Raw genomic sequence first — 72,089 nt, 5'->3', positions numbered from 1 at the left:
GCACACGGTCAGGTTTTCTCTGTATCAATACGAGCATCACAGTATTCTTACTTGAAATCTACACCTGGGATGTATCTTGACTCCATAGTGATGCTTCCTGTATGCCAGTAGGAAAACAGTTCTGTCCACTGTTTATCCCGATGGTGACAAACATCCTGCTTTTCCTTATGTCAGCCACATCCTGACAGTTATACTGAAACGATCACTTTAAAGTCCTTCACGTGAACTGTCTTTGGTGCAAAACCCTCAAGGTCTCATGATGTTACAGAGCCTATTGTAGTGGGTGAACAACTCCTTCTCTGTTCTTAAGGACACACAGAACCTGGGGCAAAATATTTATTTCCTTTAAGTGAATGTGTGAGTGGCATTTGGATGTTTACAACTCATGGAAATAAGTTATAGAGAACAAAGGTCTCTGGGATCCATGCCAAAATAAAAAAGAAATCAGTTAAGAGACCAAACACAAGTTCAGGATTGTTCTGTGACATTTTTGTAATGTTCTGAATCTGCTCCCCATGGTGTCCATGCCTTGTCTGTGACTGACTCCAGGGTTGTGTAAATTGTGACCAATATTATTTGGACCATTTCCTTCTGCGCGTTCACCAGTAAGTGTGTCATGGCTGTGCACTTGTACCCCAGGCTTGGCTAAATTATTTATTCCATCTGTCTTTAGCCCCTGGGGGTCAGGACGATCGTGATTCTCTAGAGCAAGTCATGGGCTCTTCCAGCTCTTCTGCTTTCTGAGGAACACAGGGCACACACATCATCGGCTCAGGTAGTGACAGCAGAGACCCAGAATGTCCGCCAGACTCACATGAAACACAATTTTTAACAGCAGGTGATTCATTACCAGGTAGCGAAGGATACCAAGTAGCAGGAGTGCATGCAGGACGCCCCAGAGCCATCAGACACAGCCTGGCAGACCCCTTCACTGCAACGGAAAGCATTTTCCTTCTCAAATGTGAGGCAGAGCTAGTGTGGTATGAGTCAGCACAGAGAAGGCTTGGGGGGATTCACACATTATGTCTCCCTACCTTCATAGCCCTGTCCTGGCTTTAGGACTGTCATTTGGTAGCATATCTGCAGTGTGTAGAGTGGAGGTTCTAAACAGACCCTCTGTGTCATGCTGCAGTCACTACTAGGTCAGAAATCACAGCACAGCCACCCCTGTCAGACCCTCATGTCGCTCAGAGTCTGTGCATTTCAGTTACTGTTTGCCAGAATTCTGTTCTGTCCAGGCTCAGCGAGGAGGGAGGAACAGGTTATAGGTCTCTGTGAGCCCTTTCCTTCGCAGGTGGCTTCTTTTCAGATGCTTGTCTTGTAATACAGGTGAGAAGTTCTTTCCTCGCTATGGTATTGAGTGTATCTCAGACCTGGTCTTGCAGACTCTGGAACCACTATGCATGGGAGTGTGATTTGCTGGGTAGGTGGGCTCTGTGTCAGTGCAGAAACGAGTGCTGCTCAGAGGGATCAGAGGATGGGTTCCCTGAGATGCCCTAGGGACTGGACACTTACTTTGGGGAGGGAGACAGTTCCTTCCTCCCCCCCAGGGTTCTTCCACTTGTTCTGGAATTAAATAGATAAGAGCAGAGTTAACAGGAGAAAAACTGGTGGTTTATTAATTGAGCATGGAGGCTCAATGATGAAATTGAGACCCAAAGAAATGACCAAGGCAGGCAGTTTTTACACCTTTTATACAGAGACAAGAAATGCATGCGGAATTGACAGGGAAAGGAAATACATGCTTGGTAGCTTTAGTTAGGAAGGAATTATAATTAGAATTTGGGCTGAGGTAGCCAATTCCTAAAAATGTAGCAAGGTTTGTTTTGATAGCTTTCTCAACTCTAAGGTCCCTACCTGTGGTGTCAGGATGTCTTTTACTTCTTCATCCTGCTCAGGCACCTTTCATGGGGAGATTTGTTTCCTGCATTCAGGAGGACAGAGGACAGTGTGGTGTCCTTGCACCTGATGTTTCTGAAGTAGCTTCCATTCAAGACAGTCAGTATGATCTTGAGGCCCATTTTGGAATCTGCCCTGGGTCTCTGCACTTGCCATACACTTGATGCTTTCTAAAAACGTAATTGCCTTGATTTACACTGTGGGTGGATTTATCTTAACCATTTGTAACTGAGTGCTGGGTATGGTACACATACAATGACTCTTGGAACACTGAAAAAATAAAATTAAATTAAAAAAAAGGAAAGCCAAATAAAAAAGAAATCCATGGGGTCTTTAAGAAGTGTAAGTTCATATGGAAAGAACTTAGATTCATCAACAGATGAATGGATAAAGAAGATGTGGTATATATACACAATACTATGTAGCCATCAAAAGAAATGAAATCTTGCCATTTGCGACAATGTGGATGGCACTAGAGGGTATCATGCTTAGCAAAATAAGTCAAGCAGAGACAGACAACTATCATATGATCTCCCTGATATGAAGAAGTGGAGATGCAACATGGGGGGTTAAGAGGGTAGGAGAAGAATCAATGAAACAACATGGGATTGGGAGGGAGACAAAACATAAGTGACTCTTAATCTCACAAAACAAACTGAGGGTTGCTGGGGGGAGGGGGGTTGGGAGAACGGGGGTGCAGTTATGGACATTGGGGAGGGTATGTGCTATGGTGAATGCTGTGAAGTGTGTAAGCCTGGCAATTCACAGACCTGTACCCCTGGGGATAAAAATATATTATATATTTATAAAAAATAAAAAATTTAAAAAAAGAAGTGTAAGTTCTTCTGATAAGGCAAGATTTCTGAGGACCGTTTTAAGTTCTTTCTTGAATGATGTTTGTTGTTCAGTTCTTGACCTCTGTCCTTTGTCTCAGTGATCATCCTGCACATTTTTGTTCTTAAGGATTTTTTTTGTGTCAGAGAGAGAGAGAGAGAGAGAGAGAACACAGCACAAGCAGCAGACAGAGAAGCAATCTCCCCACTAAGCAAGGAACATGATTTTGGACTTGATCCCAGTTCCCCAGGATTATGACCTGAGTGGAAGGCAGATGTTTAACTGACTGAGCCACCCACTGACAGGGAGGGGCAGTGAGTGAGAGAGAACCTTAAGCAGAGCTTGCCCTGTGCGTGGAGCCTGACTTGGGGTTTGATCTCAGTACCCTGAGAACACAACCTGAGCCCAAAGCAGGAGTCTGAGTCTCAAACAATGCGCCACTCAGGCACCCCCCATAGGGAGATTTTTGTATGAAATAGCAGGAAAAATCCAACCTTAAGAGAGGAATAAGAAGTGGGATGAAAAAAATTGAATGATATCTCTTGTATTTATTTATTTTCTCCCCAGATATACTAAGATAGAACCGACATGTAGCATTGAGCAAATTTTAGGAGTAGAAAATGTGAATATCTACATATAACAAAACTGTTACCACCCTAGGGTTAGTTAAAGCTCCATCTCATCACGTAATTACCCTTTCCTCTTTGTGGTGAGAAGGATTGAGATCTACTCTCAGCCACTTTCAAGTCTGTAATACAATCACATTAACTCCATGCACCACGGACCATGTGGTGCATTAGCTCCTCAGGACTCTCATGTGATAACTGGTAGTCGGTTCCCTTTTCCCAACATCTCCTACTTCTCCCTCCCTTACCCCTGGTAACCACATGTCTACTCTCTGTACCTACAGGTTCAGCTTTTCTGGATCCCACAGTTGTGTGGGATCACAGAGTTTGTCTTGCTCTTCTGACTTGTTCCACCTCCCAGTAATGCCCTCAAGGTCCATCCATGCTGTCACAAATGGCAGGATTTCCTTCCTTCTCCTGGCAGAATAATATTGCTTTAGATACTTATGCCACATCCTCTTTCTCAGTTCATCTATGTGGACACTTAGGTTGTCTTCACATTTGGCCATTGTGAGTAGTGCTGCCGTGAATATGGGAAGGCATAAATCTCTTTCATTTCAAATGAAATCTCATGATTTCATTTCCTTTGGATGGGTACCTAGATATTGGTTTCTGGATACAATAGCAGTTCCTTTGTTAATTTTTTGAGGAATCTCCTTACTGCTTTCCATGGAGGCTATATCAGTTTACATTCTCATCAACTGTGTATGAGTTTTCCATCACTAACTTTTGTTATCTTTTGTCTTTTTTATGACAGCCTTTCTAACAAGTGTGAGTGATTGTGGTTTTGGTTTGCATTTCCCGATGAATAGTGATTTGGAATACCTTTCATATATCTATTTGGCGTTTGCTATGTCTTCAGAAAAATATCCATTCAGTACCCCTTCCCTTTTGAAAAAATGGAATTGTTGTTTTTTATGCCACTGAGTTGCACAAGTTCCTTATATATTTTGGATATTAACCCCTTATCAGGTAGAAGATGTGTAAGTATTTCTCCTATTCTATATGTTGACTTTTCATTTTGTTGACTGTTTCTTTCATAGTGCAGAAAGTTTTTGGATTGATATTTTATTTATTAATACTTTCTTTGCTTTTGTTGCTGGTGCTTTTGATGTCATATTCAGGCTCAGGGTTACAATTGGATCCCAAAGAGTCATTCCATTTGTAGATAGGATGATGCTAGACCAGCCTCATTTGGTAAATGTGAACATGTCCAATGTCATGAATCTTCTCTTCTGTGTTGTCTTCTAGGAGTTCTGTGTTGCCTTCTACAACTTCAGCTCCTGTATTTACATGTCAATCCACAGCAAGTTAATTTTTGAGGTGTATAATAGAGTGCTACAATTTCAATTCTCTGCATGTACTTACCCATTTTTTGTTTTCAGGAGCATTTTTTAAGAAGACTGTGTTTCCCCATGAACATTCTTGACTCTGTTGTCAAATGTTAGTTGTCTGTATGTGGGTGGGTTTATGTGTGAGCTCTTCAGTCAGTTCCTTTGCTGTGTGTGTCTTTTTCTTCTGCCAGTACCATACTGTCTTCATCACTAGAGCTTTAACATGTAGTTTGAGTCAGGATGTGGGATGCTTCCTGCTTTGTTCTTCTCAGTCATGGTGACTTTGGCAATTGGGAACTTTTGTAGTTCCATAGAGATTTTAGAATTTTTTTTTTCTCTGTGAAAAATGCCAATCAAATATTGATAGGGATTTCATTGAATCTGTAATGTTTTTAAGTAGTATGGACATTTTAGCCTTTTGAGTTCTTTCAATTAATGAACATTAGATATTTTAATTCTTCCATTTCTTTCATGAATATCTTGTAGTTTGAGTGTACAGATGTTTTTCCTCCTTGGATTAGTTTATTCTTTAATGGTTTTTTAGTTTATATGCTGTTGTGTATGAGATAAAAAATCCTTTCACTTATTTTGTTGTTATCATATAGAAAGGCAACTCATTTCTGTGTGTTGAATTTCTGTTTTATAACTTTACTAAGCTTGTTGATATGTTCTAACAGTTTTTGGTTGTGTCTAGGATTTTTCTGTATATGAGATTGTATCATTTCCAAACAAAGATGATTATAATTTAAAAAAAAAATTGGCTGCCATCATATTTCTTTTTTTGCCAGATTGCTGAGGCTAGCACTTCCTGTGTTCTGTAAGAGTAGTGAAGGTGGCATCTTTCTCTTGTTTTTGATCTTAGAAAAAAAGCTTCCAACATTTTGCCATTGAGTATGTTAGGCGTGGGTTTGTCACATACGGCCTCAATTACATTAAGATATATTCCTTCTAACCCTAATTTGTTGAGCCGGTTTACCATGGAAAGATGTTGTGTTTTGTTAAATGCTTTTTTAAAATTCTTTTTTTAAAATTTATTTTCAGCATAACAGTATTCATTATTTTTGCATTACACCCAGTGCTCCATGCAATCCATGCCCTCTATAATACCCACCCCCTCGCTCCCCCAACCTCCCACCCCCTGACCCTTCAAACCCTTCAGGTTGTTTTTCAGAGTCCATAGTCTCTCATGGTTCACCTCCCCTTCCAATTTCCCTCAACTCCTTTCTCCTCTCTAACTCCCCATGTCCTCTATGCTATTTGTTATGCTCCACAAATAAGTGAAACCATATGATAATTGACTCTCTCTGCTTGACTTATTTCACTCAGCATAATCTCTTCCAGTCCCATCCATGTTACTACAAAAGTTGGGTATTCATCCTTTCTGATGGAGGCATAATATTCCATCGTGTATATGGACCACATCTTCCTTATCCATTCTTCCGTTGAAGGGCATCTTGGTTCTTTCCACAGTTAGGTGACCATGGCCATTGCTGCTATAAACATTGGGGTAAAGATGGCCCTTCTTTTCAGTATATCTGTATCCTTGGGGTAAATACCCAGTAGTGTAATTGCAGGGTCATAAGGAAGCTCTATTTTTAATTTCTTGAGGAATCTCCTCACTGTTCTCCAAAGTGGCTGACCCAACTTGCATTCCCACCAAATGTGGAAGAGGGTTCCCCTTTCTCCACATCCCCTCCAACACATGTTGTTTCCTGTCTTGCTAATTTTGGCCATTCTAACTTGTGCAAGGTGGTATCTCAAGATGGCTTTAATTTGAATCTCACTGATGGCTAGTGATGATGAACATTTTTTCATGTGTCTGATAGCCATTTGTATGTCTTCATTGGAGAAATGTCTGTTCATATCTTCTGCCCATTTTTTGATATGATTATCTGTTTTGTGTGTGTTGAGTTTGAGGAGTTCTTTATAGATCCTGGATATCAGCCTTTTGTCTGTACTGTCATTTGCAAATATCTTCTCCTATTCTTTGGGTTGCCTCTTTGTTTTCTTGACTGTTTCCTTTGCTGTGCAGAAGCTTTTGATTTTGATGAAGTCCCAAGAGTTTATTTTTGCTTTTATTTCCTTAGCCTTTGGAGACATATCTTGAAAGAAGTTGCTGTGGCTGATATTGAAGAGATTACTGCCTATGTTCTCCTCTAGGATTCTGATGGATTCTTGTCTCATGTTGAGGTCTTTTATCCATTTTGAGTTTATCTTTGTGTACGGTGTAAGAGAATGATTGAGTTTCATTCTTCTACATATAGCTGTCCAGTTTTCCCAGAAGCATTTATTGAAGAGACTGTCTTTTATCCACTGTATATTTTTTCCTGTTTTGTTGAAGATTATTTGACCATAGAGTTGAGATTCCATATCTGGGCTCTCTACTCTGTTCCACAAAAAGGATGCCCACTCTCACCACTCTTGTTCAACATAGTATTAGAAGTCCTAGCAACAGCAATCAATCAGACAACAAAGAGAAATAAAAGGTATCCAAATTGGCAGTGAAGAAGTCAAACTCTCTCTCTTTGCAGATGACATGCTTTTTTATGTGGAAAACCCAAAAGACTCCACCCCCAAACTACTAGAACTTATACAGCAATTCAATAACATGGCAGGATACAAAGTCAATATGCAGAAATCAGTGGCTTTCTTATACACTAACAATGAAAATACAGAAAGGGAAATTAGAGAATCGATTCCATTTACTATAGCACCAAGAACCATAAGATAGGGGCGCCTGGGTGGCTTAGTGGTTTAAGCCTCTGCCTTCAGCTCAGGTCATGATCTCAGGGTCCTGGGATCTAGCGCCACATCGGGCTCTCTGCTCAGCGGGGCGCCTGCTTCCCCCTCTCTCTCTGCCTGCCTCTCTGCCTACTTGTGATCTCTCTCTGTCTATCAAGTAAATAAATAAAAATTTTTTTTTTTTAAAAAAAGAACCATAAGATACCTGGGAATAAACATAACCAAAGAGGTAAAGGATCTGTACTCGAGGAACTACAGAACACTCATGAAAGAAATTGAAGAAGACACAAAAAGATGGAAGACCATTCCATGCTCTTGGAGTGGAAGAATAAACTTTGTTAAAATGTCTATACTGCCTAGAGCAATCTATACTTTTAATGCCATTCTGATCAAAATTCCACCAGTATTCTTCAAAGAGCTGGAGCAAATAATCCAAATATTTGTATGGAATCAGAATAGACCCCAAATCGCTAAGGAAATGTTGAAAAACAAAAATAAAACTGGGGGCATCACGTTACCTGATTTCAAGCTCTACTACAAAGCTGTGATCACCAAGACAGCATGGTACTGGCCTAAAAACTGACACATAGACCAGTGGAACAGAGTAGAGAGCCCAGATATGGACCCTCAAATTTATGGTCAAATAATCTTGTTAAATGCTTTTTTTGCATCTATTGAGATCATCAGAAGGTTTTTCTTTTTTGAAAAAAAATATATTTGTTTATTAATTTATATTATTATGTTCAATTACCCAACATATTGTACATCATTATTTTTTTTTGCATTTTTTTAAAATTTATTTTTCATTTTTAGCATAACAGTATTCATTAATTTTGCACCACACCCAGTGCTCCATGCAATCCGTGCCATCATTAATTTTTGATGTAGTGTTCAGAGATTCATTAGTTGTGTATAACACACAGTGCTCATCACAACATGTGCCCTCCTTGATACCCATCACCTAATTTCTCCATCCTTGCAACCCCTTCCCTCTGTAACCCTCAGTTTGTTTCCCAGAGTCCAGAGTCTATCATGGTTTGTTTCCATCTCTGATTTCTTCCCATTCAGTTTTTTTTTAAATTAATTAATTTATTTTCAGAAAAACAGTATTCATTATTTTTTTTTACCACACTCAGTGTTCCATGCAATCCGTGCCCTCTATAATACCCACCACCTGGTACCCCAACCTCCCACCCCCCCATCACTTCAAACCCTTCAGATTGTTTTTCAGAGTCACAAAGATTAACTCAAAATGGATAAAAGACCTCAACATGAGACAGGAATCCATCAGACTCCTAGAGAAGAACATAGGCAGTAATCTCTTCAATATCAGCCACAGCAACTTCTTTCAAGATATGTCTCCAAAGGCAAAGGAAACAAAACCGAAAATAAACTTTTGGGACTTCATCAAAATCAAAAGCTTCTGCACAGCAAAGGAAACAGTCAAAAAAACAAAGAGGCAACCCACGGAATGGGAGAAGATATTTGCAAATGACAGTAGAGACAAAAGGTTTATATCCAGGATCTATAATGAACCCCTCAAACTCAACACACACGAAACAGGCAAACATATCAAAAAATGGGAAGAAGATATGAACAGACACTTCTCCAATGAAGACATACAAATGGCTAACAGACACATGAAAAAATGTTCATCATCACTAGCCCTCAGGGAGATTCAAATTAATACCACATTGAGATATCACCCATTCAGTTTTCCCTCCCTTTCCCTAGGGTACTCTGCTTTATTCCTTATGTTCCACATATGAGTGAAACCATGTGATAATTGTTTTTCTTTGCTTGACTTATTTCACTTAGCATAATCCCCTCCAGTTCCATCCATGTTAATGCAAATAGTAGGTATTCATCCTTTCTGATGGCTGAGTAATTGTCCATTGATTATATGAGCCACATCTTCTTTACCCATTCATCTGTTGAAGGACATCTCAGCTCCTTCCGCAGTTTGTTACTGCAGATGTTGCTGCTATAAACACTGGGGTACACGTACCCCATTGTTTCCTCTACAACCGTATCTTTGGGTAAATACCTGGTAGTACAATTGCTGGGTCTTAATGTAGCTTTTTTTCAACGTCTTGAGGAAACTCCATACTGTTTTCCAGAGTGGCTGTACCAGTTTGCATTCCCATCAGCAGTGGAAGAGGGTTCCCCTTTCTCCATATCCTTGCCAATTTTTTGTTTTCTGTCTTGTTAATTTTTGCCATTCTGACTGGCATGAGGTTGTATCTCATTAGGGTTTTGATTTGTACCCTGATGGCTAGTGATGTTCAACATGTTTTCATGTGTCTGTTGGCCATTTGTATATCTTCTTTGGAGAAGTGTCTGTTCATATCTTCTGCCCATTTCTTGATGAGATTATTTGTTTTTTGGATGTTGAATTTGTGAAGTTCTTTATAGATGTTGGATACCAGCCCTCGATCTGTAATGTCATTTGCAAATATCTTCTCCCATTCTGTGGGTTGTCTCTTAGTTTTGTTGACTGTTTCCATTGCTATGCAGAAGCTTTTTATCTTGATGAAATCCCTAAATTTCATTTTTGTTTGTTTCCCTTGCCTGTATTCTAACTTTTTAAAAGATTTTATTTATTTATTTAGCAGAGAGAGAAAGAGAGAGAGAGGGCACAAGCAGGGGGAGCAGCAGTCAGAGGGAGAAGCAGGCTGCCTTCTGATCAAGGAGCCTGATGGGGGACTTGATGCCAGGACCCTGGGATCATGGGTCATGATCTGAACCAAAGGCGGATGCTTAACTAACTATATATATATTTTATTTTATTTTATTTTTTTAAATTTATTTTTAATTTATTTTCAGCATAACAGTATTCATTGTTTTTGTACCACACCCAGTGCTCCATGCAATCTGTGCCCTCTCTAATACCCACCACCTGGTTCCCCCAACCTCCCAACCCCCCACCACTTAAAACCCCTCAGATTGTTTTTCAGAGTCCATAGTCACTCTTGGTTCACCTCCCCTTCCAATTTCCCCCAACTCCCTTCTCCTAACTCCCCATGTCCACCATGCTATTTGTTATGCTCCACAAATAAGTCTTTTAATTTATTTTATTTTTTTATAAACATGTAATGTATTATTAGCCTCAGGGGTACAGGTCTGTGAATTGCCAAGTTTACACACTTCACAGCACTGACCATAGCACATACCCAATGTCCATAACCCAACCACCCTCTCCCTACCCACCTCCCACCAGCAACCCTCAGTTTGTTTTGTGACATTCTCTTATGGTTTGTCTCCCTCCCGATCCCATCTTGTTTCATTTATTCTTTTCCCACCCCCAAAACCCCCATGTTACATCTCCACTTCCTCATATCAGGGAGATCATATGATAATTATCTTTCTCTGATTGATTTATTTTGCTCAGCTTAATACCCTCTCTATCTATCCATGTCGTCGCAAATGTTAAGATTTTATTTCTTTTGATGGCTGATATATATATATATATATATCACATCTTCTTTATCCATTCATCTGTTGTTGGACATCTAGGTTCTTTCCATAGTTTGGCTATTGTGGACATTGCTGCTATAAACATTTGGGTGCATGTGCCCCTTGGGGTCACTACATTTGTATCTTTAGGGTAAATACCCAGTAGTGCAATTGCTGGGTTGTAGGGTGGCTCTATTTTCAACTTTTTGAGGAACCTCCATGCTGTTTTCCAGAGTGGTTGCACCGGCTTGCATTCTCACCAACAGGATAGGAGGGTTCCCCTTTCTCCACATCCTCGCCAGCATCTGTCATTTCCTGCCTTGTTAATTTTAGCCATTCTGACTGGTGTGAGGTGGGATCTCATTGTGTTTTTGATTTGTATTTCCCTGATGCTGAGTGATGTGGAACACTTTTTCATGTGTCTGTTGGCCGTTTGGATGAGACTGTCTTTTTTCCATTGGCTATTCTTTCCTGATTTGTCAAAGATTAATTGACCATAGAGTTGAAGGTCCATATCTGGTTTTCCTATTCTATACCATTATTCTATGTGTCTGTTTTTGTGCCCGTACCACGCTGTCTTGATGATCACAGCTTTGTAATATAGCTGGAATTCAGGCATTGTGATATCCCCAGATTTGGTTTTCTTTTTCAACATGTCCCCTGGCTATTCAGGGTTTTTTTTCTGGTTCCATACAAATTTTAGGGTTATTTGTTTCAGTTATGTGAAAAATGTCCATGGTATTTTGATGGGGATTAGATTGAAAGTGTAGATTGCCCTGGGCAACATAGACATTTTCACAGTATTTGTTCTTCCAATTCCTGAGCATGGAATGTTTTTTCATTTCTTTGTGTCTTCCTCTGTTTCATTCATGAGTGTTCTATAGTTTGTAGAGTATAGATACTTTACTCCTTTAGGTAGGTTTATTTCTAGCTATCTTATGGTTTTTGGTGCTATTGTGAATGGAGTCAATTACTTAATTTCTCTTTCTTCACTTATATTATTAGTTGTTTGTGTGTATTGATTTTGTATCCTGTGACATTGCTGAATTGCTGTATGAGTTCTAGCCATTTGGGGCTGGAGTTTTTTGGATTTTCCATGTAAAGTAACATGTCATCTGTGAAGCGAGAGAGTTTAACTTCTTTGCCAATATGGATGCCTTTTATTTATTTTTGTTGTCTGATTGCTGAGGTTCTAGTACTGTGTTGAGCAAAGTGGTGAGAGTGGGCATCCCTGTCGTGTTCCTGACCTTCAGGGAAAGCTCTTGTTTTTTCCCCTTTGGGAATGATAATAGCTGTGGGCCTTTCTTAGAAGGCTTTTATGATGTTGAAGTATGGCCCCTCTATCCCTACACTCTGAAGAGTTTTAATCAGGAACAGGTGTTGTATTTTGTCAAATACTTTTTCTGCATCAATTGAAAGGATCATATGATTCTTGTTTCTTCTTTTCTTTAATATGCTCTATTACTTTAATTGATTTCTGAGTGTTGAACATCACTTTTATCCTAGGAATTAATCCCACCTGGTCATGGTGTATAATCTTTTTAATGTATTGTTGGATCCTATTAGCTAGGATCTTGTTGAGTATTTTGTCATCCATGTTTGTCAGGGATATTGGTCTCTATTTTTTAAAAAAATGTATTCTATTTTATTTTTTAATTAACATACAATGTATTTGTTTCAGCAGTACAGGTCTGTGATTCATCAGTCTTGCATAATTCAGAGTGCTCACTGTAGCACATACCCTTCCCAGTGTCCAAGTCTGTAAGTCTTCTTTCTGAATGGGTCCTTGTCTTGTTTTGGGATCAGGGTAATACTGGTCTCATAGAATGAGTTTGGGAGTTTTTCTTCCATTTCTATGTTTTGAAATAGCTTCAGTGGGATAGGTATTATGTCTTCTTTCAGTGTTCGGTAGAATTCCCCTGGGAAGCCATCTGGCCCTGAACTCTTGTTTTTTTTTTTTTATTTTTTTTATTTTAAAAACTTTTAAAGATTTTTTAATTTGTTCATTTGACAGATGGAGATCACAAGTAGGCAGAGAGCCAGGTGGGGGCAAGAAGCAGGATCCCCGCTGAGCAGAGAGCCTGATGTGGGGCTCGATCCCGGGACCTCGAGATCACGACCTGAGCAGAAAGTGGAGGCTCAACCCACTGAGCCAACCAGGCTCCCCTTAGGGAGGTTTTTGATTACTGTTTCAATTTCCTTGCTGGCTATTGGTCTGTTCAGATTGTCTTTTACTTCCTGTCTTGGTAGTTTATATGTTTCCAGGAATGCACCCATTTCTTCCAGATTGCTTACTTTGTTGGCATATAGTTGCTTGTAATACTTTCTAATAATTGTTTCTATTTCTTTGGTATTAGTCATGATCTCTCCCCTTTCATTCATAATTTTATTAATTTGAGTCCTTTCTCTTTTCTTTTGCATAAGTCTGGCTAGAGTTTTATCAATCTTATTAATTCTTTCACGGAACTAGCTTCTAGTTTCATTGACATGTTCTACTGCTTTTCTGGTTTTTGTTTCCTTGACTTCTGCTCTAATCTTTATTATTTCTCTTCTCCTCCTTGGTTTAGGTTTTAATTGGTGGTTTTTTTTACCCCCCATGTCCTTTAGGTATAAAGTTACCCTTTAGGTATAAGGTTAGGTTGTGCATTTGGGATTTTTCTAAAATTTTGAGAGAGGCTTGGATGGCTATGTACTTCCCTCGGAGGACCACCTTTGCAGGATCTCATCAGTTTTGAACCAATGTGTTTTCATTTTCATAGTTTCCACAAATTGTTTAAGTTCTTTAATTTCCTCGTTGATGCACTTCTTCTTTAGCAGGGTTCTATTTAACTTCCATATGTTTATGTTCCTACCAAATTTCTTCTTGTGGTTGAGTTCAAGTTTCAAAGCGTTGTGGCCTGAAAATATGCAGGGAATAATCACAGTCTTTTGGCATTGCCTGACACCTGGTTTGTGAACAGCATGCCATCTATTCTGGAGAATATTCCATGTGCATTCAGGAAGAATGAGCATTCTGTAGTTTTAGGATGGATGTTCTGTATATATCTACGATGTCCATCTGGCCCAAATGTCATTCAAAACTCTTGTTTCTTTGTTGATCTTCTGCTTAGATGACCTGTCCATTACTGTGAGTGGACTGTTGATGTCTCCTATGATTAATGGAGGAGAATCAGTATGGTTCTTTATTTTGCTTATTAATTGGTTTATATAATTGGCTTCTATCATGTTCAGGGCACAGATACTTAGAATTGTTAGATCTTCTATTTGGGTAGACCCTTTAAGTATGATATAGTGTCCCTGTGTATCTCTTACTATAGTCTTTGGTTTAAGATCTAAATTGGTGTGATATGAGGAATGCTACCTCAGCTTTCTTTGGAGGTCGATTAGCATGGTAAATGGTTCCCCATCCCCTCACTTTCAGTCTGGAGGTGTCTTAGGTTCAAAGTGAGTCTCGTGTAGGCAGCATATGGATGGGTCTTGCTTTTTTGTCCAATTTGAAACCCTGTGTCTTCTTTTGGGAGTATTCAGACCATTTACATTGAGAGTAACTATTGAAAGATGAATTTAGTGCCATTGTATTTCCTGTAATGTCTCTGTTTCTGGAGATTGTCTCTTAATTTCTGGTCTCTTGGGGTCTCTCGTCACTTATAGAATCCCCCTTAATATATCTTGCAGGTCTGGACTGGTGGTCACATGTTCTTTTAGCTTCTCTCTGTCCTGAAGGTCTTGGTCTCTCCATCTGTTCTGAACAAGAGCCTTGCTGAATAAAGTATTCTTGGATGCATGTTCTCCTCATTTAGTACAGTGACTATGTCTTGCCAGCCCTTTCTGGCTGCCGGGTCTCTGTGGCAGGGCCTGACATTATTCTGATTTTCCTCCCTCCATATGTAAGGAATCTTCCCTCCCTAGATATTCTCAGGATAGCTTCTTTGGCTGTAAGATTTGCAAGCTTAACTATTATATGTCAGGATGTTGATCTATTTTTATTGACTTTGACTTTATTGACTTCTCTGCCTCTTGGATATGAATGCTTGTTTCCTGCCCCAGATTAAGGATGTTCCCAGCTATGATTTGCTCAAATATAGCTTCTAGTCCTTTCTTTCTTTCCACCCCCTCGGGGTGATAATTCTGACACTGGAACATTTCAGGGCATCATTACTATCTCCAGTCCTTGTTTTCATGCAGTACTCAGCTGCCTATCTCTGTTTTCGTCAACCTCCTTCCTTTCCATCGGCTTGTCTAGATCACTTATTCTCTCTTCTGCCTCTTTTACCCTGGCTGAGTATCCAGTTTTGACAGCATCTCATTCATAGCATTTTTAAGTTTGGTCTGATTGGATCTCATTTCTGCCCTTAGAGATTCTATCTTGTCACTAATGCTTTTTCATCCTAGTTATTGACTTTATGATTGTTATCCTCAATTTTATTTCTGACATGGTGCTTATATCAATACCCATTAGTTCTGTGGCAGAGGACATTGTCTCTATTTCTTTTCTGGTTGAGATTTTTCTCCTACTAGTCATTTTATTGAGGGATGGTTGAGCAAATGAGCAGAGTCCAAAATATCAACTATGACCCAAGCAAGATGCACAGTAGCAAAATCCAGAGTGGTCGGAAGCCACTGCCGAAAATTAAAGCCAAGAATGAAACTAAAAAAATTTAGAAAAAGTGGGGTAGAGGAAGGAATGAATATAATCTCACAGTGTGGATAAAGCAGGTGTTCCAGTTGTTCCTGGGTGAATTTTGTTTTGTGTGTGAGAAGGCACTGTATCTGAAAATTGCAAGAAAAGTAAAACATGTATATATATAAAGTTTAATAGAGTGAATAGAGGATAAAATGAAGCACATGTCTATAAAAAAAGGTGTGAAAATACACAAGTTAAAAAGTGACTATGAAATGTAAGTGAATATAATAAACATGTAGTTGAAATGAGAAAAAGGTAAAAAGAAATAAGAGAAAAAGCATAGGAAAAAAAAAAAAGAAAACGAGTACTTTATCTGAAAAATAAACAAGTTGAGCAACACCCAGAACTCAATCTACTATTTTCCCCTAGTGTTGGGATTTTACAGTCTTATGGGATCCATAGGGTTGTCATCTACCTGTTGCCCTAGCCTGTCTTCTGGGAGAGGGGCCTGCTGCACTGTTTCTCAGGTATCCCTTCCTGGGTAGAGTTGTCCTACCACCTGTCAGGGTATGTGCTCAGTGGAAACTGGTCCTCTTTGTGGCTTTTTTTCCCCTGGAGGCTTTCTGCACCTCTGCAGAGGATCAGTGCAAAAATGTCTATACCAGGGGCGCTGGGTGGCTCAGTGGATTAAAGCCTCTGCCTTCAGTTAGGGTCATGATCCCAGGGTCCTGGGACCGAGCCCCACATTGGGCACTCTGCTCAGTGGGGAGCCTGCTTTACCCCACCCCTCTGCCTGCCTCTTTGCCTATTTGTGATCTGTCGAATAAATAAATAAAATCTTAAAAAAAAAATGTCTATACCCAAACCTCTGGCTCAGAGCAGAAAATTTTCAGTCTGCCCTCTATAAAAAATCCTTCAGGACAAAGAGTCTCCACTTCTATATGTGCCCTAGAAAGCGGCAGCCTCCCATGGTGCCCACTGACAGCAACTTTCAGAGGTAGTCCCAGGGACCTGGGAGTGCCCCTGTCCTATGTGACTCTGAAACTGCCGGGAGTCGTGGCTTGTGCAGGCCCCCAAAGATCCTGAATCTTGTCTGGTTGGTGCTCTGATGTCCTTACCACCCTGCAGGTTTTTGTGCCGTCACGCACAGGTTCTAGGCTCTTTCAGAGTGGTCAGGAAAAGACCAATTATCCACCAGCACAGCTCAAGGTTTATGGCAATCTGAGCTGACAGCCCCCTCCTGGGCTCACTGACACACAACCTGATTCCTGGCTCCTCTGCTGGGGCAGTGCACTGGTTCAGACACCCCTTCCACTCTGTGGCTCCTCGTATCCTGAGACCACAGTGCCCTACCTAGAATTCTGCTTTTTCATTTCCAGAGCCCCTTTCAGAGAGGGAGGTCTCTCTTAGAGCAGATGTTTACGGGTTCTGATTTTGCTCTCTGGTGTCCTGTCACTTTCCAGGAGCTGGCTTATGGAGGCTCCCTCCCTCTTCTGTTTATTTTCCCATATCTCCTTGTGGATTCACGACTCTGCACGTCCTACCTTGCAAAACACAATTGCTTCTCTGCTTGTAGAGATCCAGATATGTATTCTTGCATCTCAGGATGATTTTGTTGGTGTTCAAACTGGTTCGGTAGATATCCAGCTAAATTCTGGGGACCAGTTGAAACAGGATCCCCTACTCCTCTGCCATCTTGCCTACCATACCAACCACTTGGTTTTAGTCTTTCATTCTACCAGTGGGGTGCACCGCATCTATTGATCTGTGTAGTTTGGTTCATCCTGGGTCCCTGCTATAAATCGTGGTGCATGAACCTCTTCATACGCTCGCTGTTGAATTTGGTTTGAAAATATTTTGTTGAGGAATTTTGTGTCTATATTCATCAGGGATTAGGTCCAAATGTTTCTTTCTTTTTTTTCTTTGTAGTATTCACCTGTGTTTGATATCAGGGTAATGCTAATCTTGTAAAATTAGGTAGGGAATTTGAGGAGGATGTCTGCTAGTTCTTAAATAATTGGGAGTGAAGGGGTAGATATATTTTAAGCCAATAATGGTAACAAGAGACAAAAAACTTCTTTAAATAAAGGAGTCAATTCAGGGTGCCTGGGTGGTTCAGTTGGTTAAGTAACTGCCTTCTGTTCAGGTCATGATCCCAGGGTCCTGGGATTGAACCCCACATCAGGTTCCCTGTTCACTGGGGAGTCTGCTTCTCCTCTCTCTCTGCTGCTCTGCTTGCTTGTACTCTCTTGCTCTCTATGTCAAATAAATAAATAAAATCTTTTAAAAAAAATGAAGGAGTCAATTCCTCAAGAAGGTGTAACAGTGGTTGATATACGGGACCTGATATGGGAGGACCAAAATTATTATTTTTTAAAATTTATTTTTTTATTGAACATTTCTTTTTTTTAATAATTTTCAAATTTTTGAAAAACATATAATGTATTATTAGCCAGGAGATACAGGTCTGTGATTCACCGAGTTTACACACTTCACAGCACTCACCATAGCACATACCCTCCCCAATGTCCATAAACCCACCATCCTCTCCCTACCCACCTTCCCCCGACAACCCTCAGTTTGTTTTGTGACATTAAGAGTCTCTTATGGTTTGTCTCCCTCCCGATCCCATCTTGTTTCATTTATTCTTTTCCCACCCCCCAAACCCACCAACGTTGCATCTCCACTTCCTCATGTCAGGGAGATCATATGATAGTTGTCTTTCTCTGATTGACTTACTTTGCTAAGCATAATACCCTCTCGTTCCATCCACATCGTAGCAAATGGCAAGATTTCATTTCTTTTGATGGCTGCATAGTGTTCCATTGTATATATATATACATGTATGTATATATACCACATCTTCTTTATCCATTCCTCTGTTGATGGACATCTAGGTTCTTTCCATAGTTTGGCTATTGTGGACTTTGCTGCTATAAACATTCGGGTGCACGTGGCCCTTTGGGTCACTACATTTGTATCTTTAGGATAAATACCCATAAGTGCAATTGCTGGGTTGTAGGGTAGCTTTACTTTCAACTTTTTGAGGAACCTTCATGCTGTTTTCCAGACTGGTTGCACCAGCTTGCATTCCCACCAGCAGTGTAGGAGTGTTCCCCTTTCTCTGCATCCTCGCCAGCATCTGTCATTTCCTGACTTATTAATTTCCGCCATTCTGACTGGTGTGAGGTGGGATCTCATTGTGGTTTTGATTTGTATTTCCCTGATGCCCAGTGATGTGGAACATTTTTTCATGTGTCTGTTGGCCATCTGGATGTCTTCTTTGCAGAAATGTCTGTTCATGTCCTCTCTCCATTTTTTGATTGGGTATTGTTCTATGGGTGTTGAATTTGCTAAACTCTTTATAGATTTTGGATACTAGCTAGCCCTTTATCTGATATGTCATTTACAAATATCTTCTCCCGTTCTGTCAGTTGTCTTTTGTTTTTTTTTAACTGTTTCCTTTGCTGTGCAAAAGCCTTTGATCTTGATGAGGGAGGACCAAAATTATTAAGCAAATGGTAACATATAGGAAGGGAGAAATAGATAATGACATAATAATGGTAGGGACTTCATTATTTTAATTGTAATAATGGATAAATCATTCTGACAAAATATGAACATGAAAATATTGGATTTGAGCCAAACTTTCAAGTAAAAATGTTAATGGATATGTATGGAACATACCATCCAACAGCAGCAGAATACACATTCTTGTGAAGCACTCCAGGAACATTGTCCAGGATAGATGAGAAGAGAATTACAAAATAAGACTCAGGAAATTGAAGAAGACTGAAGCCATGCTAGTAATTCATTTTTAAATCTAGTGTTACGAAACAAAAAATCAAGAACCAAAGGAAAGATGGAAAATGTACACATATGTGGAAATTAAAAGCCACACTTCCCCCGCACCAATGGGTGAAGGAAGACATCAAAGGGAAATCAAGACATATTTTGAAAAAATAAAAATATCAACACTACTTATGAAAATATGAGATGCTAGAAAAGCAATTCTACAAGGAAAGTTTACTGCATGCAATAAAAGCCTACACTAGGAAAGAAAAAAAAACCCACTTTTACTCTTCAAGGAACTGAAAAGACCAAACAAGCTTAAAGTGAGCAGAAGGAAAGAAATAACAAAGCTCCAAGCAGAGATAAGTGAAATAGAGCCCAGAGAAACAATAGCAAAATCAACCTGGAATGAAGAAGAGATGAGAACTCAGGGTCCAAATGGTCTTTGATTGAGGTCATCAGAGGGAAGTTGGGTAAGGTTCATTCTAGTTGGTAAATATTATGAGTGTCAAAACCAGGGACACCTGGGTGGCTCAGTTAGTTAAGTGTCTGACTTCTGGTTTCAGTTGCAGGCTTGACCTCAGGGTCATGAGTTCAGGTCCTGAGTTGGGCTGGGCCTGAAGACTACTAAAAAGAAGAAAAACGGTTCAGGCGTAGCTAAGGTGGTGACAGAGGAAGAAAACCGGAAGCTGGTGTTGTCTGAGGAGCACAACAAGATAACTATCTGATCATCCTAAATACTCCCAAATCTGCCTGAGGACTGATAGAACAAACTCCACAACTACAGGGAGAGAAGAGTCTCTTGGAAGAGGGTAGGAAGGGTGGAGATATGGTGTGTGGAGAAGGGGATCATGACTGCCTTGGAGGAGAGGAAAGCTTGTGGAAGAGAGAGAGAGAGGAAGAGAGAGAGAGAGAGAGAAGCACACAGGGGAATGCACAAGAACATTTTCCCAAAGCCATTTGCTTGGAGAAACGTAAAAGGGAGGGCCAATCAATTACTGTGAGTTCTTGCAGCCAGTGGGTCCTTAAGCCTGGAGTTTGAAAGGTTGGTGGGCTTGGTGGCCTAGAGCCCTGAGGGTGCTGTCCTGCTCCTGGAGAGGAGACAGGTAAACCCCTGGGGGGCAGAGGGCATGGGAACAGCCATCTGGAGAAAGTCTGCAGCTCATGGAGGGGAGATGATTGGCCCCTCTAGAAGGAATCACAGGGAGGTGGTATTGCTGGAGAGGCCTCTCTGTGCACCCTGGTGCCCTCTGGGGCCATTTGTCTCCCAGCCCTGCAGCAGAAACATGGATCCATCTGCAGGAGGCAGCACTGGGGTAGCACAGGCTGCCTCCCTTGTTTCTGCCAAACCCTATTTCCCTGCAGTCTGGTGAGACTGTCCTTTTAGGTCAAGTTTGCCTCAGTCCCAGTAAGGTGAGACCTTCCCCCAGAAGACCAGCCGGGGCCCCTGCCCACATCACATCCCCAAAGACTGGAGTCTGAGAAGTTAGCTGACTTCACTGGGAAAGAACCCAGAGGGCTCCGGGGCAGATCCTTGAGAGGAGGCAGGTAAACAACTAGATGGTGTGGAAACAGAGATCTGGAAAAGGTCTGTGGGGACCTGGGTAGCTTAGGTGGTTGAACATCTGACTCTTGGTTTCAGCTCCTGGTCTCTCTCAGGGTCGTGAGAACAAGCCCTGCATTGGGTCCTATGCTCAGTAGAGTTTGCTTAAGACTCCCCCTCTTCCACTGCCCTTTGACCCATGCATGCTTTCTCTCTCTCTCTCAAATGAGTAAAACTTTAAAAAAAAAAAAAAAAAGCCTGAGACACCTAGGGGTGGAATTATTTCCTCTGCTCAGAGTGCTTCCCTGAGAGGTGGGGACATGGAGTCTGCTCTCTGGGGACAAAGGAGGTGTCATTTTCCTACCTTGCCCATCAGTACCAACAGCGACCCCTGCAGTGAGCAGCAAAGCCAGAACAAGCGCTGCCTGACCTGCTTATACCATATGCCACATCCTGCACTCTGGCGGTGCTGCCCTTCTTAGTGAGGCTCCCCTCAGTCCCAGTGTGGCAGGCCCCTCCCCCAGAAGACAAACAGAAATCCCCATGCACAACACATCCCCTGACCAGAGAGTTCTTTGGGACTTCAGTTCTAGTGGAAGTAGTGTCAGGTCTCATTTCACAAGCAGAACAGAGCAGAGCAGATCACAGCTTGTTAAAACTCACCACATTCAGGCTGGGGACTAAACACTATCCACAACAGGCCAGGAGAGCCTCTGCAGATGACCCCCCTGAAGGCTAGAGCAGCCAAACCGCAGCAGCAGAGAGTGTGCAGCACACCCCCCACACATCCTCGCTCAAGTGCCACACATGGGGCACTACATACCCTCCTCTTCACACAGCCATTTCTCTCCAAAGTGAGAAACAAATGGACCTTTCTAGGACCCAGAAGAAGGCAGTCTTAGACAAAATGCTCACAGGGAGGAATCCATCCCCAATGAAAGAACAAGGGGAAATCACAGCCAGATAGCTAAGCAAGATGGATAAAAGAAAGATGCTTGATGGAAAATTTAAAGCAAAAATCCCAATGATACTCACTGTAATTAAGAATGGAGGACTTCAGGGAAGCCTTTACTGTAGACATAAAAGTATTAAAAAATCAGAAGGGAAAAATACAATAATTGAGATTGGAAGTGGCTTGATGCAATGAACTCGAGGATGGAAGAAGGAGATCTCTCCATAGACACTTGGCAAGCCAGAAGGAGTGGCCTGATCTCTTCCATGCGCTGAATGGGAAAGAACTACAGCCAAGAAAACTCTATCCAGGAAGGGCACCATTCCGAATAGAGGGAGAGATCAAGAGTTTCCCCTACAAACAAGAACTAAAGGAGTTCTGGAAGAAATAGTAAAGGGATCTCTTTGAGTGGAGCAGACATTATAGATCGAGGGCTGGTATCTAACATCTACAAAGAACTTTGCAAACTCAACACCCCCAAAACAAATAATCCGTTCAAGAAATGGGCAGAAGACATGAACAGACAGTTCTGCAACGAAGACATACAAATGGCCAACAGACACTTGAAAAAATGTTGACCATCACTAGCCATCAGGGAAATACACATCTAAACCATAATGAGATGCCACCTCACACAAGTTGGAAAGATGAAAATTAAGAATGCAGGAACTAAAAAATGTTGGCAAGGATGTGGAGAAAGGGGAACCCTATTCCACTGTTGGTGGGGATGCAAGCTGGTAGAGCCACTCTGGAAAACAGTATGGGGGTTCCTCAAGATGTTAAAAATAGAGATACCTCATGAGCCAGCAATTGTACCACTAGGTTTTTACCCCAAGACACAGATGTAGTGAAAAGAAAGGGCACGTGCACCCCAATGTTCATAGCAGCAATGGCCACAGTAGCCACACTGTGGAAGGAGCTGAGCTGTCCTTCAACAGAAGAATGGATAAAGAAGGTGTGGTTCATACAATGGAATACTACTCAGCCATCAGAAAGGGTGAATACCTATCATTTGCATATGGATGGAACTGGAGGGGATTATGCTGAGGGAAATAAGTCAGGCAGAGAAAGACAGTTATCATATACTTTCACTCATATGTGGAACATAAGAAATAAAGCGGAGGACCATAGGGGAAGGGAGGGAAAACTGAATGGGAAGAAATCAGAACCACGAGAGACTCTAGACTCCAGAAAACAAACTGAGGGTATAGAAGGGAGGTGGGTGGAGGGGAGGGGTAGCCGGATGATGGGTATTAAGGAGGCCGTGTTGTGATGAGCACTGGGTATTACATGCAACTAATGAATCACTTAATGCTACATCAAAAGCTAATGATATGTTGGCTAACTGATCATAATAAAAAATTTAAAAAAATAGAGAGAGTGTGGATGAGCTGGGGGTGAGGCAGAGGGAGACAGAGAGGGGAAGCAGACTCCCCTCTGGGCAGGAGATCTATGCCTAAATTTGGCTCCATTCCAACACCCTAGGATCATGTCCTGAGCTGAAACCGAGTGTGAAGCGTAAGGGACTAAATCACACTGGGGCCCCACATATTTATACTTAAAGTTAACTAACTGAATGGATTCCTTTTTAAAAATTAACATATAATGTATTATTTGTTTCGGGGTACAAGTATTGAATGGTTCTTAATTATATATGTAAATATTTTGGATAATTGTTTTGAAAAGTCTTACGTGTTTTGTAAAACATGTAGGTCATTCACAGATGAGAACCAAAGGAATGGTTTGTCCTCTGTGAAATAATGTGAAATAATAAGAGACAGGTGAGGTCTCCTCTGGTGTGATCCTTGATCATCATTCTCCTGAGGACGGCCACCTCTGGATAGTTCAGTGACAGGAGCTCATTAACAGTGTGGTGCATCTGCTCCCCAGGGACGTCAGCCAGGGAACACATTTGGTTCTCAGTGCCAGCCCAGCCACAGCTGAGTGTCACCACACCTCCTCCTGTGCTCGTAAGGGTCGCCCTGTCATACAGGCAGGTCATTGCTTTCAGGAAACCATAGTGAGAGTTTGCAATTGCCTTCATTTCCTATCTCCTAGAGGCAAAGTGCAGATCTCTTATTGTGAGCAAGTGTCCTTTGCTTAGGAAAAGTTTATGGATAAGCCAGTGCTGCTGTAGTCAACTTTCACATTTACCACACACGACTGATTCTGCATGTCCAGGTGCCAATCTGTGATACTGTCTTTAGGCAGTGACTTGGAAAGGAGGTAGGAAAATAGCTTTGAACCCACAGAGATGGTGAGCAAAGGTGAGTGGAATGGAACTCAGTGTCTGTGTTGCTTTAGGAATTGAAAGTTAATTTTGTGCAATTGTTCTTGAAACAGAAGAGTTGTTGCTTGTATGTTCCACTGCGTAAAGGAACAGCCTATGGCAATTCACCAAATATAAGAAGTAAATTTAGTTGTTCATTATAGACTCCACCAACTCATTCTTAGACATTTCTTTCTACTGAGATACATTTATTATCCCTGCTTATGCAAATGTGGAAAATACTTAAATATGCATATATAGTGGTAGTAAAATATGGCCTTCAGTAATAGAAGAAGAGAATATGCAGAAGTGTAAAAATAGTAGACCATATACCTCCATGCTTTCTTTATGGTTATTACTGTTTGTGAAATTAAACAGTATTTATTCTGTATTCATAAAGCTCATTGTCATTATTTATAGTTCCTAAATGGTCATTTTATCCCTTCAGAGTTTCTAAAATATCTAAAATATGTACGGAGTTTTAAGAATGCTATATTGAAGATCACAACAGGGGAGTTGCATTTTGTGAATATTGTGTCAGTGCAATTCTATTCGGACACTGGGTTCCATCCTTCTATCCTTGCGCAGGATCATGAATGGAGTCTTGTTTGAGTGGTGCCCTGCTCAGATGCTCTTTACCTGGCTGCTGCTCCAATCCTAACTCTATATGTTAGGAATATGGGCTGCCAGGTACATAGTCTTTCCTTTCTTCAGAGATTTGCCCTCAGCTGAGAGGGATCTGCTTTGCCAGGGGGTCTCAAGAACAGAGTGTGGGCAACTCTTAACCAGTGACAGCCTCATGGGAGAGGCCAAAGGCTGCCAACACCAAGGCAAGACTAAATCTGGTGCAATTCATACTCCAGAACTGTGCTGTCCAATACTGGAGTAAGAAGTCACAGGAAATCATTTAAATTTAAATTTATTAAAATTAAATAGAATACAAAATTCCATTTCTCAGTGAGGCCATTTAAATGCTCAGGTAATGACATGTGGATAGTGGCTATTGCATTAGGCCACGAGGGCTGAGTATTTCTTTCAGCACAGATGCATGCTTGTATGGGAGACTTGTCCACTTTCTTACAGGGTCAGGCTCATTTTGTCTTCCATTTAAGACCACATCTTTCCTTATCCATATTCTCTGCTCTGTTTTGCTTCCCTCTTCCCCTTTATCCTAAGAGTATTCCCTGAACAAACCATGTGCAGTGGAAATCCTACTTGATCCTATTCTCCCATGGAACCTGGTGGAAAGCACCGTCCGTGTTTATGAGACCTGTTATTTCCAGTGTTGTGAAAGCAGACTTCCCCCTCACTAGCTCATCCCGCATAGACCTTGGAGGCCTGTTGTAGAATATGTGGGGTCAGCTCAGACCTATGGAACAGAAGCTTTATTAAAGTAATAGTGATTCATTCTATCACTGTCAAGACTACTTCAGGATTCATTCAGGAACTGCATAGGTCAGAGTTTGTATGTCAGTTATGCCAGTAACTGTTATATGCTTGGAATACCTTCAATACAGACATTTTTCATGAGATTTTTGGTCTTTAAAATATGTAGTTTGCATACTGAGTATGTGATTTTCAAGAAATATGGATTCTTCCACTTAAACTTTTAGACCTTTGTTTCAGCGTAGAACATGTTTAATGGCTCTATCGGCTTTGATGTCCTGGTACTAAACATTTAACCTCTTCATAATGCCCTTTTTCTTAATTATTATTGTACAATTGTATTTTCTGAGATGTCATTTCCAACTTTATTGTTTTTAGATGGTGATTATTACATAAGATGCCATTGTTTCTGTTTGTAGAATCTATTTATTTTTATTTCACCTAATAACTCTTTTCTCTCTCAACGTAAAACCTGTGCTTTTCTCAAGGATGTGTGGTTTTGTATGCAAGACAATAATTTTTTTAAAATTTATTTTCAGCATAACAGTATTCATTGTTTTTGCACCACACTCAGTGCTCCTAGCAATCCGTGCCCTCACTAATACCTACCACCTGGTTTCCCCCAACCTCCCACCCCCCCTCCCCTTCAAACCCCTCAGGTTGTTTTTCAGAGTCCATAGTCTCTCATGGTTCAGCTCCCCTTCCAATTTCCCCCAACTCCCTTCTCCTCTGTAACTCCCCATGTCCTCCATGCTATTTGTTATGCTCCACAAATAAGTGAAATCATATGACAATTGACTCTCTCTGCTTGACTTAATTTACCTCAGCATAATCTCTTCCAGTCCCGTCCATGTTGCTACAAAAGTTGGGGATTCATCCTTTCTGATGGAGGCATAATACTCCATTGTGTATGTGGACCACATCTTCCTTATCCATTCTTCTGTTGAAGGGCATCTTGGTTCTTTCCACAGTTTGGCGACTGTGGCCATTGCTGCTATAAACATCGGGGTACAGATGGCCCTTCTTTTCAGTACATCTCTATCTTTGGGGTAAATACCCAGTAGTGCAATTGCAGGGTCATAGGGAAGCTCTATTTTTAATTTCTTGAGGAATCTCCACACTGTTCTCCAAAGTGGCTGACCCAACTTGCATTCCCACCAACAGTGGAAGAGGGTTCCCCTTTCTCCACATCCCCTCCAACATATGTTGTTTCCTGTCTTGCTAATTTTGGCCATTCTAACTGGTGTAAGGTGGTATCTCAAGATGGTTTTAATTTGAATCTCCCTGATGGCTAGTGATGATGAACATTTTTTCATGTGTCTGATAGCCATTTGTATGTCTTCATTGGAGAAGTGTCTGTTCATATCTTCTGCCCATTTTTTGATATGATTGTATGTTTTGTGTGTGTTGAGTTTGAGGAGTTCTTTATAGATCCTGGATATCAGCCTTTTGTCTGTACTGTCATTTGCAAATATCTTCTCCCATTCCGTGGGTTGCCTCTTTGTTTTCTTGACTGTTTCCTTTGCTGTGCAGAAGCTTTTGATTTTGATGAAGTCCCAAAAGTTTATTTTCGCTTTTGTTTCCTTTGCCTTTGGAGACATATCTTGAAAGAAGTTGCTGTGGCTGATATTGAAGAGATTACTGCCTATGTTCTCCTCTAGGATTCTGATGGATTCCTGTCTCATGTTGAGGTCTTTTATCCATTTCGAGCTTATCTTTGTGTATGGTGTAAGAGAATGGTCGAGTTTCATTGTTTTACATATAGCTGTCCAGTTTTCCTAGCACCATTTATTGAAGAGACTGTCTTTTTTCCACTGTATATTTTTTCCTGTTTTGTCGGAGATTATTTGACCATAGAGTTGAGGGTCCGTATTTGGGCTCTCTCCTCTGTTACACTGGTCTATGTGTCTGTTTTTGTGCCAGTACTATGCTGTCTTGGTGATCACAGCTTTGTAGTAAAGCTTGAAATCAGGTAACAAATTAATAAAATTATGAATGAAAAGGGAGAGATCACAACTAACACCAAGGAAATAGAAACAATCATCACAAGTTATTATCAACAGTTATATGCCAATAAGCTCAGCCACCTAGATGAAATGGATGCATTCCTGGAAAACTATAAACTCCCAAAATTGAACCAGGAAGAAACTGACAACCTGAATAGACCGATATCTAGTAACGAGATTGAAGCAGTGATCAAAAACCTCCCAAAAAACAAGAACCCAGGACCTGATGGATTCCCTGGGGAATTCTACCAAACTGTCAAAGAAGAAAGAACACCTATTCTCCTGAAGCTGTTTCAAAAAATTGAAGCAGAAGGAAAACTTCCAGACTCTTTCTATGAAGCCAGCATTACCCTGATCTCCAAAGCAGGCAAAGACCCTACCAAAAAGGAGAATTTCAGACCAATATCACTGATGAATATGGATGCTAAGATCCTCAACAAGATCCTAGCAAACAGGATCCAATAGCACATTAAAAAGATTATCCGCGATGACAAGGTGGGATTCATCCCTGGGCTACAAGGATGGTTCAACATTCGCAAATCAATCAATGTGATAGAACAAATTAATATGAAAAGAGAGAAGAACCACATGGTCCTCTCAATTGATGCAGAAAAAGCATTTGACAAAATCCAGCATCTGTTCCTGATTAAAAGGCTTCAAAGTATAGGGATAGAGGGAACATTCCTGAACTTCATAAAATCTGTCTATGAAAGACCCACAGCAAATGTCATCCTCAATGGGAAAAAGCTTGCAGCCTTCCCGTTGAGAACAGGAACACGACAAGGATGCCGACTCTCACCACTCTTGTTCAACATAGTATTAGAAGTCCTAGCAACAGCAATCAGACAACAAAGAGAAATAAAAGGTATCCCAATAGGCAATGAAGAAGTCAAACTCTATCTCTTCTCAGATGACATGATTCTTATGTGGAAAACCCAAAAGACTCCACCCCCAAACTACTAGAACTCATATAGCAATTCAATAACGTGGCAGGATACAAAGTCAATGTACAGAAATCAGTGGCTTTCTTATACACTAACAATGAAAATACAGAAAGGGAAATTAGAGAATCGATTCCATTTACTATAGCACCAAGAACCATAAGATACCTGGGAATAAACCTAACCAAAGAGGTAAAGGATCTGTACTCAAGGAAGTATAGAACACTCATGAAAGAAATTGAAGAAGACACAAAAAGATGGAAGACCATTCCATGCTCTTGGAGTGGAAGAATAAACATTGTTAAAATGTCTATACTGCCTAGAGCAATCTATACTTTTAATGCCATTCTGATCAAAATTCCACCAATATTTTTCAAAGAGCTGGAGCAAATAATCCAAAAATTTGTATAGAATCAGAATAGACCCCAAATCGCTAAGGAAATGTTGAAAAATAAAAATAAAACTGGGGGCAAAATTATAATTTATGTGTGGATTTGTAGCTGGAGTTGCCTCTACCGTATCATATCATGATAATTGCTAGAGATGGCTTTTTGTGCTCCTTACATAGGATGGGTGTGCTTATTTTTCCAGCCAGGATTATTTACTTAGTTTGTCCAAGAGGAGTGAATGTCTCTTAATTCATTCAGGCATTTGATACCTACCTACATAGAGATGATGGTTTTTAGTCTACTCACACAGGTCTTTAACATGGTAAGAAGTAGACGAAATGAAGTTTTTCATTTAACCTTAGGCTACACATGTCCTTTCTCTGGGAAGATGTGTTCTGTGGTGGTGCACAGAGATTGGAAAGGGATGGATGCTGAGCGGGGGAGGTGGAAGGGAGGAAAGTGAGCCAGATCAGCAGCACAAGCTGTTGAGATCCGAAGAATGTATTATGCAGGCTGCTCTTTCTCATGGGTAATAGTTTTCCTAGATGTAATGTGAGAAAAAAAAAAAAAAGGAAAAAAAGATGGTGAACTATGACAAGAGTATTCCTGTTCCCTCCCAGGGTTCTCTCCAGGAAGGCACTAGAAGCAATTGTAACCTCTACAGACAATCCCATTCTTTCTGTCTCTTTTATTGGGCATCTCCTTTGCCTGATGCTTTATTTTTCAACTGAAAACCATAATCCTTTTTGTACCCATCAGTTAGAAGTCATTCAGCATTTAGATATATGTATACACACATACACATATATATAATCTAGAAAAGAAGGAAACGATTTGTACAAGTTCAGGTCACCAGAGTTTTGTCTTCTCGTTCCTTCCTTCTTAGTCCTTATTGATAGGATAACATTAAAATATGTCACTATTTATTGTGACGGTACAATATGATATTGGTGTTTTCCTTGGATGAGTTAACATTTCCCTTTTGTCCTCCTTACTTTGGTGAGTAAAGCCTTCATTAGACACCTTGAAAATGCCAGCAATTTCTTTCAGATAGTTTTTCTGTATTTGTGCGTGTGTGCATGAAACTAAACTGTGGTTTATTTGCTCTTCTGAGCAGGTGTGAATCTGGGCACATTCCCTGTTGTTGCACATTTACACCGTCTCAGATATTTTTATAACTAATTCCATTAAGAAAGTTTTTGTGGATAGATTTTTTTTTCTGTGGGTACAACTGAATCTACAGGAAATCCAAGGAAGTATAAAATAATGTGACATACTGTATCCTCTATTCTGATTTCATAAAACTTATTTAATGCCAGTTTTGTAGCAGTTTCTTTCACACACTAGTGGGTCTGCCCTGAAACCTGATTCAGATATTTAGTCTCAGAAGAACAAGAAATGAACTGTATGCCTAAGCATTTGAACATGAAAGAACTGAAACACTCATTTTCTGATGCCTCTTTGGTTGGTTTATAACTGCTTCTTCAGTACTAAGCAGCTGGAAGTATACGGTCATCAGACTCACCCGAGCGCTGGTTACGTGTCTGATTCAACATCATTAACTCTGCAAGACAACTTCGAGAAGGTACTAACCTAATGTTGACAGATATCTGAGATTTTATATAATACCCTTTTCTATGACTTTCTGTGTAGTACTCAAACGTTTCCATTATAGGTATTTACCTGTCATTGCTTTGAGAATAAATCGGTCTTTATCTGTATATATTTATCTAGTTGATTACATCATCATAGAAGTGGTGTAAAGCATTGCACTTTATATGTGGATTATACAGTTTTGTAACTTTTTAAAGTATTTATTCTGATTAGAATGTGGATGGTGAATACTCCAACCTTTTTCAGGAATTTCATGTGCTCTGGTTGGCAATGTGTGAAACACAAATGTGCAGAAGGAAAAAGAAAGTTGTGGGCACTGAATTTTAGGGCTCTGATTCCACCTGACGATGCATGACCAAGATATTTTCAGAGTTCCTGAAAATTGATACAGTAATTTTAGGCATCTTTAGGGAAAGTTAAGCACTGTATTTAAATGGTGGTGTTTTCAGGGTCTCTCTGGTTGTGTGTTTAGTTGTTTTACTACTCTAAGGAAACACAAATTCCAAACATGTAGCTTTCATAAGTATAGTATCTTAGGTAATTCTGACACAATGTTTATACGTAGAACTACTATAGGTATTTTGAATGTAATTGAATTATTTGTATATGTACATTCTAACTCTTAAATTCCTATATCTGAACACATTTTTTAGTTTCTTTTGTATTATATTCTATTGCAGATGAGGTGTGTACAAATCCAGTTGTGTAAAGCACAAGATACATATTTACAATAATGTCCTCCCTCTCTCTGCCTCTCCTTCTGATTCTTTCTGATTGTTCTCCCTCTATTTCCTTCATCCTTATTATCTCTAAAATGTATGTACATACTTACAGTCCTTTAAGTCCCATTAAGTTCAGACCAAAAGACTTTTCATACCTATGACTGATGCCAACACGGAGTCCATTATTTCATTTTTCCTATTTTACATATTAAAGATTTACTTTTTTGGATAATGTGGAAGTAAACTGGTATAAGTTATGTCAATTTCAATCATTTATTGAAATAGTTACTTTTTGTATCACGTGGCCATGTTTTATAACATGAGAGATCCACCTCACCTGGCACCAGTTTTTTTTTTTTTTATTTGAAGGTTTCTTTTAAAAGTTGCTAAATGCTTGCTCCTGACAGGAAACATGTGCTAACAGAGGATGGAACAGAAGAATGGCAGCTCTTTCACGGGGTTTATCCTGCTGGGGTTCTCTGACCGGCCTCAACTGGAGCTAGTCCTCTTTGTGGTTCTCCTGATCTTCTACCTGTTCACTCTGCTGGGAAACACCACCATCATTGCCTTGTCCTACCTCGACCCACATCTACATACTCCCATGTATTTTTTCCTCTCCAACCTAAGCTTTCTGGACCTGTGTTACACGACCAGCACTGTCCCTCAGCTCCTGGTTCATCTCAGGACAGCAGACAAGTCCATCTCCTTTAGTGGCTGTGTACTTCAGCTGTTTGTCTTCTTAGGGCTGGGATGCACGGAATGCATTCTGTTAGGGGTCATGGCATTTGACCGCTATGCAGCCATCTGCAAGCCCCTGCAGTACACCGTGATCATGCACCCCCGTCTCTGTGCCCTCATGGCTTCTGCATCATGGTTCATTGGTTTTGCCAACTCCTCATTGCAAACAACGCTCATCTTCATTGTACCACTTTGTGGGAGAAATAAAATAGACCACTTCTTTTGTGAGATCCCCGCACTGCTCAAGCTTGCCTGTGTTGATACCACTGTGTATGAGTCAGAGATGTTCTTTGCCAGTGTAATCATTCTCCTTGTACCTGTGACGTTAATCATCTTCTCCTATGGTCGGATTGTCAGGGCGGTCTTAAGAATAAAGTCATCTGCAGGGCAGAGGAAAGCTTTTGGCACATGTGGGTCCCACATCACAGTGGTCTCCCTGTTCTATGGCACGGCCATCTATGCTTACCTCCAGCCCAGCAACAACTACTCCCAGGATCAAGGAAAGTTCATTTCTCTGTTCTACGCCATCGTCACCCCCATGGTCAACCCTGTTGTATATACACTGAGGAACAAGAATGTTATGGGGGCAATGAAGAAGGTGCTTTGGATGGGCCAGGACTCCAGATGACTGGGTGGGAAAGTCCCATATATGGAACACATTGAATACCAGAGTGATTAAGATGTTTGTGTCCCACGTGGATCATCTAAAATTTCCTGTGAGAAGTTTCAAGGGAATTTACTTACTTCATTCTTTTATGCAAATGAGTGCTCAAAACCCAAGTTCACTCATTCACACAACTTCCTGAGATGCTGATTTTTGTTACCAGATCATATGCATATGAGAGAGATAGATAGATATAGATTTATTATTTAAATTGAGAAAGAGAAAGTATGAGCATCAGGGGTATAGGGAGAGGGAGAAAGAATCTCAAGCAAACTGTACCCTGAGCGCAGAGCCTGATGCTGGGATTGGTCCCACAACCCTGAGATCACAACCTGAGCAAAAATCACGTGTCGGGCAGTCACCACGTGCACCCACCTGACTGCCTGAGCTCTTCCTCACATTCGTATTTTAGAGAGCTCTACAGGTTTTCTTATTTCACTCCCATTTGGAAATCCTATTTCATTTCTAAGTGCAAAAGGACATTTATGCACATAATATGAAGGCATAGGCAAAATAAGAATAGGGGCCACTAACGTGCTGTAAAAAATGTAAAAAAATGTTAACATTTTAGCATTTCGTAGCAACTGCTGGAGGAACATCACTTATTCTTGCATTTGGATCGTGGCCAGATTACCAGGTCCATAGGTTGACTGTATCATTGCTTTTTCACAGAATTAGGTGGGCATCTGTGGGAACAGCATACTTTTAGATGAATGAGAAATTTGGTAACATCACTTCTGATACAGCCATTCAGATATCAGTGCAGGTGTGATGTGAGCAGTGTGACAGTGGTTCTATGCAGCCTGTGTGAGGCGTTCCTGTCACACAGGGGCAGGGCCTGGTGCATTGCTGCCGATACAGCAGCTGCCGAGCCCCAGACAGTGCTTACGTGTCACGTTGTGGTGCAGGCAGAGGAGTGCCCATGTGAGGTTACAAGCCGGCTACGCAGCCTGGGAGCCACCCCCTGCATTCAAAATGAGTTTTAGGACATTATTGTATCTGAAAGTATATAACTCAGTTCCTAGTCAATATTCTATATGTTCTATCTACAGTAATGCAGCAAAATTTCAAAGGGGGAAACATTTAGATCTTCTCTTCATACCATTTTGTAAATTTTTTGATCCAGGCATCAACTGATCTATGCTTTGTATCTCACATCTGCCCGAGGCCCCAGGCAATTTGAATGCAGGGACACATAAAGTAAGAGAAATGACCTCTGTTTCCCAGGAAATCCCATGTTCTGTGGAGCTTACTCATTTTTACCAGGAGAAAAAGAAGAAATAAAATGCATGTGAGCTATTAAAGGTCTCTGTGTGTCTAAGCTTTATAGATCGCCATCTCTTTATGAAGTAAGCGGCACACAGTTCTGAATTCTGCACACAGCTGAGTGCAGGTAGATGTGTTTGTGTCTTGGGGTGGACACATGCACATAACAACTCTCCTGTTCCCTATCCTGACAGCTAACGGGCCTCCCCAGGGCCTTGAAGGTGGCATCTTTCTCTTGTTTCTGATCTTAGAGGAAAAGTTTCCAACTTTCTGCCATTGAGTATGTTAGCCATGGGTTTTTCATATATGGCTACTATTACATTGAGACATATTCTTTCTACACCTAATTTGTTGAATGTGTTTAACATGAAAAGACATTGTGTTTTATTAAATGCTTTTTTTTTGCCTCTATTGAGATAATCATATGATTTTTCTCTTTCATTCTACTAACGTGGTGCTGCACATCGATAGATTTTGTATGTTGGCTTATCCTGTATCCTATTCTATACATTGCTCTTGATGATGGTGTATGAACCTCTTAATCTGGTGTTGAATTTTGTTTGCTAATATTTTTTTCAGAGGTTTATTTATATATTTGGCAGAGAGGGAGAGAAAGCACAAGCAGGGGGCATATTAGAGGAAGAGGGAAACACGGACTCCCCACCAAGCAAGGAGTCCCAACACAGAGCTCGATCCCAGGACCCTGGAATCATGACCTGAACCAAAGGCAGCAGCTTAACTGACTGCACCAGCCAGGTGCAGTTATTAGATGATTGTTCTTAAATTTTTTTAAAAAAGATTTTATTGATTTATTTGACACACACAGATCACAAGTAGGCAGAGGAAGGCAGAGAGGGAGAGGGGGAAGCAGGCTCCCCGCTGAGCAGAGAGCCCTATGTGGGGCTCGATCCCAGGACCCTGAGATCATGACCTGAGCTGAAGGCAGAGGCTTAACCCACTGAACAACCGAGGTGCCCCAGTTCTTAAATGTTCTTAACGATGCTAGTTCTTAAATGATTGGGAGTGAAAAGAGTAGATATACTTCTATTAGGCAAAATATGGTTCAATCCAAAAAGGGTAGCAAGGGTAAATTAGAGTGGACAACTGAGTCTGCAGGACTAGTATTGCCTCTGAGGGATATTTTTATGTCACCAGAGTGAAAATCCATGTTTAGGGACTGAAAATGGATGTGTTTTTAGTGTTCCCAGGAGTGTCCTGTCCCATGTAACTCATTAGCCTCGGTTGCAGTATTCAGAGTTTGGCTCCCCGAGACAGCCAAGGAGGAAGGCTCTGGAGAGGGGACATCAACAGGTCGTCAATCTCTGGCTGCCAGATTGATTGGGAGTGAAAGGATGTCTCCATTTAACTTCCGTTTACCAATCCCATTTAATAGTAGTGGATACAATATTTTTTGCTAGTGTTTAAATTCCTTTTTAAATTTGAGGCACATTATTCACATAACATTGTAATAGTTTTAGGCGTACAATGTAATGGTTCCGTACTGGTGTATGAAGTGGAGTCATCACCCCGGTGAATCTGGTTAACATCTACTGCTGCACGCAGTCACCCCTTTTCATCTAGAGATGAGAGCGCTTATGATTTATTCTCTTAGCAATTTTCAAATATGCAATATGGTCTATCAATTCTCCTTTAGTTCTGGATCAGCATATGGAGATTGAGGGCAGCATGAGATAGGACAGCATATAAGGAGTGACTGTAAGGGAATTATCAGGCTATCCACAGCATCATTAAGGACGCCAGTCTTGGTGACTGAGAGGTTGGATGATCCCTTTGTTAGAAGAGAGAGGCCAAGAGGCAATGCTCCTACTTTGGGCTGAACTGTGTCCCAGCAAGAACTGTGGTCATATCCTAACACCTTGGGCATATGAATGAGACCTGTTTGAAGAGAAAGTCTTTGTGGATGTAATCAAATGAAGAGGAGGTCATATGTGATGAAGGTGGCCTTTAATCCAGAATGGCCAGTGTCCTTACAAGAAGCCAGCTCAGAGACACAGACACAGATACAGGGAGAATGCCATGTGACCACAGAGGCAAATTTGGAGAATGAGGAATCCTCAAACCAAGGAAGATCAAGGATTTCTGGCAAGAGGAAGCTAAAAGAAAGACATGAAACACATTCTTCTTTAGAACCTTCAGAAAAAGGGTACCCAGGTGCCACCGGATTTTGGACTGGCTTCCAGGACCATGAGGGAAAATGTGTCTTGTTTTAATATTTTCTTAAAAATTTAAACTTTAGGTGGTTAACATACAGTACAATATTGGTTTCTGGAGCAGAATTCAGTGATTCATCACTTACATGAAACACCCAGTGCTTTTCCCAAGAGCCCTCCTTAATACCTTTCACCCATTTAACCCCAGCCCTACCCACCTCCCTCCATCAATGCTCCGTTTGTGCTCTGTCATGATGACTCTCCTATGGCTACATTCCCTCTCTTCTTTTTCTCTTTTCCCCCTTCTCGGATGTTCGTGTTTCTTCTTTCTTAAAGCCACATATGAATGAAATCATATCGTATGTGTCTTTCCCTGACTGCGTTATTTCACTCAGCGTAACACACTCCAGCTCCATCTACATGGTTGCAAACGGCAAGACTTCCTTCTTTGTGATGCGAGTAGTGTTCCACACCTTGTTCATCCATTCTCCAGGCGATGGACATTTGGGATCTTTCCATAATTCGGCTATTATTGATTTTGCTGCCGTAAACATTGGGGTGCATGTATCCCCTTGACACTGTGTTTTTGTATCCTTTGAATAAATTCCTGGTAGTGCAAATGTTGAGTGTAGGATAGCTCATGTTTAATTATTTGAGGAACCTCCATACCATTTTCCAGAGCAGCTGCACCAGCTTGCATTCCCCCCAACAGTGTAGGAGGGTTCCCCTTTCTCTGCTTCCTCCCCCATATCTGATGTTTCCTCTGTTGTTAATTTTAGCCATTTTGACACTTGGGACATGATATCTCATTGTGGTTTTGATATGTATTTCCCTGATGCCGAGTGACATTGAGCTTTTTTTTTTTTTTTTTTTTAATGTGCCCGTTAGGCATTCGGATGTCTGTTCTCTGTGTAACTGGAACCTCTCTCTGTGTGGCCTGTCTCTTCCAGCTTCTGTCATTTGTCCCTCTGGATTTGTCTTCTCTTTCTCTCCCTTTTTTGGGAGGCATTTCATTTTCCCTTTTCCTACTTAGGCTCTTCATCTGTTTATCCAGTGGTAACCACGAATCCCAACACAGGGCAGCAGTACAGGGTGGTGACATCTCACTTAGCAGGAAGGTTGGGCTGTTTCAGAGGGAGGACAAGTAGTGAGGAAGAGGACCAGAGAGCTGGGAAGAGTTTACAGACAGCCTGTTGGAGAATGTACTGAGCTGGTGGCAATTTAGATCTTTCAGAGGAAAGATTGTCCTCACTGAGGGGCACGTGGGTGGCTCAGTCAGTTAAGTGTCTGCTTTTGGCTCAGGTCATGATCCCAGGGTTCTAGGATCGAGCCCTGCATCTGGCTTCCTGCTTAGCTGGAAGTCTGCTTCTCTCTATCCCTTTGCTCCTTCCTCTGCTTTGCTCTCTGTCTCTCAAATAAATAAATAAAATCTTAAAGAAAAAAGAAGTGAATGGTTATGATATTGCCTCCTTTGCTAACTAGACCTGGAGAGAACTTCCGTTGGCTTCCACCCAACTGCATACCTTTCTCTCTCCTTTGCTCTTGACTTTGTTATAATCAGCCCTTTGATAACGTTTTAGTCGTGACTGTAATTCTGTACTGTAATTATAGGCTTACGCCACATGTATGAGTTCATGAACAGCAGTTTGTTTTACCTGTTTTTGAACTTATGCAGGGGGATTGTTTACTTTGTAACTTGCATCCTTTCCTCAGCACTTTATGTGAAAAAGAGTGTTCCAGTTTGTTTAGTTGGAGTTTTATTCATACTGTTGGAAAGTACTCCTGTATGAATATGTCACAGTTTACCAGTTTACTGTGCATGGGTCTTTGGATTCATCCAGGTTTTGGTTAATACCAATGACACTGCTATGGAGTGTCTTATATGTGTGTCTTGGGCCAGGCGATGGAGCACGGTCCTAGATAATACTGGATCCAGGAATGTGAGTGTGGGTCAGCATCTCTAGATAATGCCTCATGATTGTCAAAGTGACTTGAGCGTGTAAGGCTGGAAGTGAGTGGGGCCTGGGACCCAAGGGTTAACAACAGGTCTGTGATTCCTTCCCTGGTCAGGACACCCACACTATCGTGCCTGCCAGTTCCCCCCTGACTCTCAGGAAGGGATCTACGTGGTATAGGGATAACTGAGAAAATTCAAATCTGAGAACGTTTTTAGCAGAAAGTAGTTAATCTCTTGGTTGAACAGGGTAAATGAACCTGGAACTTATGGATCCAGGAGAAACAGCCACAAACCACCGAACTTCCTCCCATTTTTCTGTAATGCCTATTTTAACTATCCCAGTAAAGTAAAAATCATTTGGAACTTAAATGCAAGACGACTTGAAAATAAATCATGTGTGTTTTGTTAAAAACAGTGATTTTCTTAAACTGTTTGAGTACATCACTAAAACCTATCAATATAAACCGAGCAGTGTTCTAGATGATTTGAGATTTAGTTTTCCCTTTGCTCTATTAGAAGTTTGGTAGAATTTGGAAGGAGTCAAGATGGCGGAGAAGTAGCAGGCTGAGACTACTTCAGCTAGCCGGAGATCAGCTAGATAGCTTATCTAAAGATTGCAAACACCTGAAAATCCATCGGCAGATCGAAGAGAAGAAGAACAGCAATTGTGGAAACAGAAAAACAACCACTTTCTGAAAGGTAGGACCGGTGGAGAAGTAAATCCAAAGCGACGGGAAGATAGACCCCGGGGGGGAGGGGCCGGCTCCCGGCAAGAGGCCGAGCAATGGCGCACAAAATCAGGACTTTTATAAAAGTCTGTTCCGCTGAGGGACATCGCTCCAGAGGCTAAACCGGGGCGAAGCCCACGCGGGGTCAGCGTGGCCTCAGGTCCCGCAGGGTCAAAGAAGGATTGGGGGTGTCTGAGTGTCGCAGAGCTTGCGGGTATTGGAACGGGAAAGCCGGCTACAGAGACAGAGCCAACAGTAAGCTCATAACTCGGTGTTGCCTTGAACCGGTCGCAGGCTCGGTGAGCTCGGAGCGCGGCCGGAGGTCAGGCAGACGGGAGTAACTGGGCGCTGTTCTCTGAGGGCGCACTGAGGAGTGGGGCCCTGGGCTCTCGGCTCCTCCGGGCCGGAGACCAGGAGGCCGCCATTTGTATTCCTGTCCTCCAGAACCCTACGGAAAGTGCTCAGGGAACAAAAGCTCCTGAAAGCAAACCCGAGAGGATAATTCACCCCGGCCCCTGGTAAGGGTGGTGCAATGCCACCTGGGGCAAAGACACTTGAGAATCACTACAACAGGCCCCTCCCCCAGAAGATCAACAAGAAATCCAGCTGAGACCAAGTTCACCTACCAAGGAGTGCGGTTTCAATACCAAGGAGAGCAGCAGAATTCCAGAGGAGGAGAAAGCAAAGCACGGAACTCATGGCTTTTTCCTTGTGATTTTTTTTAGTCTTGCAGTTAATTTAATTTTTTTCTTTTTCATTTTTTGTTTTTTTTCTCGCCTTCTGGTAAAATTTTTTTTAACTTTTACCTTTTTCTTTTGTAACGTTTTTTAACTAGTTTATCTAATATATATATATTTTTTCTTTTTTATATTTTTCTTATTTGTTTTCTTTTTTTAATTCTTTTCTTTTCTTTTTTTTCTTTTTTCTTTTTTTTCTTTCTTCCTTTTTGAGCCTCTTTTTATCCCCTTTCTCCCACCTCACGATTTGGGATCTCTTCTAATTTGGTTAAAGCATATTTTCCTGGGGTTGTTGTCACCCGTTTAGTATTTTACTTGCTCCTTCATATACTCTTATCTGGACAAAATGACAAGACGGAAAAATTCACCACAAAAAAAAGAACAAGAGGCAGTACCGAAGGCTAGGGACCTAATCAATACAGACATTGGTAATATGTCAGATCTAGAGTTCAGAATGACAATTCTAAAGGTTCTAGCCGGGCTTGAAAAAGGCATGGAAGATATTAGAGAAACCCTCTCGAGAGATATAAAAGCCCTTTCTGGAGAAATAATAGAACTAAAATCTAACCAAGTTGAAATAAAAAAGGCTATTAATGAGGTGCAATCAAAAATGGAGGCTCTCACTGCTAGGATAAATGAGGCAGAAGAAAGAATTAGTGATATAGAAGACCAAATGACAGAGAATAAAGAAGCTGAGCAAAAGAGGGACAAACAGCTACTGGACCATGAGGGGAGAATTCGAGAGATAAGTGACACCATAAGACGAAACAACATTAGAATAATTGGGATTCCAGAAGAAGAAGAAAGAGAGAGGGGAGCAGAAGGTATACTGGAGAGAATTATTGGGGAGAATTTCCCCAATATGGCAAAGGGAACGAGCATCAAAATTCAGGAGGTTCAGAGAACGCCCCTCAAAATCAATAAGAATAGGCCCACACCCCGTCACCTAATAGCAAAATTTACAAGTCTCAGTGACAAATAGAAAATCCTGAAAGCAGCCCGGGAAAAGAAGTCTGTAACATACAATGGTAAAAATATTAGATTGGCAGCTGACTTATCCACAGAGACCTGGCAGGCCAGAAAGAGCTGGCATGATATTTTCAGAGCACTAAACGAGAAAAACATGCAGCCAAGAATACTATATCCAGCTAGGCTATCATTGAAAATAGAAGGAGAGATTAAAAGCTTCCAGGACAAACAAAAACTGAAAGAATTTGCAAACACCAAACCAGCTCTACAGGAAATCTTGAAAGGGGTCCTCTAAGCATAGAGAGAGCCTACAAGTGGTAGATCAGAAAGGAACAGAGACCATATACAGTAACAGTCACCTTACAGGCAATACAATGGCACTAAATTCATATCTTTCAATAGTTACCCTGAATGTTAATGGGCTAAATGCCCCTGTCAAAAGACACAGGGTATCAGAATGGATAAAAAAACAAAACCCATCTATATGTTGCCTCCAAGAAACTCATTTTAAGCCCGAAGACACCTCCAGATTTAAAGTGAGGGGGTGGAAAAGAATTTACCATGCTAATGGACATCAGAAGAAAGCAGGAGTGGCAATCCTTATATCAGATCAATTAGATTTTAAGCCAAAGACTATAATAAGAGATGAGGAAGGACACTATATCGTACTCAAAGGGTCTGTCCAACAAGAAGATTTAACAATTTTAAATATCTATGCTCCCAACGTGGGAGCAGCCAACTATATAAACCAATTAATAACAAAATCAAAGAAACACATCAACAATAATACAATAATAGTAGGGGACTATAACACTCCCCTCACTGAAATGGACAGATCATCCAAGCAAAAGATCAGCAAGGAAATAAAGGCCTTAAACGACACACTGGACCAGATGGACATCACAGATATATTCAGAACATTTCATCCCAAAGCAACAGAATACACATTCTTCTCTAGTGCACATGGAACATTCTCCAGAATAGATCACATCCTTGGTCCTAAATCAGGACTCAACCAGTATCAAAAGATTGGGATCATTCCCTGCATATTTTCAGACCACAATGCTCTAAAGCTAGAACTCAACCACAAAAGGAAGTTTGAAAGGAACCCAAATACATGGAGACTAAACAGCATCCTTCTAAAGAATGAATGGGTCAACCGGGAAATTAAAGAAGAATTGAAAAAAATCATGGAAACAAATGATAATGAAAACACAACGGTTCAAAATCTGTGGGACACAACAAAGGCAGTCCTGAGAGGAAAATATATAGCGGTACAAGCCTTTCTCAAGAAAGAAGAAAGGTCTCAGGTACACAACCTAACCCTACACCTAAAGGAGCTGGAGAAAGAACAAGAAAGAAACCCTAAGCCTAGCAGGAGAAGAGAAATCATAAAGATCAGAGCAGAAATCAATGAAATAGAAATCAAAAAAACAATAGAACAAATCAACGAAACTAGGAGCTGGTTCTTTGAAAGAATTAATAAAATTGATAAACCCCTGGCCCGACTTATCAAAAAGAAAAGAGAAAGGACCCCAATAAATAAAATCATGAATGAAAGAGGAGAGATCACAACTAACACCAAAGAAATACAAACTATTATAAGAACATATTATGAGCAACTCTACGCCAATAAATTTGACAATCTGGAAGAAATGGATGCATTCCTAGAAACATATAAACTACCACAACTGAACCAGGAAGAAATAGAAAGCCTGAACAGACCCATAAGCAGTAAGGAGATTGAAACGGTCATTAAAAATCTCCAAACAAAAAAAGCCCAGGGCCAGACAGCTTGGCCAGGGGAATTCTACCAAATATTTAAAGAAGAACTAATTCCTATTCTCCTGAAACTGTTCCAAAAAATAGAAATGGAAGGAAAACTTCCAAACTCATTTTATGAGGCCAGCATCACCTTGATTCCAAAACCAGACAAGGATCCCATCAAAAAAGAGAGCTATAGACCAATATCCTTGATGAACACAGATGCGAAAATACTCAACAAAATACGAGCCAATAGGATTCAACAGTACATTAAAAGGATTATTCACCACGACCAAGTGGGATTTATTCCAGGGCTGCAAGGTTGGTTCAACATCCGCAAATCAGTCAATGTGATACAACACATCAATAAAAGAAAGAACAAGAACCATATGATACTCTCAATAGATGCTGAAAAAGCATTTGACAAAGTACAGCATCCCTTCCTGATCAAAACTCTTCAAAGTGTAGGGATAGAGGGCACATACCTCAATATCATCAAAGCCATCTATGAAAAACCCACCGCAAATATCATTCTCAATGGAGAAAAACTGAAAGCTTTTCCGCTAAGGTCAGGAACACGGCAGGGATGTCCATTATCACCACTGCTATTCAACATAGTACTAGAGGTCCTAGCCTCAGCAATCAGACAACAAAAGGAAATTAAAGGCATCCAAATCGGCAAAGAAGAAGTCAAATTATCACTCTTTGCAGATGATATGATACTATATGTGGAAAACCCAAAAGACTCCACTCCAAAACTGCTAGAACTTATACAGGAATTCAGTAAAGTGTCAGGATATAAAATCAATGCACAGAAATCAGTTGCATTTCTCTACACCAACAGCAAGACAGAAGAAAGAGAAATTAAGGAGTCAATCCCATTTACAATTGCACCCGAAACCATAAGATACCTAGGAATAAACCTAACCAAAGAGACACAGAATCTATACTCAGAAAACTATAAAGTACTCATGAAAGAAATTGAGGAAGACACAAAGAAATGGAAAAATGTTCCATGCTCCTAGATTGGAAGAATAAATATTGTGAAAATGTCTATGCTACCTAAAGCAATCTACACATTTAATGCAATTCCTATCAAAGTACCATCCATCTTTTTCAAAGAAATGGAACAAATAATGCTAAAATTTATATGGAACCAGAAAAGACCTCGAATAGCCAAAGGGATATTGAAAAAGAAAGCCAACGTTGGTGGCATCACAATTCCGGACTTCAAGCTCTATTACAAAGCTGTCGTCATCAAGACAGCATGGTACTGGCACAAAAACAGACACATAGATCAATGGAACAGAATAGAGAGCCCAGAAATAGACCCTCAACTCTACAGTCAACTAATCTTCGACAAAGCAGGAAAGAATGTCCAGTGGAAAAAAGAAAGCCTCTTCAATAAATGGTGCTGGGAAAATTGGACAGCCACATGCAGAAAAATGAAATTGGACCATTTCCTTACACCACACATGAAAATAGACTCAAAATGGATGAAGGACCTCAATGTGCGAAAGGAATCCATCAAAATCCTTGAGGAGAACACAGGCAGCAACCTCTTCGACCTCAGCCGCAGCAACATCTTCCTAGGAACAACGCCAAAGGCAAGGGAAGCAAGGGCAAAAATGAACTATTGGGATTTCATCAAGATCAAAAGCTTTTGCACAGCAAAGGAAACAGTTAACAAAATCAAAAGACAACTGACAGAATGGGAGAAGATATTTGCAAATGACATATCAGATAAAGGACTAGTGTCCAGAATCTATAAAGAACTTAGCAAACTCAACACCCAAAGAACAAATAATCCAATCAAGAAATGGGCAGAGGACATGAACAGACATTTCTGCAAAGAAGACATCCAGATGGCCAACAGACACATGAAAAAGTGCTCCATATCACTGGGCATCAGGGAAATACAAATCAAAACCACAATGAGATATCACCTCACACCAGTCAGAATGGCTAAAATAAACAAGTCAGGAAATGACAGATGCTGGCGAGGATGCGGAGAAAGGGGAACCCTCCTACACTGCTGGTGGGAACGCAAGCTGGTTCAGCCACTCTGGAAAACAGCATGGAGGTTCCTCAAAATGTTGAAAATAGAACTGCCCTATGACCCAGCAATTGCACTACTGGGTATTTACCCTAAAGATACAAACGTAGTGATCCAAAGGGGCACGTGCACCCGAATGTTTATAGCAGCCATGTCCACAATAGCCAAACTATGGAAAGAACCTAGATGTCCATCAACAGATGAATCGATCAAGAAGATGAGGTATATATACACAATGGAATACTATGCAGCCATCAAAAGAAATGAAATCTTGCCATTTGCGACAACATGGATGGAACTAGAGCGTATCATGCTTAGCGAAATAAGTCAAGCGGAGAAAGACAACTATCATATGATCTCCCTGATATGAGGAAGTGGTGATGCAACATGGGGGCTTAAGTGGGTAGGAGAAGAATAAATGAAACAAGATGGGATTGGGAGGGAGACAAGCCATAAGTGACTCTTAATCTCACAAAACAAACTGAGGGTTGCTGGGGGGAGGGGTTTTGGGAGAAGGGGGTGAGATTATGGACATTGGGGAGGGTATGTGCTTTGGTGAGTGCTGTGAAGTGTGTAAACCTGGTGATTCACAGACCTGTATCCCTGGGGATAAAAATATATGTTTATAAAAAATAAAAAATTAAAAAAAAAGAAGTTTGGTAGAATTTGGTTGCCTTCCTTTATATTTGTGGTAATGATAAGAATGTGCCTAAACATTAGCTATGTGGTTCCATATACATTGGTTATGAATGTTATTAAATTGGTTATGAATGGTTATGAAGTGATTATGAATGATATTAAATTAATAATTTATTCACATATTTACATAAAAATTATATAACTTAATTGTTTATATGTAAATATTTGGTCAGCTGTGAGGATAAAAATCTTAGGTGATTTGCAAAACCTATAGATTATTCACAGATGAGAACCAAGGTGGCTGGGGAGATCACGGGAGTTATTTCTTCTCTGTGAAATATGTAAAGTAACAAAGTAGACAGACGAGGTCTCCTCTGACATTGTCCTTGATATCGTTCTCCCTGAGGACGGCCATCTCTGGACAGCTCAGTGACAGGGGCTCATTAACAGTGTGGGGCATCTGCTCCTCAGAGACGTCAGCCAGGGAAACACATTTGGTTTTTGGTGCCACCCCAGCCACAGCTGAGTGTCACAGCACCTCTTCTGCGCTCATAAGGGACTCCCCGTCTTAGAGGCAGGTCATTGCTTTTGGGAAACCATAGTGGAGTTTGCAATTGCCTTCATCTCCTACGTCCTAGAGGCAAAGTGCAGATCTCTGTACCTCATGAAGACACATGAAGTCACCTCAGAAACCATCCTTTTGCTTAGGAAAAACCTATGGATAACCCAGTATTGGTATAGTCAGCCTTTGCACTTACTGTGTACAACTAAGTGCCAATGTCCAGTACTGTCTTTAGACAATGACTTGGAACGGAGATAGGGAAAGAACTTAGAAGCCACAGAGAAGGTGAGCAAAGGTGAGTGAAATGGAACTTGGTCTGTGTGTTGCTTTAGGAATGGTAACTGGGTTTCTTTTTAGTAGGGAATGTTCGTTTGCATAATGGTCCATTGTCTAGAGGAACAGATGGTGGTAGTTCACAAACTCTAAGAACTAAATTTAGCTGTTCGTTATAGACTCCACCAAATCATTCCCAGACGTTTCAGGGTTCTGCAGTACATTCATTATACCCATGTATGCACACCTGGAAATCACTTAAAGTATGCGTATATAGTGGTAATAAAATATGCCCTTCAGGAATAGAATTAGAGTACACATATGTGTCAAAGTATTAGACTCTGATTCCATGCTTTCCAATTGGTTTGTATTGTCTATGAAAACAGACAGTATTTGTTTTCTATGCTGAAAACTCATTGTCAGTGTTTATCATTTCTAAATGATCATTTTCCCCCTTATGAGTTTTCAACATATCTAAAATACATATAGAATTTTAGGGAGTTGGGGTAAATTGGAAGGGGAGGTGAATCATGAGAGACTATGTACTCTGAAAAACAATCTGAGGGGTTTGAAGTGGCGGGGATGTGGGAGGTTGTGGTACCAGGTGGTGGGTATTATAGAGGGCATGGATTGCATGGAGCACTGGGTGTGGTGAAAAAATAATGAATACTGTTCTTCTAAAAATAAATAAATTGAAAAAAAAATACATATGGAGTTTTAAAAAAATGTTATGTTGAATATTACAACAGGGGAGTTCCATATTGTGTCAGCGCATTTCTATTTGGACACTGGGTTCCATCCTTATATCCTTGTGCAGGATCATGAATGGACTCTGTGTGAATGCTGTTGGGGCCCTGCTCAGATGCTCTTTACCTGGCTGCTCCTCCAATCCTAACCCTATGTGTTAGGAATATGGGCTGCCAGGTGCACAGCCATTCCCTTCTTCAGAGATTTGCCCTCAGCGGAGAGGGAGCCACTTTGCCAGGGGGTCTCAGGAACACATTGGGGGTAGCTCACAGCCAGGGACAGACTCACGGGAGAGAAAAGGGCTGCCAATGTCAAAGCAGGACTAAGTCTGATGCAGTGCATGCTCCAGAGCTGCGCTGGCCAATACTGGAGTTTGTACCCACAGGAAGTCATTTAAATTTAAATTAACTCAAATTAAATAGAATACAAAATTCGGTTTCTCAACTAGCCTTTTTTTAAAAATTTCATTTACCAGAATTTATTGTTTATGTACCACACCCAATGCTCCATGCAATATGTGCCTTCCATAATACCCACCACCAGGTTCAACAACCTCCCACTCCCACCCCTTCAAAACCTTTAGATTGTTTTTCAGAGTCCAGTCTCTCATGGTTTGTCCTTCCCTCCAATTTCCCCCAAGTCCCTTCTCCTCTCCATCTCCCCATGTCCTCCATGTTATTTCTTATGCTCCACAAGTTAAGTGAAACCATATGATAATTGACTCTCTCTGCTTGACTTATTTCACTCAGCATAATCTCTTCCAGTCCCATCCATGTTGATATAAAAGTTGCATATTAATCCTTTCTGATAGAGGCATAATACTCCACAGTGTATATGGACCACATCTTACATTCGTTCATTGAAGGGCATCTTGGTTCTTTCCACAGTTTGGTGACCGTGGCCATTGCTGCTATGAACTTTGGGGTACAAATGGCCCTTCTTTTCAGTACGTCTGTATCTTTGGGGCAAATACCCAGTAGTGCAATTGCAGGGTCATAGAGAAGCTCTATGTTTAATTTCTTTTTTTATTTATTATTGTTTATTTATTTTTAAATTTCTTTTCAACGTAACAGAATTCAATGTTTATGCACCACACCCAGTGCTCCATGCAATACGTGTCCTCCATAATTCCCACCACATGGCTCCCCCAAACTCCCACCCCTGCCCCTTCAAAACCCTCAGGTTGTTTTTCAGAGTCCATAGTCTCTCATGGTTCACCTCCCCCTCCAATTTCCCTCAACTCCCTTCTCCTCTCCATCTCCCCATGTCCTCTATGTTATTTCTTATGCTCCACAAATAAGTGAAACCATATGATAATTGACTCTCTCTGCTTGACTTATTTCACTCAGCATAATCTCTTCCAGTCCCATCCATGTTGCTACAAAAGTTGAGGATTCATCCTTTCTGATGGAGACATAATACTTCATAGTGTATACGGACCACATCTTCCTTATCCATTCGTCTGTTGAAGGGCATCTTGGTTCTTTCCACAGTTTGGTGACTGTGGCCATTGCTGCTATAAACATTGGGGGTACAGATGGCCCTTCTTTTCAGTATATCTGTATCCTTGGGGTAAATACCCAATAGTGCAATTGCAGGGTCATAGGGAAGCTCTATTTTTAATTTCTTGAGGAATCTCCACACTGTTCTCCAAAGTGGCTGACCCAACTTGCATTCCCACCAAATGTGGAAGAGGGTTCCCCTTTCTCCACATCCCCTCCAACACATGTTGTTTCCTGTCTTGCTAATTTTGGCCATTCTAACTGGTGTGAGGTGGTATCTCAAGATGGTTTTAATTTGAATCTCCCTGATGGCTAGTGATGATGAACATTTTTTCATGTGTCTGGTAGCCCTTTGTATGTCTTCATTGGAGAAGTGTCTGTTCATGTCTTCTGCCCATCTTTTGACATGATTATCTGTTTTGTGTTTGAGAAGTTCTTTATAGATCCTGGATATCAGCCTTTTGTCTGTACTGTCATTTGCAAACATCTTCTCCCATTCTGTGGGTTGCCTCTTTGTTTTGTTTCCTTTGCTGTTTCCTTTGCTGTGCAGAAGCTTTTGATCTTGATGAAATCCCAAAAATTCATATTCGCTTTTGTTTCCTTTGCCTTTGGAGACATATCTTCAAAGAAGTTTCGGTGGCTGATATCAAAGAGGTTACTGCCTATGATCTCCTCTATGATTCTGATGGATTCCTGCCTCACACTGAGGCCTTTTATCCAGTTTAATTTTATCTTTGTGTACAGTGTAAGATAATGGTCAAGTTTCATTCTTCTACATATAGCCATCCAATTTTATCAGCACCATTTACTGAAGAGACTTTTTTCCACTGTATATTTTTTCCTTCTTTGTTGGAGATTATTTGGCCATAGAGTTGAGGGTCCATATCTGGGCTCTCTATTCTGTTCCACTGATCTATGTATCTGTTTTTATGCCAGTACCATGCTGTCTTGGTAATCACAGCTTTGTAGTAAAGCTTAAAATCAGGCATTGTGATGCCCCCAGTTTTTTTTTCTTTTTCAACATTTTCTTAGCAATTTGGGCTCTCTTCTGATTCCATACAAATTTTAGGATTGTTTGCTCTAGCTCTTTGGAAAATGCTGGCGGAATTTTGATTGGAATGGCATTGAAAGTATAGATTGCTCTAGGCAGTATAGACATTTTAGCAATGTTTATTTTTCTGATTCAACTAGGCTATTTTAAATGCTCAGGTAGTGACATGTGAATAGTGGCTATTGCATTAGACAGGGAGGGCTGAATATTTCTACCAGCATAGATGGATACTTTATGGGAGACTGTGTCCAGCTTCTTACAGGATCAGGTGCATGCCATCTTAACCTGAGACCACGTCCTTGCTTAGCAGCATTCTCTGCTCTGTTTTTGCTTCCTTCATCCCCTTTATCCTGAGAGCACTCCCTGAACAAACCAAGTGCAGTGGAAATCCTACTTGATCCTCTTCTCCCTGGAACCTGGTGGAAAGCACCATCCATGTACATGAGACCTGTCATTTCCAGTGTTGTGATAGCTGCATTCCCACTCATTAGCTCATTCTGTATTGCCCTTGGGGGCCTGTTCTAGTCTATGTAAGGTCAGCTCAGACCTAGGGGACAGAAGCTTTATTAAAGTTAAAGATTTTCATTCCACTGCCAACACCATTTCAGGTTTATTCAGGAATTGGATAGGGCAGGGTTTGTATGTCAATTATGTCAGTGACTGTTATATTTTTTCAATATCTTCCATACAGACATTATCTTGATATCTTTGGCCTTTAAAATGTGTACTTTGCCTACTGAGTATCTGGTTTTATGGAAACATTTATTGTTCCACTCAAATTAGTAGACTTCTTTGTCAGCATTGAACACTGACAGTAATGGCTCTATCAGCTTTTGTGTTTTGGTACCAAATATTTAACCTCTTCCATCAGATGTCTGTTAATTTTTATTGTAGAATTATATTATTTTGAGATATCATTTCCCACTTTATTGGTTTTTAGATGGTGATTATTATGTAAAATGCCATTGTTTCTGTTTTGTAGAATGTATTTATTTTTATTTCACCTAGTAACTCTTTTCTCTCTCAACATATAACCTGTGCTTTTCTCAAGGATTTATTGTTTTGTATGCAAGATAATAATTTATGTGTGGATTTGTAGCTGGATTTTCCTCTACCGTCTCACATCATGATAATTGCTAGAGACAGCTTTTTGTGCTCCTTACATAGGATGGGTGTGTTTACTGTTCCAGCCAGGATTATTTACATAGTTTGTCCAAGAGGAATGAATGTCTCTTACTGCATTCGGGCATTTGATACCTACTTACATATAGTGATGGTTTTTAGTCTATTCACACAGGTCTTTAACATGGTAAGAAGTAGATGAAATAAAGTTTTTCATAGCCTTAGGCTACCCATGTCCTTTCTCTGGGAAGATGTGTTCTTTGGTGGTGCACAGAGATTGGAGAGGGACGGATGCTGAGCGGGGGAGGTGGAAGGGAGGAAAGTGAGCCAGATTAGCAGCACAAGCTGTTGAGATCTGAAGAATGCATTATGCAGGCTGCTCTTTCTCACGTCCAGTGCTGCTCAAGGGGAATAGTTTTCCTAGATGTAATGTGGAAAAAAAAAAAAAAAAAAGAAAGAAAGAAATAAGACGGTGGACTATGACAAGAGTATTCCTGTTCCTTCCCAGGGTTCTCTCCAGGAAGGCACTGGAAGTAATTGTAACCTCCACAGACAATCCCATTCTTTCTGTCTCTTTTAGTGGGCATCTCCTTTGCCTGATACTTTATTTTTCAATTGAAAATCATAATCATTTTTGTACCTTTCGGATAGAAGCCGTTCAGCATTCTTTAGATATATGTATAAACATATACACATACATATATAATCTGGAAAGGAAGGAAAACTTTTGTACAAGTTCAGCTCACCACAGTTATGTCTTCTCTTTCCTCCGTTCTTAGCCTTTATTGATAGGATAATGTTTAAATATATCACTGTGTATTGTGATGGTACAATATGATACTGGTGTTTTCCTTGGATGAGTTAACATTTCCCTTTTGTCCTCTTTATTTTGGTGAGTAATGCCTTCATTAGACACCTTGAAAACGCCAGCAATTTCTTTCAGATAATTTAACTGTATTTGTGCGTGTGTGCATGAAACTGAATTGTGGTTTATTTGCTCTTCTGAGCAGGTGTGAGTCTGGGCACATTCCCTGTTGTTGTATGTTTACACTATCTCAGATACCTTTATAACTAATTCCATTAAGAAAGGTTTTGTGGAGAGGTTTTTCTTGTTTTTTCTTTTTGTTGTTGTTGTTTTTGTTTGTTTGTTTGTGTTGATGGATACAACTGAATGCATCTCTACAGGAAATCCAAGGAACTATAAAATAATGTGAAATACTGTATCCTCTATTCTGATTCCATAAATACTTATTTAATGCAACTTTTGTACCAGTTCCTTTCACACACTAGTGGGTCTGCCCTGAAACGTGATTCAGATTTTTAGTCTTAGAAGAACAAAAAATGAACTGTATGCCTAAGCATTTGAACATGATAAAACTGAGCACTGGTAACATGTCTGATTCCACATCATTAAGTCTGCAAGACAGCTTCAAGAAGGTACTAACCTAATGTTGATGGATATCTGAGATTTTAGATAATACCAGAATATCCTGTTCTATGATCTTCTGTGTTGTACTTAAAGGTTTCCATTATAGGCATTTACTTGTCATTGCTTTGAGAATATATTTGTCCTTATCTCTATATATTTATCTATTTAAATATTTTAGCATAGGGATTTTACCATAGGGAGTGAAGCAGAACATTACACTTTGTACATAGATTACACAGTTGGGTAAATTTTTTTTTTTTAAAGATTTTATTTATTTATTTGACAGGGGAGATCACAAGTAGGCAGAGAGGCAGGCAGAGAGAGAGGAGGAAGCAAGCTCCCTGCTGAGCAGAGAGCCCAATGTGGGACTCGATCCCAGAACCCTGAGATCATGACCTGAGCCGAAGGCAGCGGCTTAACCCACTGAGCCACCCAGGCGCCCCGGGTAAATTTTTAAAGTGTTTAAAAATTTAAAATGTTTATTCTGAGTAGAATGTTGATAGTGGATAATCGCACGTTTTTTAGGATTTCATGTGTTCTACTTGGTACTGTTTGGAGCAGAAATCTACAGAAGGAAGAGGAACGTCATGGCCAGTGGATTTTAGAATTCTGATTCCCCCTGACTATGCAGGGCCAAGGAATTTTCAGGGTTCTGGTTATACTGTTACCGTGATTTTAAGCATCTTTAGAACAAAAGTTAAGCAGTGTAATTGAATGGTGGTGGTGTTTTCAGGTTCTCTCTGATTTGAGTATTTAGTTGTTTTACTACCATGCCAAAAAAAAAAAAAAATCCAAACAAACCTGTAGCTTTCTTTTTCTTTTTTTTTTTTTAAAGGGATTCCTTTTTTTTTTTTTTTTTTTAAGATTTTATGTATTTATTTTGACAGAGAGAAATCACAAGTAGATGGAGAGGCAGGCAGAGAGAGAGAGAGAGGGAAACAGGCTCCCTGCTGAGCAGAGAGCCTGATGTGGGACTTGATCCCAGGACCCCGAGATCATGACCTGAGCTGAAGGCAGCGGCTTAACCCACTGAGCCACCCAGGCGCCCAAACCTGTAGCTTTCATAAATATAATATCTTAGAGAGGTAACTCTGATATAATGTTCATATGCAGAGCTATTAATGATATTTTGAATGTAATTGAATTATTTGTATATGTATATTCCAGTTACTAAATTCTTTTTTTTTTAATAATATATTTATTTATTTGACAGACAGAGATCACAAGCAGGCAGAGAGGCAGGCAGAGAAAGAGAGAGAGAGAGGAGGAAGCAGGCTCCCCGCCGAGCAGAGAACCCAATGCAGGGCTCATGACCGGAACCTAAGGCAGAGGCTTTAACCCACTGAGTCACCCGGGCGCCCCCCAGTTACTAAATTCTTATATCTAAAAGTATTTTTGTGATTATGTTGTATTTTATTGCATGTGAGGTATGTAGAAATCCAGTGTGTACAATCATGAGATATGTATTTACAGTAAGGTCTCTCTCTCTTTCTTTCTTTCTTTCTTTCTTTCTTTCTTTCTTTCTTTCTTTCTTTCTGATTGCTCTCCATCTTTTTCCCTCATCCCCATTCTTTCTAAAATATATGTATAAACTTAACAGTACTTTGTGTCTTTAAGCTCAGACTGAAAGACTTTTAATATTTATGACTGATGGCAACACAAGGTCCATTATTTCATTTTCTTAAAGTACATATTAATGATTTACTTTTCGTGATAATGTGGAACTAAATTGGTATAAGCTAAGTCAATCTCAATCATTTATTTAAAAACAACCTTTAATATTCTATGGCTGTGTCTTACGACAGATGCACCTCCTCTGCCACCAACTTTGTTTTTTTTTAAGATTTCTTTTAAAAGTTCTTAAATGCTTGGTCCTGACAGGAAACCTGCGTTAGCAGAGGATGGAACAGAAGAATGGCAGTTCTTTCACGGGGTTTATCCTGCTGGGGTTCTCTGACCGGCCTCAACTGGAGCTAGTCCTCTTTGTGGTTCTCCTGATCTTCTACCTGTTCACTCTGCTGGGAAACACCACCATCATTGCCTTGTCCTACCTCGACCCACATCTTCAGACTCCCATGTACTTTTTCCTCTCCAACCTAAGCTTTCTGGACCTGTGTTACACGACCAGCAGTGTCCCTCAGCTCCTGGTTCATCTCAGGACAGCAGACAAGTCCATCTCGTTTGGTGGCTGTGTGGCTCAGCTTTTCATCTCTCTAGGGCTGGGATGCACGGAATGCATTCTGTTAGGGGTCATGGCGTTTGACCGCTATGCAGCCATCTGCAAGCCCCTGCAGTACACTGTGATCATGCACCCCCGTCTCTGTGCCCTCATGGCTTCTGTGTCATGGTTCTTTGGTTTTGGCAACTCCTTATTGCAGACAGTGCTCATCTTCCTTTTGCCACTTTGTGGGAGAAATAAAATAGACCATTTCCTTTGTGAGATTCCTGCACTGCTCAAGCTTGCCTGTGTAGACACTACTATGAATGAGTCTGAGCTCTTCTTTGCCAGTGTGATCATTCTCCTCATACCTGTGGCATTAATCATCTTCTCCTATGGTCAGATCGTCAGAGCGGTCTTAAGAATAAAGTCATCTGCAGGGCAGAGGAAAGCGTTTGGCACATGTGGGTCCCACATCACAGTGGTCTCCCTGTTCTATGGCATGGCCATCTATGCTTACCTCCAGCCCAGCAACAACTACTCCCAGGATCAGGGCAAGTTAACTTCTCTCTTCTACACAATCGTCACGCCCATGGTCAACCCCGTCATATATACACTACGGAACAAGGATGTGGTGGGAGCAATGAAGAAAGTGCTTTTCAGGGGCCATGCCTCCAGATGATTGGGCGGGGAAGACCCTTTGATGGAACACATTGAATGCCAGGGCATATAAGATGTTTGTGTCCTTCCTGTATCACTCAGAATTCTCTCTGACATCTTTCAAGGGAATCTTTACCTGATGCTTTTATGAGAGTCCTTGTTCAAAATCTAAGCTCACGGATTCATGCAGCCTCCACAGATCCAACCTAGTGTCCTAGAGCACATTCATCATATTGTTATTTTAAAATTTCAGAGGTTTTTCATATTCCCCCCTCATTTGGGAACACTCTTTCATTCCTTGTTGCAAGAAGACACACATCATAAAGTCATGGGGAAATAAGAATACAAATGACTAAAACATAATAAGGAATACTAATATTTTAGCATTTTTCTATCAAATTGTTGGAGACATATCACTTTTTCTTGCATTGTGACCATGGCTCTATTATGAGGTCCACTGGCTGACTGTATCACAGCTTTTTCATAGAAGTAGTTGGGCAACTCTGGGAAAAACAGACTTTTAGCTCAGAGAAAAGCCTATTAACATCAGTCCTGATAAATCCACTCAGATATCAGGCCCTAGTGTGACAACACCAGTGCGACAGTGATTTTAGGTAACCTTCCTGTCCCGACATTGAGGACGTGATGCATAGCTGCCAGTGACAGTGGGAGCATCTATGGCCACAAGCAGGTGGTGCTGACAAGCGAGTTTGGGCATAGCCAGACGAGCACCAAAGTGAGGCCTGCGAGTTGTTGTTTGTGTCCGTGAGCCACCCTGTTCATTACAAATGACTCTTGAGCACAGTATCGTATCTGAACAGAACATGACAGAAGCCCTGTTTTATAGTCTCTTTTACCTACAATAGTGCAGCAAAATTTCCAAAGGGTAAAAGACATTTAGACCCTCTCTTCATACTATTTTGTAAATTCTTCGATCCAGGCATCAACTGATCAATGCTTTTATATTTCACATCCACCAAAAGCCCCATATATTTCAATACTATAAAAATATAGGAAGTGCCCTCTATTTCACAAGAAATGCCATGTCTGTGGAGCTTACTTAGATTCACCACGAGGAAATGTAAAGAATAAATACAATGTATATTAATTATTAAACATCTCCATACGTCTCTACTTTACAAATAGCTGTCTCATTATGAACTGTCATACAATTCTGAATTAGGAGTAATAAAAATAAATATCCCAGAACAACTGAATCTGACATTGTAGCCCTTCGATCTTAACTCCAGCTCAGTTTGCACATAAGTGTGTTCTGGGGTATGGATCTGGGTTTCTGTATATATGTGTTGTCACAAATAGTGTATTTTCCCATGGAGGCTGGAGCTTTGACAATGCCATCTTCACAGAAATGTTTCTGATTTTGGAAGGTTTTCCCAACACGTAACCCAGTGTTGGTAAATGTGTTTGTGTCTTGGACTGGACACATATGCATAAGAACTCTACTGTTCCCTATCCTGACAGCTAACCGGCATCCCCAGGGCCTTGAACCCTGAGCTGGCCATGCTCATGCCAAGTGATCTTGCTGCAGGGACAGCATGACAGCCAGGGGAGATCATGCACATGGTCAGGTTTTCTCTGTATCACTACAAGCATCACAGTATTCTTACTTGAAATCAATACCTGGGATGTATCTTGACACCATAGTGATGCTTCATGTATGCCAGTAGGAAAAGAGTTCTGTCCACTGTTTATCTCCGACAGTGACAAATTTCCCACTTTCCATTATGTTTCAACCACATCCTGACAGTCATATCCAAATGGTCACCTTAAAGTCCTTTAAATGAACTTTCTTTGGTGCAAAACCTGTCAAGGTCTCATGAAACCACACGGCCTATTGTTGGGTGAGCAACTACTACTCTGCTCTTAAGGACACACAGAACCCTGGGGCAAAACATTTTCATTTCCTTTAAGTGAATGTTTGAATGACATTTGGATATTGATTTTACATGGGAATAAATCTTAGAGAACAAAGTTTCCCTGGGATCCAAAATAAAAAAGAAATTATTTGAAAGTCCAAACACAAGTTGAGAATTATTCCATAACATTTTTCTAATGTTAAGAATCTGACTCCCACACTCTCCATGCTTTGTCTACAACAGACTCCAGGGTTGTGTAAATTGCCACCAATATCATTTGGACTGTTTCCTTTTTTTTTTTTTAAGATTTTATTTATTTGACAGAGAGAAAGAGAGAGATTACAAGTAGGCAGAGAGGGAGGCAGAAAGTGAGGGGAAAGCAGGCTCCCCACAGAGCGGAGAGCCCAATGTGGAGCTCAATCCCAGGACCCTGAGATCCTGACCTGAGCTGAAGGCAGAGGATTAACCCGTTGAGCCACCCCGGTGCCCTGGAGTGTTTCCTTTTGTATGTTCACTAATAACTGTGGCATGGCTGTGGACTTGAACCCAAGGTTTGGCTAAATTATTTTATTCCATCTGTCCTTTAGCACCTGGAGGTGAGGATGGTGATTATGTTCTAGAGCAACTCATGGATTCTTCGAGATCTTTACCTTTCAGAAGAACATGGGTGCACACCATCAGCTCAGGTAATGCATGTTTGCTGAGACTCAAAATGTCCAACTTGCATGAAACACAAGTTCTATTTTTGTTTTGATTGTTTTTGTTGGTTTGAAATTACTTCATATTTTCTTATTTCATTTTTTTGCATTTATTTTTTTAAATTTATTTTCAGCATAACAGTATTCATTATTTTTGCACCACACCCAGTGCTCCATGCAATCTGTGCCCTCTATAATACCCACCACCTGGTGCCCCAACCTCCCACCCCTCCTGCGACTTCAAACCCCTCAGATTGTTTTTCAGAGTCCATAGTCTCTCATGATTCACCTCCCCTTCCAATTTCCCCCAACTCGCTTCTCCTCTCTAACTCCCCATGTCCTCCATGCTATTTGTTATGCTCCATAAATAAGTGAAACCATATGATAATTGACTCTCTCTGCTTGACTTATTTCACTCAGCAGAATCTCTTCCAGTCCCGTCCATGTTGCTACAAAAGTTGGGCATTCATCCTTTCTGATGGAGGCATAATACTCCATAGTGTATATGCACCACATCTTCCTTATCCATTCGTCCGTTGAAGGGCATCTTGGTTCTTTCCACAGTTTGGCAGCCGTGGCCATTGCTGCTATAAACGTTGGGGTACAGATGGCCTTCTTTTCAGTACATCTCCTTCTTTGGGGTAAATACCCAAGAGTACAATTGCAGGGTCATAGGGAAGCTCTGTTTTTAATTTCTTGAGAAATCTCCACACTGTTCTCCAAAGTGGCTGACCCAACTTGCATTCCCACCAACAGTGGAAGAGGGTTCCCCTTTCTCCACATCCCCTCCAACACATGTTGTTTCCTGTCTTGCTAATTTTGGCCATTCTAACTGGTGTGAGGTGATATCTCAATGTGGTTTTAATTTGAATCTCCCTGGGGGTTTGGGATGATGAACATTTTTTCATGTGTCTGATAGCCATTTGTATGTCTTCATTGGAGAAGTGTCTGTTTATATCTTCTGCCCATTTTTTGATATGATTGTCTGTTTTGTGTGTATTGAGTTTGAGGAGTTAGTTCATTTTTTTTATTAAGTTTTTATTTCCATTAAAGTATAGTTAACATACAGTGTATTATTTATTTTAGGTGTACAGTATAATATCTCAAAAATTCAATACAACACCCAGTGCTCATCACAAGTGCCCTCCTTAGATGTGGTCCATATACACTATGGAGTATTATGCCTCCATCAGAAAGGATGAATACCCAACTTTTGTAGCAACATGGACGGGACTGGAAGAGATTCTGCTGACTGAAATAAGTCAAGCAGAGAGAGTCAATTATCATATGGTTTCACTTATGTGTGGAGCATAACAAATAGCATGGAGGATAAGGGGAGATGGAGAGAAGGGAGTTGGGGGAAATTGGAAGGGGAGGTGAACCATGAGAGATTATGGACTCTGAAAAACAATCTGAGGGTTTTGAAGGGGCGGGGGGTGGAAGATTGGGGGAACCAGGTGGTGGGTGTTAGAGAGGGCACGGATTGCATGGAGCACTGGGTGTGGTGCAAAAACAATGAACACTGTTACGCTGAAAAGAAATAAAAAATTAAAAAACAAAAAAACAAAAAAACCTTTGGAAAACAGTAACTAATAGTCTGAATAAATGAACATTATCAAATATTTTTGTCAAGTCAATAAAACAGTAGAATTAAAAAAAAAAAACAAACCCCAAAAAACCCCAAGTGCCCTCCTTAATCTCCATCACTTACTTCGCCCATTCCCCCACTCATGTTCCGTCTGGTGATCATCAATCAGTGTGTTGTTCTCCATAGTTGTTCTGTTTCTTGGTTGTCTCTCTCTTTTTTAGCTTTGCTCATTTGTTTTGCTTCTTAAATCCACATACAAATGAAATCATATGGTATTTGTCTTCCTCTGACCGACTTATTTCACTCAGCATAATACCCTCTAGTTCCATTCAGGACATTCTAAATGGCAAGATTTCATTCTTATTTATGATTAATATTCAATTGTATGTATATATCACATCTTTTTCTAGTCATCTATTGATGCATTTTGGATTGCTTCCATAGTTTGATTATTATAAAGAATGCTGCTATAAACATAGTGGTACATGTGTCACTTTGTATGGTCTTTTTTGGGTAAATATCCAGTAGTGCCATTACTTGAAGGTAGGTTTGTTCTATATTTAAATTTTTGAGGAATCTCTATACTGTTTTCCACAGTGCATGCACCAGCTTACATTCCAACCAAGGGTTCAGGAGGTTCCTTTTTCTCCACGACCTCACTCATGTTTTCTTCTCGTGCTTGATTTTAGCCATTCTGACAAATGTGAGGTGATATCTCATTGTGGTTTTGGTTTGCATTTCTCTGAAGAGCCATGATTTGAGCATCTTTTCTGTATCTATTGAGATCTTTATGTCTTCTTTGGAGAAATGTCTGTTCATGTCTTCTGTCCATTTTAAAAATTTGACTATCTGGGGTTTTTGCATATTGTATGTATAAGATCTTTACATATTTTGAGTACTAACCCTTTATTAAATAGGTCATTTATAAATCGTCTCCTATTCTTTAGGCTTTCTTTTTGTTTTGAGTAACAGTTTTTTTCCCCTAAAAACTGTTCCAAAGTTACTTTATTATCTTTTAACTTTTTAATTATTTAAAAATTTTAATCCCAGTATAGCTAACATACAGTGTTATACTAGTTTCAGATGTATGATATACTGATTCAACACTTCCATCATCACAAATTTACTCTTTGTTTGCTATCACCTATGTAACCCCCCCCACCACCACCATCCTTCTTATGGTATGAGTCAGCAGAGAGAGGCTTGGGAGATTCTCATATTATGTGTCCCTACCTTTGTAGCCCAGTTCTGACTTTAGACTGTCATTTGGTAGCACATTTGCAGTCTATAGAGTGTAGGCGCTAAACTGACCCTCTGCATCATGCTGAAATCACTACTAGATCAGTAATCAGACTATAGCTGCCCCTCTAAAACCGTCATGTATCCTGTAGTCTGTGCATTTCACAGTTACTCTTTGCCAGACTTCTGCTCTGTCCAGGCTCACTGAGGCAGGAGGAACAGGTTATAAGTCCCTGTGAGCCCTTGCCTTTGTAGGTGACTTCAGATGCTTGTTTTATAATGTAAGTGAAAGCTTCTTTCATTGATGTGCTATTGTAGCTTATTTCAGACCTGGTTGTGCAGACTCTGGGAACCACTGTGCATGGAAATGTGGTTTGCTGGGAAGGTGGGCTCTATGTAAATGCAGAAATGAGAGGATGAATGACTGCTGCTCAGAAGGGTCAGGGGATGGGTTCCCTGAGGTGCCCTTAGAAACTGGATGCTTGCTTTGGGGAGGGAGACATTTCCTTCCCCCTCCCCACAGTGTTCTTCCAACTGTTTTGGAATGAAATGGAGATGATAGGGAGTAACAGGAGAAAAAAACCAAAGCTAAAGTACCTACATATGGAGGTCCAATAATGAAATTGAGACGCAAAGAAGTGATCATGTCAGGCAGGGTTTAAACTTCTATACAAAGACAAGAAATGTACGAGGAATTGGCAGGATAAAGAAAACAGGTGTTTGGGGGCTTTAGTTAGGAGGAATTCTAAATGGAATTCTTTTTGTTATGTCCAGTTAGCCACTATACAGCACATCACTGGTTTTTGATGTAGTAGTGTTCAGTGATTTGTTAATTGTATATAACACCCACTGCTCATCATAACATGTGCCCTCCTTAGTACTAATCACCTGGCAACCCCATCCCCATACCCTTCTTCCCTCTGAAACCCTCAGATTATTTCCTGGAGTCCACAGTCTCTTATGATTCATCTCCCTCTCTGATTTCTTCCCCTTCAGTTTTCCCTCCTTTCCCCTATGATCCTCCATGCTATTCCTTATATTACATATAGAGGTGAAACTATTTGATAATTGTCTTTCTCTGCTTGACTTACTCACTTAGCATAATTCCCTCCAGTTACATCCATGTTGCTGCAAATGGTAGTTATTCATCCTTTTTGATGGTTGATAATATTCCACTGTATGCATACACCACATCTCCTTTATCCATTCGTCTGTTGAAGGGCATCTTGGTTCCTTCTACAGTGTGGCTATTGTGGACATTGCTGCCATGAACATTGGAGTGCATGTGCCCCTTCTTTTCACTACATCTGTTTCTTTGGGGTAAATACCTAGTAGGGCAATTGCTGGGTCTTAGAGTAGCTCTATTTTTAACATCTTGAGGAAACTCCACACTGTTTGCCAAAGTGGCTATACCAGCTTCCATCCCACCAACAGTGGGAGAGTTCCCTTTTCTCCACATCCTCAGAAACATTTGTTGTTTCTTGTCTTGTTAATTTTTGTCATTCAAACTGTGTAAGGTGGTATCTCATTGTGGTTTTGCTTTGTATTTCTCTGATGCCGAGTGATGTTGAACATTTTTGCATGTGTCTGTTAGCCATTTGAATATCTTCTTTGGAGAAGTGTCTGTTGGTGTCTTCTGCCCAGTTTTTGACATGATTATCTGTTTTTTGGAGGTTGAGTTTGAGAAGTTCTTTATAGATCTTGGATATCTGCCTTTTGTCTGTAATGTCTTTTGCAAGTACCTTCTCTCTTTCCGTGGGTTGCCTCTTAGTTTTGTTGACTGTTTCCTTTGCTGTAGAAGACTTTTATCTTGATGAAATCCAAATAATTCATTTTTGCTTTTGTTTCCCTTGCCTTTAGAGATGTGTCTTGCAAGAAGCTTCTGTGACCCATGACCCATTTACTGCCTATGTTCTCCTCTAGGATTTTGGTGGGTTCCTGTTTCACATTAAGATCTTTCATCCAGGGTCGCCTGGGTGGCTCAGTGGGTTGAGCCTCTGCCTTTGGCTCAGGTCATGATCTCAGGGTCCTAGAACCGAGCCCCACATCGGTCTCTCTGCCCACCAGGGAGCCTGCTTCCCTCTCTCTCTCTCTCTCTCTCTCTCTCTGCCTGCCTCTCTGCCTACTTGTGATCTCTGTCTGTCAAATAAATAAATAAAATCTTTAAAAAAAGATCTTGGATCCAGTTTGAGTTTATCTTTGTATATGGTATGATAGAATGATCCAGTTTCATTCTTCTGCATGTGGTTGTCTAATTTTCCCAGCACCATTTATTGAAGAGACTGTTTTTTTCCCCATTGGATATTCTTTCCTGATCTGTCAAAAATTAGTTGACCCTTGAGTTGAGGGTCCATTTCTGGGCTCTCTATTCTTTTCCATTGACCCTGGTGTCTGTTTTTTGCTGTCTTGATGATTATAACTTTGTAATAGAGCTTGAAGTCAGACACTTTGGTTTTCTCTTTCAATAGTCCCCTGGTGATTCAATTTGGGGTCTTCTCTGGTTCCTTACAAATTTTAGGATTGTTTGTTGCAGCTTCTTGAAAAGTGCCAGTGGTATTTTGATAGGGATTGCATTGAAAGTGTAGATTGCTCTGGGAAGCATGGACATTTTCACAATGTTTATTCTTCCTGTCCATGAGCATGGAATGTTTTTCCACCTCTTTGTGTCTTCCTCAATTTCTTTTCTAGGTGTTCTATTGTTTCTTTATCTATCTATATAGATCCTTTTTCTCTTTGGGTAAGTAAAGATACCTCTGGGTATCTCATGGTTTTTGGGTGCTATTGTAAATGGAATCAATTCCCTAATTTCTTTTTCTTCTGTCTCATTGTTAGTGTATAGAAATGCATGTTATTTCTGTGCTTTGATTTTTGTATCTTGCCACATTATTGAATTGCTGTATGAGTTCTAGTAATTTTGGGGATTGAGACTATTAGGTTTTCCACATAAAGAATCATGTCATCTGGGAAGAGAGTTTGACTTCTTCTTCGCCAATCTAAGTGTATTTTATTTCTTTTTGTTGTCTGATTGCTGAGGTTAGGACTTCTACTACTATGTTGAACAAAGGTGGTGAGAGTGGTCATCCCTATTGTGTTCTTGACCTTAAGAGAAAAGCTCTCAGTTTTTCCCCATTGAGAATGAATGAGTGAAAAGCTGTGTGCTTTTCATAGATGGCTTTTATGAAATTGAGGTGTATTCCCTCTATCCCTATATTTTAAAGAGTTTGAGTCAGGAAAGGATGATGTATTTTGTCAAATGCTTTTTCTGCATCAATTGAGAGAATTATATGGTTGTCTCTTTGATAATGTGCTCTATCACATTTTTGATTTGACAATGTTAAACCACCCTTGCCTCCCAGGAATAAATCCCACCTAGTTGTGATGGATAATCCTTTTAGTGTACTGTTGGAACCTATTAGCTAGGATCTTATTGGGTATTTTGGCATCCATGTTCATCAGGGATATTGGTCTGTAATTCTCCTTTTTCATGGGGTCTTTGCCTGGTTTTGGGATCACGGTAATGCTGGCCTCATAGAATGAGTTTGAGAGTTTTCCTTCCATTTTTATTTTTTGAAATAGCTTCAGTAGAATAGATATTATTTTGTATCTGAATGTTTGGTAGAATTCCCCTGGGAAGCCATCAAGCCCTGGACTTTTGTTTTTTGGGAAATTTTTGTTTGTTTGTTTGTTTGTTTTTAACTGTCCCAGTTTCCTTGATGGTTATTTGTCAGTTCAGATTGTCTATTTCTTCCTGTTTCAGTCTTGGTAGTTTGTAAGTCCAGGGATGCATCCATTTCTTCCAAATTGTCAAGTTTTTGTCATATAGCTGCTGGTAATAAGTTCTAATAATTGTCTCTATTCCTTTGGTATTGGTCATGATCTCTCCCCTTTCATTCATGATTTTATTAATTTGGGTTCTTTCTCTTTGCTTTTGGATAAGTCTGGCCAGAGGTTTATTGATCTTATTAATTCTTTCACAGAACCAGCTTCTAGTTTTGTTGAGCTGTTCTACTCTTTTTCTGGTTTCTATTTCATTGATTTCTGCTCTAATCTTTATTTTTTCTCTTCTCCTGCTTGGTTTAGGCTTTATTTGCTGTTCTTTCTCTAGGTCCTTTAGGTGTAAGGTGGGCTTGTGCATGTGGGATTTTTCTACATTTTTGAGAGAGGCTTGGATGGCTATGTATTTCCCCCTTAGGACTGCCTATGCCGTATCCCTTAGGTTTTGGACAGGTATGTTTTGACTCTCATTGGCTTGCATGAATTTTTTAAGTTCTTCTTTAATTTCTTGTTTACCCAATCATTCTTTACCAGGATGTTCTTTACCTCCCAAGTGTTTGTGTTCCTTCCAAATTTTTTCTTGTGGTTGAATTCCAGTTTCAAAGCATTGTGGTTTAATAACATGCAGGGAATAACCTCTGTCTTTTGGTATTGGTTGAGACCTGATTTGTGACCCAGAGAAAGTTCCACGTCCACCTGGGAAGAATGTGTATTCTGTTGTTTTAAGGGAGAATGCTCTGTATATTTCTAAGAAGTCTACTGGTCCAATGTGTCTTTCACAGGTCTTCTTTGTTCATCTTCTGCTTGATGATCTATCTACTGCTGAGAATGGAGTGTTGACATATCCTACTATTAATATATTATTATCAATATCTTATTTTGGTTATTAATTGTTTTATATAAATGGCTGCTCCCATACTGGGGGCCTAGATATTTATATTTGTTAGATCTTCTTGTTGGATAGACCCTTTAAGTATAATATAGGGTCCCTCAATGTCTCTTATTACTGTCTGTGTTTAAAGTCTAATTTGTCTGAAATGAGGATTGCTACCCCAGCTTTCTTCTGAGGTCTATTAGCAAGGTTCTCCATCTCCTCACTTTCAATCTGGAGGTGTCTTTAGGTTCAAAATGAGTCTCTTGTAGACAGCGTATGGATGGTTCCTGTTTTTTTACTCCATCTGCTTCCTTGTTTCATTTGCTAGGAGCATTTAACCCATTTATATTTAGAGTGACTATTGAAAGATATGAATTTAGTGCCATTGCATTGCCTGTAAAATCCCTCTTTCCATAGATTTTTTGTTTCTTTCTGGTTTGTGTGACTCTTGGGGTTTCTCTTCATTTACAGAATCCCCCTTAATATTTGAGGACTGGCTTGGTGGTCACATATTCTTTCAGTTTCTGCTTGTCCTGGAAGTGCTTTAGCTCTCATCCATTCTGAATGACATCCTAGCTGGATAAAGTATTCTTAGTTGCATATTCATTTCATTTAGTACCCTGAATATATCTTGCCAGCACTTTCTGACTCACCAGGTGTCTGTGGATAGATCTAATGTTCTTTTGATGTTACTCCCTGTAGGGACCCTCCTTTCCCTAGGTTTTCTCAGGATTTTTTCCTTGGTTGTACAATTTTCAAGCCTCACTATTATACTTTCAGGTGTTGAGCTATATTCATTGATTTTGGGAGAGGTTCTCTCAGCCTCTTGGACTCAAGTGCTTTTTTGCTCCCCCAGAATAGGGGAGTTTTCAGCTATGATTTGCTCAAATATACCGTATAGCACCCTCTTTCTCTCTCTCTCTCCACCCTCTTATGGATCCCAATATTTCTGATATTGGAACTTTTCATGGCACCATTAATCTCTGCAATCCTTTTCTCATGTGTTACTAGAAGCCTGTCTCTGTTTTCTTCCACTTTCTTCTATCAGCTTGTCTTCTATATCACTAATTTTTTTTCTGCCTCATTTACTCTGGCTGTTAGAGTATCCAGTTTAGACTGTAACTCATTCATAGCATTTTTAAGTTTGGCCTGATTAGATCTCATTTCTAACCTTAGAAATTCTATATTGTCACTAATGCTTCTTTCAAGTCTAGTTGTTGATGTCATGCTTGCTCTCCAGAATTCTATCTCTGACATTTTGCTTATATCCATATCCATTAGTTCTGTGGCAGATGACATTGTCTCTGTTTCTTTTCTTGGTTGAGAGTTCCACCTCCTAGACATTCTCTCAAGGGATGGTTGGGAGAATGATCAGAGTCCAAAATATCAACCAGGACCTAAGCAAGACGCACCCTAGGAAAATCCAGAGTGGTTGGAAACCATCAACAAAAACAAAGCCAAAAGGAAATACATAATAAAATTCATAAAATTAAAAAAAAATTTTTAAAGGAGAGGTGATGTGAAGGTAGGCTATAATCTTTCAGTGTGGACAAAGCAACATATTTCAGTTGTCTCTGGGTGTATTTTGGTCTGTTTTTTTGAGGACACGACTTCCCAAAACTACAAGGAAAGTAAAACGTGTGTCTGTGTGTGTGTGTGTGTGTGTGTGTAAAACTGGATAGGGAAAAAAGGACTACAATAAAGCATATATCTATACAGAAATACAGGTATGAAAAAGTACAAGTTAAAGAGCTACTATGAAATATAAGTTTATATAATAAACATCTGAAATGAGAAAAAGGTAAAAGAAAAACAGAGAAAAAGCATTAAAAAAAGAATAGAAAGAAAAAGAGAACTGTATCTGGAAAAAAAAAAAATCCAGGAGGCAATGTCTGCAGCTCAGCTGGATCTCAATATACTATTTTTCTCTGGCACTAGAATTTTATAGTCTTATGGGGTCCATAGGGTTGTCATGCCCTTGTTCTTCCAGCCTGTCTTATCGGATAGCGGCCTGCTCTGCTGTTCTCAGGCAACCCTGGTTGGGGGGAATTGCCTTGGCCCTGTTGGAGTGGTGAGGGAAGATGAATGGGCTCAGTGGAAACAGATCTTATGTGTGGCTTTTGTCCTCTGGTGGCTTTCCATGCCTCTTCCAAGGGTCAGAGCAAAAATGGCTGTACCCAACCTCTGCTGGATAGCAGAGAAATCACAGTCTGTTCTCTTCACTAAACCCTCCAGTACAAACAGTTTCCATTTCTATATGTGCCACAGAAAGCTACAACCTACCACTGTGCATGCCCACAGTAACTCTCTCAGGTTGAACCAGGGCCCTGGGAGTGTCCCTGCCTTTTATGCTTCTAAATCTTTGAGCAGTTGTGGGCTCCTGCATGCACACCTGCAGCTCCTGGATTCTAGCTGGGCACTGCTCTTAAGCCCTTTCCCAGCCACCACCACTCTGTGAGTTTTTGTCCAGTCCCGGCACAGGCTCCTGGTATTTCAGGCTGCCCAAGAGAAGAGATTCTCAACTGGCCTGACTTGCAGTTTATGGCGATCTGAGCTGAGACCCTTCCTGGCAATGCTGACCAGAAACTGCATCCTAGCTCCACTGTTAAGGCATTCTGCTACTCTGGGAAGCACCTTTGGTTCTGAGGCTTCTCAATCACCCCTTTAACTCTGTGACTCCTCATATCCTGAGACCATAATGCTCTACCTAGAATTCTGCCTTTTCATCTCCAGAACCCCTTTCAGAGAGGGATGTTGTTCCCTAGAGCAGATTTCCAAGGTTCTGCTTTTGCACTCTGGTGTTATATCCTTTCCAGGAGTCAGCTTCTGGAGGCTCCCTCCCCCTTCTGTTTATCTTCTGATATTTCCCTGAGGATTCACAACTCTGCATGTCCTACGTTGCAAAAAGCAGTCACTTTTCTAGAGATCCAAATATATATTCTTACATCTCAGGCTGATTACGTGGGTGTTCAGAATGGTTTGGTAGATATTCAACTAAATTCAGGGACCAGCTGAAATGGGTCCCTTACTCCTCTGTCATCTTTGATTTGAGGGATTTAAAGTAACAATTTGGGTATAACTGTCAGGATGTGGTTGGAACCTAATGGAGAGCAGGAAATTTGTCACCGTCAGGGATAAACAGTAATAAAAAACTATTTTTTTACTGGCATACATGAAGCATCACTATGGTGTCAACATAGATCCCAGGTCTTCATCATTTCTGATGGAATCATAGAACTCCATTGTATAAATGGACCATATCTTCTTTGCCCATTCATCTTTTGAAGGGCATCTTGGCTCTTTCCACAGTTTGACAACTGTGGCCATTGCTGCTTTGAACATTGGGTTACAGATGACCCTTCTTTTCAGTCCATCTGTATCTTTGGGGTAAGTACCCCATAGTACAATTGAAGGGTCATAGGATAGCTCTGTTTTTAATTTCTTAAGGAATCTTTCTTATGGAGATTACTTAAGATTTTCCAAAGTGTTCATACCAACTTGTGTTCCACTAACTTGTATCAACATGGATGTGACTGGAGGATATTATGCTGAGTGAAATAAGCCAAGCAGAGAGAGTCAATTGTCTTATGGTTTCACTTACTTGTGGAGCATAAGGAATAACACAGAGGATATTGGGAGAAGGAGAGAAGTGACGTGGAGGAATTGGAGGGGGAGAAAAACCATGAGAGACTGTGGAATCTGAGAAACAAACTGAGGGTTTTGGGGGGAGGGTTGGTGAGCATGGTCATGGGTATTAAGGAGAGCATGTATTGAATGAAGCAATGGCTGTGGTCCATAAACAATGAATCTTGGAACACTGAAAAAATAAGATAAATTTTTTTAAAAAGATATACCTCAGGTCTTGATTTCAAGTGGGATATTGCTATTAGCAATACAAAGAGAACCTGACCATGTGCATGATCTCCCCTGGCTGCCATTTCCAGCCTCCACATGCTGTCTCTACAGCAAGATCACTTGGCATGAGCATGACCAGCTCAGGGCTCAAGGCCCTGGGGATGCCGGTTAGCTGTCAGGATAGGGAACAGTAGAGTTCTTATGCATATGTGTCCAGTCCAAGACACAAACACATTTACCAACACTGGGTTACGTGTTGGGAAAACCTTCCAAAATCAGAAACATTTCTGTGAAGATGGCATTGTCAAAGCTCCAGCCTCCATGGGAAAATACACTATTTGTGACAACACATATACACAGAAACCCAGATCCATACCCCAGAACACACTTATGTGCAAACTGAGCTAGAGTTAAGATCGAAGGGCTACAATGTCAGATTCAGTTGTTCTGGGATATTTATTTTTATTACTCCTAATTCAGAATTGTATGACAGTTCATAATGAGACAGCTATTTGTAAAGTAGAGACGTATGGAGATGTTTAATAATTAATATACATTGTATTTATTCTTTACATTTCCTTGTGGTGAATCTAAGTAAGCTCCACAGACATGGCATTTCTTGTGAAATAGAGGGCACTTCCTATATTTTTATAGTATTGAAATATATGGGGCTTTTGGTGAATGTGAGATATAAAAGCATTGATCAGTTGATGCCTGGATCGAAGAATTTACAAAATAGTATGAAGAGAGGGTCTAATGTCTTTTACCCTTTGGAACTTTTGCTGCACTATTGTAGGTAAAAGAGACTCTAAAGCAGGGCTTCTGTCATGTTCTGTTCAGATACGATACTGTGCTCAAGAGTCATTTGTAATGAACAGGGTGGCTCACGGACACAAACAACAACTCGCAGGCCTCACTTTGGTGCTCGTCTGGCTATGCCCAAACTCGCTTGTCAGCACCACCTGCTTGTGGCCATAGATGCTCCCACTGTCACTGGCAGCTATGCATCACGTCCTCAATGTCGGGACAGGAAGGTTACCTAAAATCACTGTCACACTGGTGTTGTCACACTAGGGCCCGATATCTGAGTGGATTTATCAGGACTGATGTTAATAGGCTTTTCTCTGAGCTAAAAGTCTGTTTTTCCCAGAGTTGCCCAACTACTTCTATGAAAAAGCTGTGATACAGTCAGCCAGTGGACCTCGTAATAGAGCCATGGTCACAATGCAAGAAAAAGTGATATGCCTCCAATGGTTTGCTAGGAAAAAATGCTAGCATTTCTCTAGCAAACTGTTGGAGGCATATCACTTATTAGTATTAGTATTTCTTATCATCTTTTAGTCATTTGTATTCTTATTTTCCCTATGACTTTATGGTATGTGTGTGTCTTCTTGCAAAAAGGAATGAAAGAGTGTTCCCAAATGAGGGGGGAATATGAAAAATGTCTGAAGTTTCTTAAAATGAAATATGATGCAGATGATCTAGGCGAATCTCTGAAGGCTTCATGAACCCATGAACTTGGATTTTGAGCACCCACTTGCATTAAAGCATCAGGTAAGAAAATTCCCTTCAGAGATGTTACAGGAAATTTTGGATGACATGGGGAGAACACAATCCTCTTAAAATCTCTGACAGTCAAAATCTTCCATCAAAGGGTCTTCCCCGCCCAATCATCTGGAGTCCTGTCCCCTACAAAGCACCTTCTTCATTGCCCCTGTCACATCCTTATTCCGCAGTGTATATATGACAGGGTTGACCATGGGGGTGATGATGGTGTAGAACAGAGAAACAAACTTGCCCTGATCCTGGGAGTAGTTGTTGCTGGGCTGGAGGTAAGCATAGATGGCCGTGCCATAAAACAGGGAGACCACTGTGATGTGGGACCCACATGTGCCAAACGCTTTCCTCTGCCCTGCAGATGACTTTATTCTTAAGACCGCCCTGACGATCTGACCATAGGAGAAGATGATTAACGTCACAGGTATGAGGAGAATGACCACACCAACAAAGAAGAGTACAGACTCATTCACAGTGGTGTCTACACAGGCAAGCTTGAGCAGGGGGGGGACCTCACAAAAGAAGTGGTCTATTTTATTTCTCCCACAGAGTGGTATGAGGAAGATAAGCACTGTCTCCAGTGAGGAGTTGGCAAAACCAATGAACCATGATGCAGAAGCCATGAGGGCACAGAGACGGGGGTGCATGGTCACCGTGTACTGCAGGGGCTTGCAGATGGCTGCATAGCGGTCAAATGCCATGACACCTAACAGAATGCATTCTGTACCTCCCAAACCTAGCGAGAGGAACAGCTGAACTACACAGCCACCAAATGAGATAGACTTGTCTGTTGTCCTGAGATGAACCAGGAGCTGAGGGACAGTGCTGGTCGTGTAACACAGGTCCAGAAAGCTTAGGTTGGAGAGGAAAAAGTACATGGGAGTCTGAAGATTTGGGTCCAGGTGGGACAAGGCAATGATGGTGGTGTTTCCCAGCAGAGTGAACAGATAGAAGATTAGAAGAACCACAAAGAGGACTAGCTCCAGTTGAGGTCGGTCAGAGAAACCGAACAGTATAAACCCAGTGAAAGAGCTGCCATTCTTCTGTTCCATCCTCTGTTAGCACATGTTTCCTGTTAGAACCAAGCATTTAGCAATTTTTAAAATATTAAAAAAAAATAAATGGTTGGAGGGTCTATCGTGTTGCAAGACATGGCCCTCAGATTTGGTCAGTAACTATATGAATAAATAATGTACTCATTTATATTGACATAGGTCATACCAATACAGTTCCACATTATCACAAAAGTATGTCATTTATATTTAGTATAAGAAAAGTGAAAAAATGGACCTTGTGCTTGCATAAGTCAGAGGTATAAAAGGCCTTTTGTTCTGAGCTTGAAAGGATAAATAAGTAAGTATAAACTGTACTTTATAAAGTATAAACATACTGTGAGTATAAACATACATTTTAGCGAGAACAGGGATGAGGGGAAAAGAGGGAGAATCAGAAAGAAACAGAAGGAGATGCGGAGAGAAGGAAAGACATTATTGTAAATATGTATCTCATGATTCACAGCTGGATTTGCACACAGCTGTATTTGCACACACCTCACATGCAATAGATTATAATAGAACATAGTCTTGAAAATGCATTCAGATATAGGAGTTTAAGATGTAGAATGTACTAATATGAAGAATTCAATCACATCCAAAATATACTAAGGGTTCTGAATATAAACATTGTGTCAGAATTACTTCTGTAAGATATTTATGGAAGCCACTTGTTTGAATTTTTGTTTCCTTATAGTAGTAAAACAACCAAATACTCAAATCAGAGAGAAGTTGAAAACACCACCACTCTCTTACAGTCCTTAATTTGTCCTAAAGATGCTTAAAATCACCATAGCAGTTTATCAGGAACTCTGAAAATTCCTTGACCCTGAATTGTTAGCTGGAATCAGAGCTCTAAAATCTGGTGGCCACAACTTTCTTCTCCTTCTGAAGATTTCTGTTTCATACATTATCAACTAGAGTTCCCAAAACTCCTATATAATTACGTAGATAAATACATAGAGATATAGTCAGGAACATTCCCAAAGCAAAGACTGGTCAAAGTGCTATAAAGGAAACCTTAACTAGTACAAAGAAAGCCATAAACGAAAGGATAGTTTGGTGTTATACAAAATCTCAGACATCTGTTAACATTAGGTTAATCACCTTTCTGGAAGCTCCCTTGAAAGGTTAGTGACACTGGACTCAGTACATTGCCAGCTCTAAGGTTAGTCCAATGACTCCTACCTCTTTCATCTGCTTAGTACTGAAGAAGCATAGTTCTATACCAACCAAAGAGGCATCAGAAAATG

General features: G+C 40.5%; 3 protein-coding genes across 3 annotated transcripts; 2 read left to right on the top strand and 1 right to left on the bottom strand.

Annotated features, from left to right (window-relative positions):
* The first annotated feature begins 31,556 nt into the window (after nt 1–31,556).
* On the top strand, nt 31,557–32,495 carry LOC116587601 (putative olfactory receptor 2B8). Its single transcript, XM_032338224.1, has one exon. It carries the CDS (start codon nt 31,557–31,559, stop codon nt 32,493–32,495), a length of 939 nt encoding a protein of 312 aa, XP_032194115.1.
* Nucleotides 32,496–53,405: 20,910 nt separating this feature from the next.
* Nucleotides 53,406–54,344, top strand: LOC116587603 (putative olfactory receptor 2B8). Its single transcript, XM_032338226.1, has one exon. The coding sequence runs from the start codon at nt 53,406–53,408 to the stop codon at nt 54,342–54,344; it is 939 nt and encodes a 312-aa protein (XP_032194117.1).
* A 15,553-nt stretch (nt 54,345–69,897) lies between these two features.
* Nucleotides 69,898–70,836, bottom strand: LOC116587599 (putative olfactory receptor 2B8). The gene has a single exon (XM_032338222.1). It carries the CDS (start codon nt 70,834–70,836, stop codon nt 69,898–69,900), a length of 939 nt encoding a protein of 312 aa, XP_032194113.1.
* Nucleotides 70,837–72,089: the final 1,253 nt, after the last annotated feature.

This window comes from Mustela erminea, chromosome 4 (assembly GCF_009829155.1).
Source record: "Mustela erminea isolate mMusErm1 chromosome 4, mMusErm1.Pri, whole genome shotgun sequence".
Classification (NCBI taxonomy): domain Eukaryota; kingdom Metazoa; phylum Chordata; class Mammalia; order Carnivora; family Mustelidae; genus Mustela; species Mustela erminea.
Note: the sequence above shows the minus strand (reverse complement) of the source record. Positions and strands in the feature narration are given on the sequence as shown.

Bases quoted from the DNA above. Each gene is read 5' to 3' on its own strand.
- LOC116587599 (XM_032338222.1), bottom strand. From the start codon at position 70,836: ATGGAACAGAAGAATGGCAGCTCTTTCACTGGGTTTATACTGTTCGGT.
- LOC116587601 (XM_032338224.1), top strand. From the start codon at position 31,557: ATGGAACAGAAGAATGGCAGCTCTTTCACGGGGTTTATCCTGCTGGGG.
- LOC116587603 (XM_032338226.1), top strand. From the start codon at position 53,406: ATGGAACAGAAGAATGGCAGTTCTTTCACGGGGTTTATCCTGCTGGGG.